The sequence below is a fragment of the Asparagus officinalis genome, chromosome 10 (genome assembly GCF_001876935.1).
Source record: "Asparagus officinalis chromosome 10, Aspof.V1, whole genome shotgun sequence".
Classification (NCBI taxonomy): Eukaryota; Viridiplantae; Streptophyta; class Magnoliopsida; order Asparagales; family Asparagaceae; genus Asparagus; species Asparagus officinalis.
The window spans coordinates 33,034,737-33,096,425 of record NC_033803.1 but is presented as its reverse complement, the minus strand read 5'-3'; the positions used below and the strand labels follow the sequence as shown (position 1 = coordinate 33,096,425).

The window sequence follows — 61,689 nt, the reverse complement described above, 5'->3', positions numbered from 1 at the left end:
TAAAATTCTTCTTCTTCATTGTCGGGAGATAGAATATAAAATTCTTCCTCTCCCATTTCGGGTTCATCTCTGCCCCAAGAGAAGACACCACCTTTTTCAAATCCCAAAATCTGTGCCTCACGGGTACAGGGAATGTTATCCCGAATCCTAAGTAGGGATAAGTCAACGCCTAACATGCGTTGCCGGTTTAGTCTTTCACCGATTGAAGAAGACAATAGAATTCCAGTTTAGGAAGTTTATCCCGAATCCTAAGCAGGGATAAGTCTGCGCCTAACACGCGCTGCCGGTTTAGTCTTTTTCCGTACAAAAAGACACCAGGGTTCGATTCTGGGGTATTCAATCCTGAAACCTAAGCAAAGATAAGTCTGCGCCTAACCCGCGCTGCCGGTTAGTTCTTAACCGTTAAAAAGAACACCCGCTCACATATTCAACATTGTGGCAGGTTGTTATTAATAACACCAAAATCCATGCCTTACACGCATGGGGAATTTCATCCTGAATCCTAAGAAAGGATATGCCGACACCTAACACGCGTCGCTGAATCCTAAGAAAGGATATGTCGACACCTAACACGTGTCGCCGGTTTAGTCTTTTACCGATTGAAAAAGACACCAGAATACCAGTCTGGGGTATTTTTATCCCGAAGCCTAAGTAGGGATAAGTCAACGTCTAATACACGTTGCCGGGTAGCCTATTCCCGTAACAATGGCGAAGCCTATGTATTCAACATCATAGCACAAAGTCTAATAGAATTCACTCTCTTAGCACAACGTTACATGCGGAACGGATTTCGTCAATCCGCATGCTAGCCCGACTCAAACGGTAGTCGGTAAAGGCTAATCAAATCCGTTGAAGGCTAGGGATTAGCCAAAAATCCTAAAGTCGACGCCTAACACGCGTTGCCGGGTAGTCTATTCCCGTGAGAAAGACGAAGTCTACGTATTTAATATCGTAGCACTAAAAGGGTTAACTCTTTTAGCTTGAACGTCACATAGGAGCGGACTTAAACAATCCGCATGCTAGCCCGACTCAAACGGTAGTCGGTAAAGGCTAATCAAATCCGTTAAAGGCTGGGGGTTAGCCAAAAATCCTAAAGTCAACGCCTAACACGCGTCGCCGGGTAGTCTATTCCCGTGAAAAAGACGAAGTCTACGTATTCAAAGTCGCAGCATCAAGTCTAAGGGAGTTCATTCCTTTAGCACAACGTCACATGCGGAACGGACTTAAAACAATCCGCATGCTAGCCCGACTCAAACGGTAGTCGGTAAAGGCTCATCAAACCCGTTGATGGCTGAGAATTTGCCAAAAATTCTATAAATGCGAGGGTCACTGACGCATCATTGAGGGCTGAGGATTTGCCAAAAAATCTAAGTCAACGTCTGATACACGTTGCTGTTTAGTCTTTTCACAGGAGAAAGACGAAGTCTACGTATTCAATACCGTAGCACTAAAAGGGTTAACTCTTTTAGCATAACGTCACATGCGGAACGGGCTTAAATAATCCGCATGCTAACCCGACTCAAACGGTAGTCGGTAAAGGCTTATCAAACCCGTTGATGGCTGAGGGTTTGCCAAAAATCCTATAAATACGAGAGTCACTGGTGCATCAGCTTCATTAGTTGGTCTCGTGACTTGAGCATCCAACAACGTTCGAAACCCTAAGGTCAACGCCGGACAACGCGTAACCCTAGGTCAACGCCATTCAACGCGTTGCGATCAAAAAGTCAACGTACGACGTTCAAAACCCTAAGGTCAACGCCGGACAACGCGTAACCCTAGGTTAACGCCATTCAATGCGTTGCAATCAAAAAGTCAACGTACGACGTTCAAAACCCTAAGGTCAACGCCGGACAACGCGTAACCCTAGGTCAACGCCATTCAACGCGTCGTAATCAAAAAGTCAACGTACGACGTTCAAAACCCTAAGGTCAACGCCGGACAATGCGTAACCCTAGGTTAACGCCGGTCAATGCGTTGCAACGAAAGAATCACTACTCCGAAAAGTATACGAGTATAAACTGCTTCTTAAATACTCCAATAAGGTATATGAGTATAAACTATTCCCTAATTTTTGAGAAGTTCCTGGAGAATGTTTTCTATAAATATTCTTAAGGATAACTCAAACAATACGACGCCGGACAACGCGTTGCAGATAAGGACTCGACGCCAACAATCGATGGTCAGCTAAATCAGGAACCGACTTCAAAGTTCAAAATTCCGACAACGGTCAGACAATAAATGCAGCACCGAAACTCTTTCAGACATTCGACAAAGCACCGAATAGCCTGGAGAATTGAAGGAATCAAGAACGGAAGTCATTCCAAGGTCCCATTACACCGACTGAAGGTTGGGACAAGCATATCCAAAGTATTCCAGACTCTTCTATAAAAGAACGAGACTGAAATACTTTGGAGGGGGTATCTGTAGGCATATAAAATTGCTTATAGGTCCCTTAGCTCAGCTCGGCACAAACCGACAAACCAACGAGGCAACGAGATTGACTAATCGCACGCAAGCAACGGAATACGTCCATTCGCGTGCGGGATCAAGCCAAGTGTTCGAAGAGTCAACGAGTCATCCAACCAAGGGCATACTCGGACGAATCACGATCGAATCAAGATCGGTTTCGGACTCGAACTCAGAAGTGGATTTACTGCCAAATCAGGAATCCGACTTACTGCCAAATCGAGGTGGCCGACCTCTGACACGTGTGCACGGACACAGGTTCGAGTGCCTATAAATAGGCTAGACATTGTTCATTTTCAAGGGTTGGAAATTTTGGAGGCGAAGCTCTGTCGGATTCAAGACTCGAAACTTAGAAAAGATTGGAGCTTTGGGACTTCGGGGACTCACTCTTCCAGATCTGGTGCTCAGCGATCGTCAACGCCAAAAAAGGCAGGTGTTCGAGAGGACCGGATCTCAGATCTACGCAGACGTACTCCGGATCTAAGCTTGGTCTTAGATCCCGAGATTTGGACGATTGTTTCCTTGGTGAATCAATCCTCCCCGGCTATTATTTCCTTTGTGGAATAATACCCATCGTACTGCTTAGATCTGATCGGATCTAGATCTCGCGGTGGTCCACGGATAAACCCCGGCGCAGGCAAAGAACCCACACAAGCGAGTGACCGCAAAACAGGAGCTTGTGATTTGTTCGACAAACAAGGATAAAAAGTTGTAATCTTTCTTTTATTTTCTTTGATTTTCATTGTAACCGGATCTTATAAAAAGACCGGATCTTTGTAACACAAAAAGTTGTTATTTAAGAGTGCAATAGAATCAATAACAATGAAAGCTACAATTTTTCCCGCGAACAAGTATGCCAAAGATTCTCGTGCTGTTCTTGAAGATGAACTAGCAAACACCGAGAACTTCCGAAGATAGGCACTTGAGAAGCTGGAGCCCGCATAGAAGAACTTGGCCAGGTTAAGAAGCGAAGCTATGAGGATATTAGGCACTTCTGAAGATTCCATTCGAGCTGATCTACAAGCTAAGCTTGAGCAGACTTATGCAGATAAGCTCTCTAGGTTGGAAATTTAGATTCTCAGTCATAGATTGCATTCAGATTTATAGCCTTCACTCTTGTATCTTTATTTTGATTGGACTTTATTAATGAAAACAAAGTCTTTTACTTAGCGCCTTTCTCTTTTTATTATGATTTTCCTTCCATCTGGGACAAATAATTACAATACTTGTAGGATTTTTAGCAAATCCTCAGCCATCAACAGATTTGGTGTGCTTTTACCAATTATCGTTTGAATCGGGCTAGCATGTGAATTGTTAAAATCCATTTCACATGTAACGTTATGCTAAAAGAATGAATTCTTTAGACTTAGTGCTATGATTTTGAATACATAGACTTAATCATCCCTTGCGGGGTGTTCAGAGGTTTTTTGGCAAACTCTCAGCCCTCAACGGATTTGGCGGGCCTTTATTGATTACCGTTTGAATTAGGCTAGCATGTGAATTGTTAAAACCCGTTTCACATGTAACGTTGTGCTAAGAGAATAAACTCTCTTAGATTGGGTGATATGATTTTGAATACATAAACTTTGTCGTTTTCACGGGAATGGACCACCTGACAACGCGTGTTAGGCGTAGACTTATCTCTGATTAGGGATCGAGATAATGTCCCCTAGATATGGATTTTGGTATCTTTTTTATGGCAAAAGACTAACCGACAATGCGTGCTAGGTGCAAACTTATCTATATTTAGGGATTGAGATAAAATCCCTCATGCATGAAAGGCATGAATTTTGGTGCTATGACATTGAATACGTAGACTTGGTCATTTTCGTGGGAACGAACCACCCGACAGCATGTGTTAGATGTAGGCTTATATCTGTTCAGGGGTCGAGATAAATTCCCCTAGGCATGAATTCTGGTGTCTTTTCACGGCGAAAGATTAACCGACAATACGTATTAGGCGTAGCCTTATCTCTATTTAGGCTTCGATATAAAGTCCCTCATGCATGGAAGACATGGACTTTAGTGGAAATATGTGTCTTTTCTTGGGGCAAAGACGAACCCCACGCTAGAGAGGAAGAGTTTTATATTTTATCTCCTGCAAAAGAAACTTAGAGTGGAATTTTCGCTCTAAGAATTGAAATGATTTGGATAACCCTAACTTTTATAAGATTGGTTACTCGATCTGAAGAAAGATTTCTTGTTTATCGAGGTGATGTTGGAGAGGAAGAATTTTATATTCTATCTTCTGCGAAAGAAACTCAAAGTGGGATCTCCACTTTGAGACTCTTGAATGGTGAAACTAAGAGTGAGATCTCCACTCTGAGAATAAAAAAGATCTGGATAACCCTAACTTTTATAGGATTGGTTACCCGATCGGAAGATAAATTTCTTGTTTATCGAGATAGAATTCCAACTTTGATCGAAACCGTGGGAAGGTCTGACCAAGTTGAGGATTGAGATAACCCTAACTTTTATAGGTTTGATCATTCAAAATGAGCGGAGGTCTTTCATTTATCGAAAGGGAAATCCACCTTTGAAAGTAGGCCTCTCGTTCAATGAAAGAATTGAGAGGGGATTTTGGCTCTTGTCCTAACTATAGGAATGTTTGACCAAGAAAAAGTGGGAGTGAAGATACAAATAATACTGGTAATGTTGACATGTACAGATCACTCAATGGGGGTTTCGGTGTCAAGTGACAAGAACTTGACACGAAGGGGGTTCTATGATCACCATAGATCATCAGATTGATATTTTAAGTGTTGTGACAGGACTTCAACAGTGGGAGTGTTAAGTACATAGACACGATGGGAATTTGGATGGAGTCAGCAAAAAGAATTTGGTGGACCTACTGTCAACTGATTTGATCAGTGAGGGATTTTGTGGTGGAAGACCGTGAATCATTAAGCACTCCACAATTGTACTATGAGAGTTTCGCGAGGAAAGATTGACCGAATGAAGTCATCGAATCTCATCTCAAGCAAGAAAGCTCCAAAACATAATGGAAGTGGGTGGAATTAATCTTAGCGATTGAAATCAACCAAAGATTATGGATGAAGGAAAGAATATTTTTGTTATCTTTCAATTTGCGAAAGAGTCCTAGTTATCCGGAAGATGCCGATAACCGAAAAGGGTTTTGGTAAAAGTATCACACCTCATTTCCTAAAATACCAAGGAATCGGAATGTGAACAAGCCCGCGACGTATTAGACTGAGGAAAAATAAGTATTAGACCTTCTACTCGATCTAATACGCTAAGTGTCAAACAATATAAAATAAAGGCACAGGTCCCCGATCATAGTAGAAAGAATATAATAAACAACTCAGAACAAAATAATACATATCACAACTAAAAAATCATCCCAGATATAATATTTGGGTTAACATGCTATAATAATCATGAACTTTTGATACTAGTTAAAATAATTTTTTAGTATTTTAAAATATTCAATTATTATTTTTAAAAGAGTATATGTATTTTTCTCGATTTTTAGAATTTTCTACGATTTAAAAATTCAATTTTTATATTTATTTAAATGATTTTGATATTTATAAATTAACTTAGTGCAGTAAGAATTTTTGGAATTAATCTGTTGTGTTGTCGATACTATTACATATCATTTTGAATAATACGTTGTATTATTTTTACTATTACATAATATTTTGTATAAAACGTTGTATTATTAATTTCGTATTATTTGTATAATTTGTTGTATTATTTTAACTATTGTGTATTATCTGTTGTATTAGTACAACTGGTACGTTTTATTATGTAGATAATTATCTAATAATTATTTGATTTTAAATATAAGTAATTATATTTTTTATTAATTATTCTCATTTAATTGTATAATTTGTTGTATTATTTCTTCTGTTGCGTAATAGCTATTGTATTAATATAATTGATACATTTTAATTTGTAGATATTTATCCCGTAATTATTTGATTTTTAAATATAAGTAATTATTTATTTTAATTAATTTAAGTTAAAACTCTAACCCTAACCCTATTAATATATATATATATATTTATTTTCATTGTTTTCTCCCTCTCCTGTTCATGTGAACCCCGCAACCTTTCTTCTCTTTCTTCTCTCTTTTCTCTCCTCTCTCTCTATTACGCACCGTGACCAACCTCACCGGCTATTCCGCCGAACCATAGCCTGCACCACCACCGCGACTTAACCCCCACACCGCCATGCACCTCCATGCTGCCTCGAGCCACACGAGTCAGCCAGCACGCTCAGACCACTGAAATGAACCCAGATCGAAGCCACAGCAGTCCACGCCCCGTATTCGACCAACGCGAGCCGCCACCGGGCCCTGAGTCCCACCATCTCAGGCACCACCAACGCCTAACGTCTCCAACCAGCTCGCTGCCTAAACCGCAAGCCAGCCTACAGCCCACATCGCCGACCTCCCTCTCCCTCGTAGCCCCCTGCCTAACCGCGGCGCTCACCCAGCCAAGAGTTGCCCTTAGCCTACGTCGCCCCTCCACGCTGAGTTGGCCCAAACTCCACACGCAGCCCAAGCTTCCATCGCCACCCAGATGCCCCGCTAGCTCTCTCTGCACGCGCTGCCCCATTCGCTGGTCGACGTCGCGCTTCACGCGTCCGCTCTACCCGTGCTCAGATCAGATCCACGCAGACCCGGACGATAGCTACCAACGAGACTCCACCATCACCGTTGTTCCCCCGCTGCTCCGCCCACGAACCCCGAGGCAAGATCCCTTTCTCTTTAACTAGTCATTTCAATTTTTAGACCTATTATAAATTAATCATATGCTTGGTCTAGATTGTGATTTAATTATGTTGTAGTATGAATATTGTGATATTATGCATGGATTTGTTATTGAATGGTATCAAAGAATTTATTTAAAGGAATTTATTTTGTAAAAAGGGTTGGTTTTATAATAAATATGATAAGTAGTATTTTTAGATTAATTATAATATTTAAAAAAATTATTTATGGCAACGAAATCATTTTAGGAAAATTATGATAAATTATAAGAAGTTATTTTGGAAAAAGAATAATTTTTATTATAAAAATAAATATTTAAAAGAATTTATTTTGCAAAAGAATTAATTATTTTGAATTAATTTAGTTTATGATCGTGTGATTGATGGTTGTTGACCGCAACATTTTATGTGCAATTCATTTGCTGATTTCATGTTTCTTATTTCAGTTATGTGATATACTACGTTCTAATTGCATAGAATTAACTGCATTCATTATTCCATCTTGTGATTGAGAACCGTTAGTAGTTCATGACTTAGGGGCCTCGTGTGTCATGGACAGACCTAGTGACATGTGTTGGTGTGTTGACTGAATTTAGGTGGTGAGCCAGAGATATTGTGGACTTTGATTATTGACTTAGAAAAACGAGAAGAGTTAGGATGGGAAAGTCTTTGTTCATGTGATCAAATGTGGATGTTGATGTATCTTCCAGGCTCACACCAGTGAATTCGTGTAGTCACTGGGGTTGGTTAGTTGGGCTAAAGTGAATTCGTGTAGTCACCTTAGTCCGTGACCTGTTTCGTCACCTGAGCTTTGCCTGAGTTCGGACCAGGCTGAGATCGGATTGCTTGTAGTACTCTGACCGACTCGTGTAGTGGTATTGGATGCGCGTAGAGGATTTGTGAACAGTCAGTTATCTGGTGATATGAATGTTGACTTTATTTGAGATGTGGACCAGTGAGTTTTAGGATGGCTAGTGCTCGACCCGGTTACAGTGTGCAGTTAGCCTTATGATTATCATGTTTTAGTAGTGTTTTTACATGTTAATTTTATTGGATTTCTAGTTACACGTCCTTTTGTCATTTCTGTTATCGTATCGTTTTCCGCTTGGGTCTTTGTTCGCTCTATTTGTTTTGTGGGATCTTGCCGTGTGCCATCCACGCTGACGTACACATGTTTTCTCTTGTGTACGTCAGACTTAGAGGAAGGACAGGTCTATCTTGGAGATGTGCCAGAGCCAGGATATCCTCAGCAGGAGTTCCTTACAGATAGAGTGAAGAATAGACCGAAGCTCAGTTATTTTTTTCTTAGTTGATGGTCCTAGTTGCTTTTGGTAGTACTTTTCTTTCTGCTGGAGGATGTATTTTCTATATCTATCTAGTTTCAGTTGTATATTTTGTATCAGAACATGTTGACTCGTATATAATGTCTTGGATGATATTTCCCTTGTGATATGTATCATGTTGTTTTAGGTTGTTTATTATATTCTCTCTATTGTGATCGGGGACTTGTGACTTCATATTTTTATTTATTGACGCTTAGCGTATTAGATTGAGTAGAAAGGGTTTAGTACTTATTTCCCCTCAGTCTAATACGTCGCGGGCTTGCTAGCGTCCTGATTCCCTCATATTTCGAGAAGCGGGGCATGACACATGCCCTTATATAAACTATCCAACTGATGCTGAAGAGATATAGAAATACATCGATCAAATAGAAATAGAAAGTGTTACAAAAGTAATCTAGTGTCCAGCAACAACTACAAAAGAGAAAATGACTAAGCTCCAGTTTGTTCTTCTGTTCCATCTAAAAGACACTCCAGCTGAGAATACTCCGGCTCCAATACATCATCATACTGGACCTGTCCGTCCTCTAAATCTCACATATACCTGAGAGAAATAGGAGTACGTCAGCGTGCATGGCAAGATCCCACGAGGTTGAAGAGAAACGGTTGAATGACCAATACAATGACAGTAATAATAAAAATAGAAGTATGCAACTGTAATTCTAACCACTAGATGCAAATCACCACTAGATTATAATAATCAATCAAATCATCCAGGAATGGGGTCATGCTACTAGCCATCCTATAATAGCTCACTGGTCCACATCTCAAATAGGTCAAAGTTTGCATTACCGGAAAACTGACTGTTCACAATCCCCTACGTGCATCCATTCCCGAGAAACAATTGGTGAGAGGACTACACGCAATCCGATCTCGGCCTGGTCCGAACTCAGGCAAAGCTCAGGTAACAAAACAGGTCATTAACCAAAATGACAAAACAAGCCACTTGGTCCAACAAACCAACCCTAGGACGAAACAGATCACTGGTGCGAGTCTGGAAGATAAATTAACAACTACATCTGATCATACGAACCAAGACTTTCCAATCCTAACATCTCTTGTTTTTCTAAGTCAACAAACAAGACCTATAATAGAGTTCTAGTTCATCTCCTAATTTAGTCAACGCACCCACACATGTCACTAAGTCTTATTCATGATGCGCAAGGCCACTAAGTCATGAGCTACTAATGGTTCTCAATCACAACATGGAAGTAATAAATGCAACTGATCATGTGTAATAATATCATGGCATGTCAAATACCTTAAAATAATAATTATAAAGCATGAACAGTAATTATGAACAGTATGGTGTGTATATACCACAGTAGTGAGCAGATCAAAAATAATTCCATTTTCAAAATAAAATTTCTTTAAACTTATTTATTATTATAATTATCCAAAACTAACCTCCTTTTTACAAAATAATTTCTTTTAAAATAGTTATTATCATAATAATACAAAACTAAATCTTTTTACAAAATAAATTCCTTTAAAATTCTTTAATACTATTCAACAACAAATCCACACATAATATCACAATATTCATACTACAACATAATTAAATCACAGTCTAATCTATTCATATAACTCATAACAGATCTAAATATTGAAATGATGAGTCAATGAGCAAGATGGATCTTGCCTCAGGGTTACGCCGAACGAGTCGACTGCGGGTGATACAACGATTTGAGGTTGACGGCGTCGCCACGGGGCTGCTACGGTGGCTGTCTAACAGCGACACAGATCTGATAGTATCGGATCTGGGGTAGTGGGTCTGGACAGCGAGCAGGGAGGGAAGGTGAAAAGCGGAGCTATGCGGAGGTTGATGGCGGTATAGGGGGAGGCTTGGACTGTGACAGCGACGGTGGTGAGCTGAGGCACGACGAGCTTGGTTGTAAGGGAGGAGGCGTTGTCGACGGCGACACGACGGGCTGAAGGGAGTTCGGCGGAGGAGATCAGAGTAGTGGGGAGATGAAGTTCGACGGTGGATCTCAAGGGCTGTTTGGGTGGTCGCGGGTGTAGGAGCGTTGCTGGTTGAGGCTGGGCAGTGGCATCGTCTGCGCTGAGCTTGAGAGGAGAACAGAGAACGTTAGGCTGGGGTGGCACTAAGGGACGACGGTGAGAGGTAGAGTAGCGGCGGCTGGGGTCTATGGCATCGGAGTTGGGTGAGCTCAGAGGAGGGGTGACGGGGTTCAGGGGTAGGAACGGGAGAGCGAGAGAGAGAGACGAGTTGGAGAGAGAGGTGGCGGCTGTGAGATGAAAACGAGAGAGAGATAGAGGAAGAGAGAGAGAGAGAGAGAAGATTATATATAAATAGGATTAGGGAATAATTAGAGAATAATTAGGGAATAATTAATATAATTAATAACAATACTTATAATAACAATAACAATAATAAAACCAATTTTAATTTAAAAGTTTTCACCACAACAATTTAATTTATAATTATCAAAATCATTAAATAAATATAGAATTAGATTTTTAAATCATAGAAAATTCTAAAAAATCAAGAAAATATAAATTATCTTTTTAAAATAATAATTTAATATTTTAAAATACTAAAAAATTATTTAAACTAGTATCAAAAATTCATGATCATTACATTCTACCCCCTTAAAACAAATTCTATCCTCAGAATTAAAATAAGAACCCAAGGACAGATATGGAATGATATCCATAAGCAGAGGAGAATGTAAAACAATAACGACACAAAATAAAAGATGTAACAGCTGAGATTTAGCATACATATAGCAGACCATAATAATAATAACATAACACGATATCTAGACACAGACAAAAATATAAATATCAGTCAAACATAGCATGATAGCAAGGAAGTCAAACAACAAATATACAATTATTCATACGTATCATAAGATAACACATCACAATAGCAAAAATATAACAATTATATAACAGACAAAAATATAATATGAAATATAAATACGTAATTCAACAATTGTCAATCACTAGAACATATGATAAAGTATATCAACTCAACAATATAAATAATTAAAAGAAGAACATAAAGAAGATAAAAAAAGATCTTAACAAAATATAAATTATTCATACGTAAGTAGATGATAAACATGATAAACTCAAAAATAAAAATATAATACAAATAACAAATGAGTCATATACAAGCAAAAGCAAAAGAAATATTTGAAGAGTACGTAAGCAAAATAAAATAGCAAAGAATCAAACATACATATAGTTTAGACAACATCATAGACAACATAAAAGACATAAAAATAATAAAAAAATCAAATCACAATAGAAATATCATATAATCAGTAAGTAGAATAGATATTCAAGATATACAAAAAACAATAGAAATATCATATAATCAGTAAGTAGAATAGATATTCAAGATATACAAAAAGTATAATTACAAACAAAACACATGAATGAGTAAGTAGAATAGATATTCAAGATATACAAAAAGTATAATTACAAACAAAACACATGAATGCAATCAGTAAATCACATTCAACCAAATAAGACATATAAGGCATAAATTTCGAAAATAAAAATTTACAACTATGTTAAAAGATTTAAAGATAGTATTATAGTAACATATGTTTAAAGCAGTTAAAACATAAACACACGTAAGAAAACATAGATATAATAATAAAAAATAGCAAACAATAAAGATAGAACATGATGATAAATTCAATAAAAATAGTTATAGTTATAATCAATAATTTTTGAGAGCATATGTCAGTAAATAATTATCATACAAGGCACAATACTAAGTCAAATATTAAACATGTTTATATAATATAGCAAATAAAATTATCATATATAATAGCCATTAAAATGAAAACACATACATAATAATAAGCATATAAAAGTCTGAATACTCATAGTACTAATTCATGCTAACAAGATAAATTATGAAAAAAAATCACAAAAAATCACATGATAAAACAGACATATTGAAAATAATGAATAGAGAATGAACAAGAACAATGACACAATAAGAGGATGTAAAAATCTAAAAACACCATAAAATAAATACTAAAAAATAACATGCGTATGCAATAAATATTACCGCAATAACAAAATAATACATATCAAAAACAAAGCAACAAACAGCAAATATGCAAATGCACTATTAACAACCCTCGAGTGAATACCATGAATACCCACAACGTTATTTAGAATTATCTCTTATATTAGTTAAAAAGAATAATAACTAATGTAACAAAATAACTATATAATTAGTAACTTAACTCTAAACCTAACAATATGAATAAATGTCTGGATATCAAAATAGAAATACATTATGATTAGAAATAACGAAACCAATGTGAACATACTAAAACAACCTAAACAAGACAAAATTGACTTATAAGAAAACTATGTACTGAAAATATTGTGGGTTGAATAAATAAAGAGTAAGAATGTAATGCATATGTAGAATATTAAGATCATAATCTTATTAATGTATATCACTAAAAATACGAACAATATATAATAATCTAAACATAAGTAAATAATAGATGGTATGACAGAAAAAAGCACACACACACAATATAGATATGCAAAAGTATATTTAAACACAAGAAAATAATCCGAATATCAGATGTGCTATGTGATGTATATATGAAGTCTAGAGCAATGCGAAACACTTAATGACATGATTTGAACAATTAAAAATATATAAGTAATGATTTTCCTTAGATTATATTACTTATATATTTTTAATGAAAACATACAATATAACACTGTGTAATACATAAAATAATACAATCAAACGATATATAACTCAAATCAAAGAAAACATAGTTGTAAAAATAATAACACATAAAATGATGATCGGTACGAAGAAAGAGAAGTTATAGGAAAAGGGTGTAGTGGCGAAGTGACGAGACAAGAAACAATGGAAGCTCCAGAGTCAAAAAGTGATAAGGTAGGGATTAAGACATAATTTATCAAGATGATAGGATAAGGTCTAACTATAGTCTTACAGATGAAATATAATATGTGTCTAAATTGTCCATTATATTCTCACTGGTAGAAACTCAGGACCGTGACCTGCATGGGCCACCAAAAAAATCTGCCATGCCCCGCTTCCCAAAATACAGGGGAATCAGAATGTGAACAAGTCCATGACGTATTAGATCGAGGAGAAATAAGTACTAAACCTTCTACTCGATCAAATATGCTAAGCATCAAACAATATAAAACAAAAGCACAGGTCCCCGATCATAGTAGCGAGAATATAATAAATAACTCAGAACAAAATAATACATATTACAACTGAAATATCAAACATATTTTTTCTCAACAATATTTAGGATGTCAAGATCAATGCATCTCAAATAAATGCACAACCTAATATGAAAAATTATTGCTGGTAAACAAAAGAGGTCTAGAAGTTGATTGACCTTCAAGAATATCCACATTCATGTTTGATTCCATTTTGTATCTTTACTCTAAGGGGATTAAACCTAAGCAAATATAGAGACCTCGCTCTGATACCAAATGAAATTACCTTAGAGGGGGGGGGTAAATAGAGTAATCAAACAATAATATGCAATTAATGAAATTCAATGCAATTAAAGACACAATATAGTAATATGGCAATAATTAAGAGAGAGAGAGAGAGAGAGAGAGAGAGAGAGAGAGAGAGAGAGAGAGAGAGAGAGAGAGAGAGAGAGAGAGAGAGAGAGAAATAGCTAGCCAATTTGCACGCCAATGTGTTCATGAGGTTTGGTCCTCTCGACCTACGTCCCCGCCCACCTCTCCCGATGGTAATACACTAACACAACCCGGTTTGAAGTTGGAACTTTTTCACAATGATCTCCCCTAGATCTAACTCTTTATACAATGATCTCCTCAAGATCAAGTTCTCCACACAATACAAGATGATGAAATGATCTCTCTTACAACAATCCTATAGCAAGGATTAAGAGATAAACAATTTGAAGCTCAGGTATTGTGGAATATAAACGTAAAAAGCCAAAATTGAGAACTTGAGAATAAGATGAAAGTTCAAGCTTAGGAGTCTCAAAAACAAAACACAAGTGTTTCTCTTGATTTTCTTAGTTTGATTGGTTAAATAATAAATGAGGACTGAATGGTATATATAGACACTTAAAACAATAGCCCAAATCCAAAGGAAATCATAAAATTCAACAAAATCCATAAAATCCCGAAGTTTGGAAAACTAGACGTTATAGTATCATCGATCGACTGGTTGACAAGTATTGGTCAACTGGTGAGATAACGTTGGGTGAAGCTGAAGGTAGAGACTCTGTCGGTCGATTGATGTAGTCGTATCGGTCGACTGGTTTTGCGCCATCAGTCGACCGATTGATATGTATCAGTCGACTGATGAACGACTGACTATAGGCTTTGAAAATGCGCTTCTGATCGTTCGACTGGTAGGGAAGAACCAGTCGACTAAAAAGCTGATACTTCCAGATTTATGATATTTTTTGAGCTGTTGGTTTTCTAAAATATATTTAAAATATTAAATTATCTCCAAAAATATTAAAACTTGGGAAAATGATTTTATGTATGAAAATGAATACGTTAGAAGAGAAATTTTCAAAATATCATTTACTATTTGTGAAAACTTACTGTTTTGAAAAAACGATTGAAAATGCAATATTTAAAATGTGTGTGTGTGTGATCCCCAAATGCTTCAAAAATAACCTACTTTATTTCTTGCCTACATTATGATCTAGAGAGAAAATAAAAATTGTAATTATCATTTATAATAGTGTACAACATTTAAGTGTCGATATTTTCTCAATTTTATTGATGAAACTCTTCTTGAATATACGCTGAACGCTCTTCTTTATTTGATATTCACTTAAAACAATCTTTGAGCATTTTAGAGCTTCTTCATTAACTAGACTCCACCTCCATGGATATCATTGTTATGGTACAAATCCATCCATCCTCTAGTACATGGCATTATATTGCTTGATAAAATATATATTGCGTAACATCACTTGACAGGCAATTAGAACCAATAATGGTGTTTGTAATCATTATCAAAACACAAGACCTAACATTAATTTTAGCCGTTTGTTAATATTTTTTATCTCCTATTTGGGCTCTGATTAGAGTATCTCTTTTATATGCTATTGTGACGCCCCTGTTTTCACTCATGGCTACAGTCCAAGGTGAACCCAGAGATGTCAAACCTACCATGCACCTACACTGTGCAACAACAAGTTTTACCAATCACAGTAATATCCTCTAGTGGGGTCAAATAAAAGCGTAGGTACAAAATAGGCAAAGAAGTAGAACGACAATAATAGACATGATAAAGAGGATGATATCTCATAAATAAGGTCATGTCTGTAGAACGACAATAATAGACATGATAAAGAGGATGATATCTCATAAATAAGGTCATGTCTCAACTGAAAGTAAACTGAAATACATTTGGAGTCTGCAATAACATACTATGTCTCAACATGAATCAAAATGAAAAGTCGAACTAAGGCTCATTGCCTTTACAAAATGGAAATAAACTCTGAATAAAATTTAAAACTACAGTGGAGCCTCTAATAAATCTCTCGGGACAATGACTATGCAAGAACTCCATCATCCTGCGGCTCTCCGGAACTCCGAGCTACTTGAAAGGGTATTTTTAAAAGAAAAAGAAACAACAACAACAGCGTCAGAGTACTACAACAAGATTACCCCCATCCACCCCCAGGGGAAGGGCTGCTAGGATAGAGTGGAGGCTCTATCTATTAAGCATAGTCTACCTATATTATTTTTCCCGTATCTAGCGGAATTAATATTCAGACACCTACAAAACGAGACGTAGTACGTCGAGTAAAATAATCCAAACAAGGAAACTCTCATGTATATACCATATGTCCTGAATCGTAAACATCTAAACATTAATACCGAAATAAGAATAAACAATCTAATAAAACCAATAATTAAAAATCCATAACACGAGACTGATACGTCAAGCGAAATAATACAAACAAGGAAACCCTCATGTATATACCATAAGTATCAAATTGTGAATCTCTAATCATTGATCCCAACTAAGAAAAAAAAAGACAGAAAAAGAAACAAGATATCAACACATCGTATTTATAATATCTTCCACAATCACTTGAGAGATAGAATAAAATTATTTATAATATCTTCCACAATCACTTGAGAGATAGAATAAAATACCAACACATAATTTTGTATACTTTCAGAAGTAACGTATCTCAGTTATATAGTTTGTATACTTTCAGAAGTAACGTATCTCAGTTATATAGTTCACTGATAGGTCGTATTTATAATCAGCATCTGTCATACTTAGGCTATCAAGTAATTATCTCAGTGTGACGGACTACCCTATAGGTATCCTGAACTGTGTACACGGCTCATTAGTCTCATCGTGATCTCAGTGCATAACATGAGTGTGGGACGGACTACCTAGTAGGCATCCTAGAAATACGGCTCACGAGCTTCATCGCACCCTAGTGCGGGACGGACGGCTAGATCAAGTCTCCTAAAATCCGACTCAATAGCTTGTACATATGGAATATCGACGCACTACCTCATGTAGTACTGAACTGAGCTCATCAACGATATCCACCTCATATAAATCTTTGTACCTCTGGCATATCGATGCACTATCCCATATAATACCGATCTATGCTCATCAATGATAGTTACCTCATGTATAAACCGTGCATATCTGGTGTGTCGACGCACTATCCCATATTGTACTAAGCTGTGCTCATCAACGACATCCAACATGTATATGAACTATATCTAATTCAAATATGATCAAATCAAAATTCATCATAATCCCCTTGGGATTCTTAAATATATAACATAACATATTCATGACTATACGTATAACATCAAGCGGCTCAAAACTCCGCGAACGCACCTCAAAACGGCGCAACACAGCTCCACAAAACGAGCAGGAAAAACAGACATGACATCTGTTAGTAAAACAAGCATATCTTTCTCTAGGAAAACTATTTTTATAAATGGTTTTCTGTTTTGAAAACTAGATTCATACATCTTTCAGATGACATAAGTTTGGTTCAGTTTGGAGTTCATTTGTTATCCCAAATATTTAGTTAAACATTATATATGTGCAGCCATTTTTTTATAGGATATGTTGTTAGTAAAAAGATCATATCTTTCTCTATACAAATGATTTTTAAGATTTTTCTTCTGTCTTAGAAACTAGATATATACATATTTCATTTGGAATTAGTTTGGTTAAATTTAGAGTTTATTTTCTATTTCGAAATCTCTGTTAAATATGATATAATTGCTACAGTTTTCTGCAGAAAATATTTATTTAGTACATATCTTAAATTTCTCATATATAAATAAAATTATGAAAAATCCTAATAATCATGATCATGATACTATCATAAACAGTAAGAAAAAAATTACTAATCTAGTATTGGTTTATGTTTTAACATCAAAAATTTAACTTTTATCACATCATGTTAAGATTCAAGCATGAAAACACATATTCAACATCATATTAAACATCTAACTAGTTATTTAACTATGGGGAAGAGTTTGGATGAAGATAATCTTGCCTTAGACATTATTCTAAGCCTCTAAAATAACCAGTAACCAAAAAGAAGTGCATCCAAGCCGTTTTCCCCTTTCTACATGTTGATGATCTCGCCCTCGTGTCGATATTTGCTTCACAAAGCTCTCAAAATTCTCAACTTTAGAGCTAGGGATTCAGAGAGAGGAAGAGGGGCTGCTAGGGTTTGAAACTCTGATGTAAGAATATTAATTTTCGTAAAAACACATGTTTATATATATGCAAACCCGAAATAAATCCGTTTGACCCGAACCAGGAATCCTAATCTGACTAGGAAAATGACCTTTGGTATTTTGGCCATAACTTTCTCGTCCGACCTGAGAATAAGGTGATCTAAGACTTGTTGGAAAGATCTTGAAGATACCTACAACTTTTGTCTTTTAAGTTTTTCCAAATTATAACTACATCTGTAAGAAAAATACAAAATATCTCTACTAGTTATAAATTTCTAGATTTATACATCGAGCATGAATTGTGAATTTGCTCTTACATATATACATATATACATTGAATTGATCTCAAACCAATTCCTAGCATACGCAAATATCATAATATGTTATTTATAAATATATAACATATTTATTATTATTTATCATAAAATATTCAAATTTTTAGGGTTTTACATTCTTCCCCCCTTAAAAGAATTTCGTCCTTGAAATTCAGAAAACAGGGGCATCACAGCTATCAACGTCTATTTAAAGGGGAATTGAGGGAGAGAAAAAAAGACAACAAGAAGAGAGAGGGGCAATTGCATAAAAAGAGAGATCTTATTCTAAGGTTCGTGAGAGAGTTTGATTTGGGAATTCAACCCCGGAGCCTTGTTTAACTTTTTCTCATCGCACTCATCATCGAAGAATTATTTCAGTGAGGAGAGGTGCCCTTTGCATTTGACTTTAACATCGCTTCTTCATAGATCTTCATCATCATCAGTTTGAACGGTGGTTTTGTTAAAAGGGTTGTAAGATTTTTTTTTTCTAGTTGTGCTTTTGAGTTATTTTTGTGTTACTTTTGCATTTCAAGCTTGTAAATTTGATGGCGTATTCAAGTTGGAGTAACTAAAGGTTGGTATACTCAAGTCAGGTCAATTGAGGGTGTGGCTAGTTAGGGCTTAGTTTCTTCTAATCATTATGAAGAGTTTGGTTAGATGACTAGTTTTGAGTAGATTTTAGTGTATGGTCTTTGAAGCCTACCAAAGCGGGTTGTGATTTAGATAAACTCTGGTCATAGTGAGGAAGGCCCTTCGCAAGAAGGAAGAGTAGACGTATGATTTTGATTCAAACACTATAAAAATCTCGTGTGTTCCTGTGTTAGTTTGATTTTAATTTTTCACTTAATATATTGCCACTGCTTATTCTAAGTTAGTCGAAAAGTATAGTAATCTTATTCACCAACCCTCCCCCATCCCACCCACCCCACCACTAGGCTTGCATCCCAGTTCCTACAGACATAAACGTCATACATGGCTGTTCATAAAAAAACAAATTATGTACAATTAAAAAAACGTGGAGCCTTCATCGCTCGTGACAATTGTATGGAATATAAGAATTTTTAGGAGTTTTTTTCATATTGATGCATCTCGAAGATTAATGCCTAAAATTTTCAACATGATAAATGTTCCAATAGGAAGCGACCTAAACAATGATATCTGGTTTAACAAAAGACTGTTATATTTGTAGAAACGGCAAAAATGGCAATGAAGAACAGGAAAAATGAAGCATGCAGAATTTTGGATGTAGTCCGGTCGACCGCAGGCTTAGGCCAATCAACCGTAAATGTGCAAACTACAGGGTGTTCGTTTGGCTTTCTGTTCAGTCGACCGCGATGCTAGGTCAGTCGATCGCGAACCCTATCTGGTCGACCTCTAGGCTAAGTCCGGTCGACCGAAACCCTATAATTGTTAAGTTGAGTTTTTCAGCCTTTTGGTCGGTCGACTGGACTACATGAACGGTCGACCGGATCACGGTTTTTGGGCCTGTTTTAGTTTCCTGATTGGTTTAGGTTTCTGTTTTGATATAAATAGGAACATGATTTTTAGGGTTTCTTAAAAGGAAAATTAGAGAGACTTTTGAGCTAGGTGATTGGGAGATTTGGTGAGAGATGTGAGAGCTTTATTTGAGAGATTAATTTGTGAGTTTTGAGTGAATTTGTAATCTTTATTTTTACTCTCTCTCTCTCTCTCTCTCTAATAGTAAAACTCATCCCCTTCTTACCCCGTGGACGTAGGCAACTTGTCTAACCAAGTAAAATTCGTTGTTTGTGTTCGAGCTGTTAATTTTGTGTTTGTGTGATCTTCTCTCTCGGTGACTTTGTGTTTCCTCAGACGCTAAAAGGAGACTTCAGATCCCAACAAGTGGTATAAGAGCACCAGGCTACGCTTGGGTTAGGTGGATGAGTAGATCATTTTAAAAGCTCGTCTAGGGTTTTAATTGGAGACAAAGGTAGGATTTTTACTATCGTGGATCTTTTCTTCCATCGTGTGAGGGTGAAATCTTTTAAGGGCTCTTGTTAGGGTTTCAATTGGAGGTAAAAATCTATCCTTCTCACAGTTTGGACTATTTTCCAGTTTGTTCTGCATTGATTTGTTGGTGTTTTGAGGAAGATGACTAAGAAAGAAGGTGTTGAGAGTGGTACTTCTGGCGTGAAGACTGTTCAAAGTTTGAATATCCACTCTATAAAGATAGATGTGGAGAAGTTTAATGGCACGAACAACTTTGGTTTATGGAGATGTCAAGTTTTGGATGCGCTGAACACGCAAAATTTGGAAGACACTTTGGAGTTGGACGGAAAGCCGAACGACATTGAATAAAATATTTGGAAGAAGATGAATCGGACGACGCGTGACGTGATTAGGTCTTGTTTAACATAGGATGTAAAATATGATATGATCAATGAGTCTTCTGTAAAGAAGATTTGGAAGATTCTTGAAGATGAGTATTTGACAAAGAGTGTTGAGAACCGCTTGCATTTGAAGATGAGACTTAACTGTCTCCAGTTAAAGAAGAAAATCTTAATTAGTGATCACATGAACAACTACACGAAGTTTCTTATGGATTTGATGAATGTGGATGTCATGATCGAGGATGAGGACAAGGCATTATTGTTGTTGAGTTCCTTACCTGATGAGGAATATGATACCTTCATACTTACCCTAATTAATTGAAATGTATCTCTTTTGTACAGTGAGGTTATCATTGCTCTTGTGAATTATCAGTTAAGGAAGAAGGACAAGGAGTTTTTAAATGATACAATAGTAGAGGCATTGACCGCAAGGGGGAAAAGTTTAAAACAAAATAAGAGCTCGCAGTCTAGAGGAGCACATCCTTCAGTTAGTAGAAATCAATGTGCTTTTTGCAAAGAAGATGTACATTAGAAGTTTGAATGCTAAAGTTGAAGGATAGAGCCGGGAAGAATAAGGGAAAAGCCGTACAAGCTTCAGAGGTGAATGTTGTCGAAGCTAGTGGCGAAAATTCAGATTCGGATTCTTCAGGTTACTCATGCTCAACACTATCGTTAGCTTGTTATGTCGACTCTACGGAGTGGATGTTGGATTCGGGTGCTACATAACACATTTGCCCTAAGAGAGATTGGTTCTCCAGCTTTGAGGAGTTGGAAAGAGGGGATGTCGTGCTCATGGGTAATGATTAGGTATGTCCTATTGGTGGTATTGGAACAATTCAGATCAGGATGTGTGACGGGATGATTAGGGAGCTGAAGGAAGTAAGATTTATTCCACAGTTGATGAAGAATATCATTTCACTTAGAACTTTGGAGGCAACAGGCTATAGGATAATCTTAGAGAATGCAATTCTGAAGGTCACAAAGGGGTCCATGATTGTGATGAAGGGTGTCAGGAAGAATAACTTGTACTATTTGACTGGAAGTACGGTGACAGTTAGAGCGCTGACGACTTCTATTGATTTGGCTAGACTATGGCGTTTGAGGCTAGGACATTCTAATGTTGGTTCATTGAAAGCTTCGGATTTGCAAGGATTGGTGAGAAGTGCTTTGAACTACAATTTAAAGTCTTGTGAGCATAGTGATGTGAGCAAGAAGACCAAGGTGAAGTTTGGCATCTTTATTCATCGAGCTAAGGGTCTTCTAGATGATGTTCACGTGGGCTTTTGGGGGCCTTCCAAGGAGGCATCATTGGGAGGTAATACATATTTGGTTTTCTTTGTTGATGACTGTTCTAAGTATGTTTGGGTTGCAACCAAGTCCCGTTTGAGTGAAGTCCTAGTAGTCAACAACTGGTGAAAGAAGTGTATAGAGACCAAAAACAAACAGAAAGGACAGAGTACTCCATTTTGATTTTGGTGGGAAGTACAATAGGGATCCATTTCTGCATTTGTGTCTATCTAAAGGTAGTTTGAGACACTTCATTGGAAAGGAAACATTAGGGCAACGAGATGAGGTGACAAATTTGATGAGCTGTTCATTGCTAGAGAAGGATTAGTGTTTGGTGTTAAGCAGTAGTTTGAAGAAGAGTTTTGGTACTGAGGCTTTGACATATTCGAGCCATCTTAATTATAAGTTGCAGTCTGCTACGATTGGAGTATTTGGATTTGTTGGAGCTACTTTAGATTTTGGTTTGCTTCGGATATTTAGGTTCCTAGCATATTTTCACATCGAGGATGTGAAAATTGATCCGAGTGCATATTTGGAATTCAGAGGCGTGTTTGGATACATGTTATGGGACTCTGTTTTCAAGAAGATTGTTCTGAGCAGTAATGTAACGTTTGACTCTCAGCGGTGGAGAGTATTGGTCAGATCAGAGATATATCGCAGCAGGTGGAGTGTGATGTTACTTCACGTTGGGTGGAGATTACTCTATGTTCTCCAGATAATTTTGTATTGTTTGGAATTCCAGCTGAGGTGATACATATTAGAGATGATACGGGTGTATCTTCTCTTCAAAACTTAGCGATCCTCATGGGAGCTTAAGGATAGATGATTCTCATGATCGCATAAGAATAGAGGTGTCAAATAGTAGAAGGGAACACAGGAGAAAGCGTGGGACAAGACGACGAGCAGAAGAATCGAAGTACCCAGTTTTCAGCCTGTGAGTCGACTCATTACAGTCATGAGTCGACTCAACAGGTTGAGTTGACTCATGACTGTCATGAGTCGACTCATCGCTGGTTGTTAAGATTTGTTCAGTTTCTGTCGAGTCGACTCATCACAGTCATGAGTCGACTCATCGATGGTTTCCTGGTTCGTTTGGGATTCTGTTCACGCGTTTTCCTATTAGTTTTGGGTCTGGTTATTTACCAAACTGCCATCTACGTTTGTACACCTATATAAGGGATTGTTTTAGGGTTTCTAAACATCTTGGAGATCAGAGAGTTTAATCAAGAGAGATTAGATTCTAGATTAAGATTTGGAGAGCTTGTTCTTCAATTCTAGAGTGAGATTGTGAGGGAGAGATTATAATCTTTTGTTCTTCATAATCTAGAGAAGGTATTTTTCTTCGCCAAACTGAATTGTTCTTGTGCTTTGGTCGTCCTTTTCTCAACCCACCTTTTGGTAATTCCGCGACCAAAGGGTGCTCGCACGGCAACTCGTATCAAGTTGGTATCAGAGCATCAGATCCAGTGAAGGGGCATCCTGTGTATAGTCCTTACTCGATCCCAATACAAGGAGCTTGGTGAGATCCTTATTTCATTGGAAGGAGTCCGAGTTTTAAGGAAGAAGAAGATGGCTGAAGGAGACAATTCAACGAGGATTGATGCATTGGAGAAGCAGATCGAGACGATAGGTTCGACTCTCACACAACTCGTCAGTCTTATCCATGGAGGTGGCAAGCAAGGTGAATCTTCTTCGAAGAAAATTGTTGAGTCCGATGTGGAGAGAGTAGATTCAGATTCCGATGAGGAGGAGGAGACCGTTAAGACTGCATTGCATCAAGGTGATAAGAATTCTTATCAGAACCTGAAGATTGACTTAAAGGTGGAGATTCCTGTTTATGATGGGAGTGTTGACGTCGAGAGGCTTGATGACTGGATCGAGCGGATGGAGACGTATTTTACTCTTTATGGCTATTCGTCGAAAGTGAAGATTGTGTTCATGACTTTGAAGCTTTCAGGGCACGCGTTGACGTGGTGGAAATCCTACTGCAAGCAGGAGAAGAAGGCGATGTCGTGGAACAAGTTTAAGGAGCTACTTAGGAAGCAGTTCTATCTGGTGGAATTCTTTGAAGAACGTTGGTACAAGTGGTACGGCTTGCGCAAAAGGGTCAATCAAACCGTTCAAGAATACACTACAGAGTTCCAACAGTAGGCGATGGTCCTCAACATTGCGACAGAGGAATATTCCGTGTTTATGAAGTATATGGCAGGATTGAGCGATCATATCCGAAAGGAGATGAAATTATTCACGGTCGGGACTATTACAGAGGCGAGCGTGAAGGCCATTGCCATTGAGGGTAGGCAAAAGAAGGGCAACGAGGCTAAGGGAGACTCTAAACAGACAGGAGGCGAGTCTAGTAGTTCTCAATCTAAGGAGGAGAAGAAAAAGGGTGATCCAGGGAAAGCAGGGCTGATTTGTAATCACTGCGAGAAGACAGGGCACGAAGCTGATCGGTGCTGGGAGAAGTATCCTTATCTGAAGCCAAGAGGGTTGAAGAGGAAGGAGGAGAAAAAGGCATACATGATAGCTCAAGGTCCGAAGGAAATCCCGGGGATGACAGAGCCCAACAATAGTCTCAACCTTATGGCGGGAAGACAGGCCACGAAAGAGGATAACGACCCGAGAGAGCAACTCTTTGTTCTTAGGTTGCAAGTGAATACCAGTTTGGTTGATGCCATTGTTGATTCGGGCAGCAAGAAAAATTTGATATCCGAGGCATTGGTGCAGAAGCTAGGTCTGAAGACGGTCAAGCATCCGAAGCCCTATCTATTGGGGTGGATTCAGAAGGAGGAGAAACTGAGTGTAGTTGATCAATGCACTGTCAGATTTGTGCTCCACGAGTCGTATATTGACGAGGTCACATGCGATATCGTTCTATTGGATGTTTGTCAGATTATACTGGGTAATCCGTACTTATGGGATAGATATGCGATCTACGAGAGGCGGGCTCAGAAGTACACCTTCACTAAGGATGGTGAAAAGTTCATATTTCGTTCGGCATCTCTTCTGAGGGAGACAAGCTTGGGGACGGTGATGCGAGTGAAGAGACTAGTGAATGCAAGCAAGAAGTTTGTCTCACTGTGCATTAGACTTCCAGAAAAGCCATCGACAAAGGATTGCAACTTAGAGCGAACGGTGACTATGACGAGACGCGGGACGTATGAGTTGTTTCCGATCGGACGTCGAGACCGGATTCCTAGCAAGTCCAGGTGGTGCAGAAAAGATGGAGGAGCTCGAGAGTTTCCTCAGCAAAAGTTCTAACTTGAACGGGACTTCAAGTTCTTAAAGAGGGGACACATGATACGGGTGTATCTTCTCTTCGGAACTTAGCGATCCTCATGGGAGCTTGAGGATAGATGATTCTCATGATCGCATGAGAATAGAGGTGTCAAACAGTAGAAGGGAACACAGGAGAAAGCGTGGGACGAGACGACGAGCAAAAGAATCGAAGTACCCAGTTTTTAGCCTGTGAGTCGACTCATTACAGTCATGAGTCGACTCATCAGGTTGAGTCGACTCATGACTGTCATGAGTCGACTCATCGCTGGTTGTTAAGATTTGTTCAGTTTCTATCGAGTCGACTCATCACAGTCATGAGTTGACTCATCGATGGTTTCCTGGTTCGTTTGGGATTCTGTTCACGCGTTTTCCTGTTGGTTTTGGGTCTGGTTATTTACCAAACTACCATCCACGTTTGTACACCTATATAAGGGATTGTTTTAGGGTTTCTAAACATCTTGGAGATCAGAGAGTTTGATCAAGAGAGATTAGATTCTGGATTGAGATTTAGAGAGCTTGTTCTTCAATTCTAGAGTGAGATTGTGAGGGAGAGATTGTAATCTTTTGTTCTTCATAATCTAGAGAAGGTATTTTCCTTCGCCAAACTGAATTGTTCTTGTGTTTTGGTCGTCCTCTTCTCAACCCACCTTTTGGTAATTCCGTGACCAAAGGGTGCTCGCACGGCAACGCGTATCAAGAGATCATATTGATGTGGATACAGATGATGAGTTTGAAGATCAGGATTCGAGTATAGCAGGTGGACACAGTTCAGATTTGGCTATGGTCGTTAGCTCACCTCAGGTGGAGGTGTTTGGTAATTGTGTTTCTTCTACATATAGGGTTGAAGGGTTAAGCTCCAAGACAGATTTAGTGTGGAGAGATACAAGTTTGGAAGAGAGTTTATCTTTTCACTTTGAGGCTATTAGGTTGATGAAGAATATCATTTCACTTGGAACTTTGGAGGCAGCAGGCTATAGGATAATCTTAGAGAATGCAATTCTGAAGGTCACAAAGGGGTCCATGATTGTGATGAAGGGTGTCAGGAAGAATAACTTGTACTATTTGACTGGAAGTACGGTGACAGTTAGAGCACTGACGACTTCTATTGATTTGGCTAGACTGTGGCGTTTGAGGCTGGGACATTCTAATGTTGGTTCCTTGAAAGCTTCGGATATGCAAGGATTGGTGAGAGGTGCTTTGACCTACAATTTAAAGTCTTGTGAGCATAGTGATGTGAGCAAGAAGACCAAGGTGAAGTTTGGCATCTTTATTCATCGAGCTAAGGGTCTTCTAGATGATGTTCACATGGGCTTTTGGGGGCCTTCCAAGGAAGCATCATTGGGAGGTAATACATATTTGGTTTTCTTTGTTGATGACTGTTCTAAGTATGTTTGGGTTGCAACCAAGTCCCGTTTGAGTGAAGTCCTAGTAGTCAACAACTGGTGAAAGAAGTGTATAGAGACCAAAAACAAACAGAAAGGACAGAGTACTCCATTTTGATTTTGGTGGGAAGTACAATAGGGATCCATTTCTGCATTTGTGTCGATCTAAAGGTAGTTTGAGACACTTCATTGGAAAGGAAACATTAGGGCAACGAGATGAGGTGACAAATTTGATGAGCTGTTCATTGCTAGAGAAGGATTAGTGTTTGGTGTCAAGCAGTAGTTTGAAGAAGAGTTTTGGTACTGAGGCTTTGACATATTCGAGCCATCTTAATTATAAGTTGCAGTCTGCTACGATTGGAGTATTTGGATCTGTTGGAGCTACTTTAGATTTTGGTTTGCTTCGGATATTTAGGTTCCCAACATATTGTCACATCGAGGATGTGAAAATTGATCCGAGTGCATATTTGGAATTCAGAGGCGTGTTTGGCTACATGTTATGGGACTCTGTTTTCAAGAAGATTGTTTTCAGCAGTAATGTAACGTTTGACTCTCAGCGGTGGAGAGTATTGGTCAGATCAGAGATATATCGTAGCAGGTGGAGTGTGATGTTACTTCACGATGGGTGGAGATTACTCTATGTTCTCCAGATCATTTTGTATTGTTTGGAATTCCAGCTGAGGTGATACAGATTAGAGATCATATTGATGTGGATACAGATGATGAGTTTGAAGATTAAGATTCGAGTATAGCAGGTGGACACAGTTCAGATTTGGCTATGGTCGTTAGCTCACCTCAGGTGGAGGTGTTTGGTAATTGTGTTTCTTCTACATATAGGGTTGAAGGGTTAAGCTCCAAGACAGATTTGGTGTGGAGAGATACAAGTTTGGAAGAGAGTTTATCTTTTCACTTTGAGGCTATTAGGAGTATTATCAGCTGCAGATTTGTTGGTGATGATCGTGAAGTTGGTGAAGGGCTAAAAATCCTTCTAGTTGATTGAGGGCATTTGGAGGCCATTTGGGTGAACTACGTGAGGCTTGATTCTTTGAGCAAGAGAATACGAAGGTAGTTATTCTGATGTAGCCACTTTGATGAGTTGATACCGGCATGGTGGAGATTATTCGCATTCTTATTTGGTTCCTAACTTGTTGTGGATTGAGTCCGTTGTCGCGGATTGATTCCACTTCGTAATGGACGCAACAATCGGGATGTTTGATTAGTATCGGGGTCGACTCGGTTTTGGAAAAATTTTGCCAATATGGAGAATTGTAGAAACGGGAAAAACGGCGACGAAGAATGGGAACAATGAAGCATGCAGAATTTTGGATGCAGTCCAGTCGACCACGGGCTTAGGCCGGTCAACCGATAACGTGCACACTACAGGGTGTTCGTTTGTCTTTCTGTTCGGTCGACCGCGATGCTAGGTCGGTCAACCACGAACCTTGTCCGGTCGACTGCTAGGCTAAGTCCAGTCGACCGAAACCCTATAATCGTTAAGCTGAGTTTTTCTGCCTTCTGGTCAGTTGACCAGACTACATAAGCGGTCGACCAGATAGTGGTTTTTGGGCCTGTTTCAGTTTCCTGATTGGTTTGGGTTTCTATTTGATATAAATAGGAACACGATTTTTAGGGTTTCTTAAAAGGCAAATTAGAGAGACTTTTGAGTTGGGTGATTGGGAGATTTGGTGAGAGATTTGAGAGCTTTGTTTGAGAGATTAATTTATAAGTTTTGAGTAAATTTGTAATCTCTATTTGTACTCTCTCTCTCTAATAGTAAAACACATCCCCTTCTTGCCCCGTGGACGTAGACAACTTGCCGAACCACGTAAAATTCATTGTTTGTGTTCGTGCTGTTAATTTTGTGTTTGTGTGATCTTCTCTCTCGGCGACTTCGTGTTTCCTAGGACTCCAAAAGGAGGCTTCAGATCCTAATAATATAATAATAGTGGAGTCTTTGTCATCGATGGCAATAATACTAGATGACAAATTTTATGAGTTTTTGTCATGTTGGTGCATCTAATTAATTAGCAACTAAAATGTTCAACATGATAACAACCAAACAAATTAAGCACGCCAAACAGGACATCACTTAAAATTGACGGATTTAGATCTTCAATAGGTACTGCTTTGGTGCTAATTAGTTAGGACCGAATTCAGGTGCTATCGACCAAAAGATGCAGATCGCAATATATGGCAATGAAACAGTAGGGATCAACTGAAAAGAAAACAAGAAATCAAACCAGACGCAGGAGATGTGGGTTTGGATAGCTTTTTTTTAAGAGGGGAGGGGAGGAGTTGAGGAGGTGATAATATTAATCATTCTAAAGTTGTATTTGTTTATATTTTTTTATTGAGTGAGGGGAATGATTAGGAGAGTTAAAAAGAAGTAATTTTTCTCGCTTTGTTAACCCTCCTAAAGTGGATGGAGAAGGAAGAGGCTAAATTTTAAGTAGAATTGCTCTTTTCTCTTCCTATTTTATATTCTAAATAAACACAAATTAGTTTCATCGCTCTCCTTGCCTCTCTATTTTCTAGTTGTCTATCCAAACACAATTAGTTGCATCACACTGCTTTTCTTTTCTTTCCCTTCCTTCGAGTTTAATTCAATCATCCCTTCCTCTACCCTATTCTCTATCCGAACTAGCCTACGTCTGTGTTGTCATCAGAGCGGAATCTGTGAATTCCAATTGTCACCTTGTCAAATAATTACGGTGTTGATCCCTTCCGCAGTATCTTATCTCCCTCACGAGAAGAGGTCTGTTTCAAATCTCTCTGACAAAAACAAAAATATATCTATTTTTTTCTTTTGTTTATTCCTTCTTTTGCCCTCTCTTTCTCTTTGCTATAGGTCTAAAAAATAATATTCCAAACATACCTATATAAAAAAGGATAATTCCTACACATAATAGGATTCAAAAACTTAGAAAATCCGTCGATTTGGTACCTTGGGCAGTCCGACCACTCACACTCTCTGGCGGTGCACTAGGCGAGCCAACCTCCCGGACTACACCTGGACCTCGTTTCTTCGGTTGCCAATGCTGAAAAACAAGTTCTTCCAAAGGATCTAGATTTACAAACAACATGCTTAACTTTGGATTGGATAAAGCGCTAAGAACAATTATCTTTGGTTTTCATACGCTTAGGGGGTGTTTGGCGATTTGAAAGTGAATTTAAAATATGTAACTTTTTTGCAAATGATTTTTACATCCATGTTAAAAAGTGAAATATAGTGTTTGTTTAAAAAAATTTAAATTATTGTTGAAAGTGTAATGTGAATATGACGTGGCAAAATAAGATAAATTAGAAAATATATTAAGATCATTTAATTAAAATTAGTTACCGTTTTATCACTTTCATGTAACTTAACCATTTTTTAGGGGAAGTCAGAGTTGTATTAAATCTTATGTGACAACTTTCTTGTATCTCACTTTCATAACCACCTACATGTAAACAAGCACCTAAGTTGTTAAATAAAAGTAACTTTCTCACTTTCATCTTTCACTTGCATGCAAACAAACACGCTCTTACTCAACCAAGTGCCTTATTGTCCGGTTAGTCAGTCTCTAATGCTTCCAACTTCACAATCGCAAATGTCAATCTTAACTTATATATGAGAAGAGGATTGTTTGTGCTTAAAGTCAGATGACAGTAATAGAGAACAATAAAATAATTGATAACAATAGAGAACAAATTATGTACTTGGGGCCAATTATTTCAGGTCACCCTTGTGAGTATATTCTAATTTCAAGATGAAAGAAAAAAGAAGATAGAACTTCAAGATAAATATCTATCATATGTCGCGCGCCTATGCGGAAGCGTGCACGCGCACACACAATGAGTCTGCGATCACGGAGAAGAAGATGAACCACACACAAGCACAATCCAATCCAAATACAACAAATCCAACCAAACACAGAGATATACGTGGTTCGAAAATTTTCCTACGTCCACAGGAAGAGGATGGGGAGATTCCACTAAATCAAGGAGAGTCTAAAAGGGTAACAATCATACAAAATCACTCAAACTAACCCTCAACCAAAACTCTCAACTTGCTCACAATATCTCTCTCTCACAATGCTCAATAGCCTCTCTGAATCTCTCAAATCTCTGTTTGTTTTACCCTAGAAAATCGTGTCCTTATTTATATACAAACAGAAACCCAAACAGAATCTAAACAGGAAACCAAACTGTGCAAAAACCCGTCATAAGTCGACTTAACAGGTGCCATAAGTCGACTTGGCAGAGAGAAAAACAGTAACTGGAGAACAGTTCGTAAGTCGACTTAACAGGCATCACAAGTCAACTTGACAGAGCGAAAAATCACAACTCCAGAGCAGAACGTAAGTCGACTCGCACACAAACACAAGTCGACTTACCATAAGTCGACATATGCCTGTGCATGAGTCGACTTATGACAGAAAAACTGATTTTTTTGTTTTCTTCACAATTCTCCACCTCGGCGAAATTTGCCAAAACTGAGCTGACACCAAATAAAGAGCACCAATGCGTCATCTCTCCAAACACGGCTGCACCAACATGGTTGCCTACGTACCCCCTCTCCCAAGGGATCAAGCCGCCCGTAGTTCATCCAAATGGCCACCTACGGCCTCAACAATTACGAATATGCAAAAGTTTCTGTAATGAACAAACTTGTTGCTCGGAACCACCTTAGTGAGCATATCTGCCAGATTATCCTTTGTGTGGACTTTCACAATTTTCACATCGCCATCTTGAAGAACATCCCGAATGAAGTGATAACAAACGTCAATGTGCTTCGTCCTCGTATGAAAAACCTGATTCTTCGCCAAATAGATAGCACTCATGCTATCACAATGAATGGTGATGGACCGCTGTGATGTACCAAGTTCCTCCAAAAATCCTTGAAGCCAAATAGCCTCCTTCACAGCCTCTGTAATCGCCATATACTCTGCCTCCATCGTAGATAAAGCCACCATCGACTGTAAGGTGCATCTCTAACACACCGACGCACGGGTCAAAGTAAACACATACCCTATCATAGACCGACGCTTATCCAAATCCCCGGCATAATCCGAATCAACATAACCAATGCATAACTGCCCACCTGTAGTGTCCCGCTCATAAACTAAACCAACATTGAGTGTACCTCTAATGTACCTCAAAATCCATCTCACGGCGTCCCAACGACCCACTCCTAGATCGTGCATGTATCTCAAAACCATGATCACCGCCTGTGACAAATACGGCCTCGTACATACCATCGCGTACATCAAGCTTCCAACCGTGATCGCATATGGAGTTGTTCACTCAAATCCGCAAGTGCACGGATATTGTTGTAGCGATGCAAGGTCGTATCCTCAGGGACTTCGTTGTTAATTACTGATTTTCACTGTTTTATGACTATCTAAACCAATTGTGTTAAAAAGTATGATTTTTGATTATCAATATCAAACACGCTAGCTAGTATCAACGACGAATTCACTCAATTAAAAGGATCTAGGATTGAACTTCGGTTTCAACTCGGGTTTGAATCAACAAATTAATCAATTGTTATCGAATCTCTCAATGCATTAAGAACGACTAACCTATGATAACTATTAGTCTCTTTTGACGACTAAAAGTCGCGCCTAATTTAGCCTAACAACCTATTTTCATGGTGTTAAACCAAATTAGGCGTTAATCTAACCTTTCAGTTCAAATCAACATCCTAAAAGAATTAAATCAGTGGCCAATTGAATTAACCCTAGGCAATTAGATACTAGTAACTGAATAATGCAAATCGAACAATCAATAACAACAACAATCAGTTCATTAATTCATAACCACAGCCGAACCTTGTTCAATCCCAGATAAGACAATTACTCACACATAATTGAAATAGAAAACATGATAACAATATATAAGATCATAATCATAAACTAAAAATTGAGATAGATCAGAAAGATAAACCGTAGTGTTGAAGTTGCACACAATTCTCCACAAACAGCAGGTTCCAAATCAAAAGAAAACTAATCTAAGAGTTTTTAGAGAGAAGAAGAGAAGAAGAAGAAAGAAAAATCAAGATCTCCAGCCTCTGGTCTCCCCTCAGAATATATAAATAGAGCAGTAAACAAGAACTAGGGAGCTTAACATGGCCAAAATGCAAGGAAATACATCAAATAACAATGAATCCGTAGGTGAAACATAGTCAAAATATAGATAATATTCATGTTTATCAACTCCCCCATGCTTGAACTATTGCTTGTCCTCAAGCAAAACAGATGGAAACACACACATGAGTGGGTACAGATTAAAAGAAAATAAAAATTAAGCACAAAGGTATCCACTATTCTCAAGTCCACATGCAACATTATTCCACACAACCCAATGTCAAAACAGAAATCTTGTTTCAAGTTCAAAGTTGAAGAAAATGTATCTGTAATCGTTCACGTACATCAGTGCAAGTGACTCAACTCATAAACATTGGAAAAAGAAATGGCATGACAAAGTTAATTTTTTTTTTTGATTACCCAAAACTCCCCGTGACAGACACATATCTCATCACAATTGGTCATACTCTTCCTACTTAAGGTCTCAAAGGAGCACTCGGTTTCCTTGCATTTTATTCAATTTTTTTTCATTTTTTTTTGAAAATCCCGTCATAATTAACACCTACTGACGTGACAGCCATACTTCTGAGGGTGCGGTGCCAGGTACTCGGTGCAACAGACTTTAGGACTTTTTTTTACAAGGCCGAGTGTTTCTCCAGTAACCAAAAAGTATTCCAAGTCACCAAAGAAGCTTAGGTTTTAATTAGATGGGTTGAGCCAAAATCCATTCCTATCTCTCCAATGTTTAGAGTTAAGTATCGACAAAGCGGAACTCAAACAGATAACATCCTAACCAACTGAACATGAAACAAAGATTTTTTTTTAGCAATGGGGCATGTGAAATAAATGATGCACGTGTTAGAAGAGTTTTCAAACAGTGGTACTCTTTTTTTTTAATAACTAAATGAAATATCCCAATCACAGAAAACAAGCACACAAAAACACAGTGAAAAACACACCAAAACATACATAAAAGACATGAAATACCAACGCACTCCCCCATGCTTGAATTGCACATTGTCCTCAATGTGTTTGAGTAATTGAAAGGGGGATAAGAGGGACTCACCGCTCATTGAGGTGGCGGTGGAGGTGCATAATCATGAGGTAGAGAAAAGTGGTGCAAATCTTGTATCAACTGGTTCATCGTCCCTAGTGTAGTGCCAAAACCATCCAGACGCGCGTTAATGGCATGGAATTCTGTGCCCATATCTTGTTGTAATGAGTGGATGGAGTCTTTCAAGTGTTGCTGCCCCCTCTCCAACATGTTGAACCTGTTGGTCCAATTGAGGGACGCACTAGACGTGGATGCATCGTGGGGCGAAATGTATGGAGCCGGTTGTTGTAGGGGTACCTGAGGAGGTGGTTCGTAAGGCAAGTCACCTTCAGGTGGCTGCCAATTTTCCTGGCTTTTAGTGTTAGTAAGATCATGATTAGGGAGTGGGAAAATAGGGCCTTAAAAGAAAGTTAACCAATATTCGTCTTCAACTTTAGTTATAAGACCAAAAGCTGTGCAATATGGTAGATCCAATCGGGATATTGGCTTCTCAATTGGTAGGTGAGTGAATGATAATTTCATACGTTCTGCGAGGATTGTGATCAATCCTCCAACAACAATGTCACCTACACTAGATTTCCCGATTTTTTCTAATTGTTTGGCTAAAAAGTATCCCACATCAACCACCATCCTATTGACAAGACAGTATAACAAGAAGACTTCAGTATCCCTAAAAACACTGACGCTCTCTCCCCTACCAAAGATGGTGTTTGCCATGAGCCGCTGTAGATAACGGAAAACAGGGTTATAAATTTGGGAAGCCTTATTTTTAGAAGGTTCATAAGGTCGAACATTTGCTCTACCCTCTCTCTCACAGGTTATTGCTCTCCAAAAGATGGCTGGATCTCATTCTCTCGAGGGTTTTCTAAGTCCCTGTTCAGGTAGGCTAAGAAGTCGGTTAAATTTAGCCATACTGATCACATAGCATTTGTTAAAGAATCGAAATATCAGACGACCACCTGCGACGCTATCATTAGCATCAACAACTAAAGAACTTAAGAACTCAAGGGTAAGTCTCCTGTATGTAGGCCGATGCAAAGTCACAAATTCTCCCCAACCAATGCCATTGAACAAGTTATAGATGTTGTCTTTCAGTCCTAATTGTAGCAATGCATCATTATCAATAAATTTTGTCGATGTCATGCGCCTAGAGACCAAATTATTAAACCGTACCTCTTGATTAAGATCAGGGTCAAAATTTTGTCGATGTCATGCGCCTAGAGACCAAATTATTAAACCGTACCTCTTGATTAAGATCAGGGTCAAAGATAATACCATCAGGGTTATTGGAAGGCAGGGTCAAAGATAATACCATCAGGGTTATTGGAAGGAGGCGAAGGGTTACCCCTTGTAGACCGGTGTTTCAAAGCTGTCGGTGAGTTGGAGGTTGTTGCGTCATTGCTTTTTCTGCGTTTTGGAGCCATGGGGCTGAATGGGAGATCGTTGGAGTTGCGGGACGGCCTTCTCTCGTCGGAACTTCAGACGTGTAAGCTTTGTGTTGGAAACATTTCTGGCCTTGGGTTAGAGGTGGGAAGGATGACTATAATGGTGAAAATCAAAGGGAGGATGAGTGGGAGAAGTATGGGAAATCAATGGGGAAGTCTGTGAATTAGGTTGTGGGAAAGGTAATGGGTTTTTTTTTGGGGGGGAGGTGGGGAAGTGAGTGGGGTTGTCAGGAGAAGTTAATGGCTTTTTGGGGAGGTTGGGATTGATAGGTGGTTTGAGAGGTGGGGAATTTAATTGGGATGTCAGGTGTTTGTTCGGTTAGATTAGATGGGTTTGGGAGATGGGGTCAAAGAACGAAAAGAAAAAAAAAGGGTGGGTCAAAGAAGATGGAAGGGGGGTGGGGTCAAAGAAGTCTGGAGTTTTTTTTTCTTTGGCCACGGGTGTGGTGGATGCCTTCCCAGGGTGTGGTAGACTCTGGAAATGAGATGAAGACTGTCTCGACTGCTACACGGCTGTGTTGGTGGACACGGCCTAGCCGTGTAAACTGTGTATTCAATTTTTTTTTTCTTCTGCCTCTTTAGCCTTGAACTCTCTATTACCTATTTTCCCTTTGTCATTCACCTACACACCAGTTCACGGCAACCTGATTACATGTCATAAAAACTAATAATTAAAACACTAAAAAGAAAAAGAAAATGAAAGAAAAACTTGGGTTGCCTCCCAAGAAGCGCTTGTTTATGGTCATGAGCTCGACCCCTTCAATGCTCACAATGATGATGAATCGGGAAGGGTAAAAGTATCCAACTTCTCGATCAGAGTTCCTGTGAAATAATGCTTTAATCGCTGTCCATTGACCTTGAAAGATCCCGTGGCTTCACTCCATACTTCGACAGCCCCAAATGGGTATATCTTGCACACTTGGAATGGTCCAAAATGGGTATATATTGCACACTTGGAATGGTCCAGACCACCTCGAACAAAGTTTGCCCGGAAAAAGCTTGAGTCGGGAATTAAGTAGAAGTATCAAGTCTCCTTCTGTAAACTCTTTACGGAGGATATGTTGATCATGCCACTTCATTGTTCTTTCTTTGTAAATCTTGGCATTCTCATACGCATCCAATCTCAATTCATCAAGTTCATCTGGTTGAAGCTTTCTCTGTTCCCCTGATTCTTTCAAATCTAAATGAATGCTCTTGATAGCCCAATGTGCCTTATGTTCCACTTCAACTGGTGGAGATGGACTGGTTCTAGACTTCTTCTGCTGCTTTTTGACACGACTGTGTCTACGGACACACCATGGCCGTGTGGAATCATTATTCAGCATCTTCCCAGGTGCAGTTTTCTCTTCACAAACCTGTTCTGGGCTGTTTCTGCTGCTTTTTGACACAGCTGTGTTTACAGACACAACCTGGTCATTCAGCCCCCTTGCAATTTCGACCACTATATCAGGTTCTTTGATGTAGGTGGTTTTGGTGTAGGTTGGCTTTTCATCAAGCATTGTAACATAGGAAGTTATTTCCTGATCATCATCATCTGGTACCCCATTCTTTACTAAACATTTCTCAAGTGGATCACTTGAGATATCTCTGGTAAAATCTTCTCTAACCACCATGTCAATCGTGTCAATCCTGCAACAAGTATCATCAATTAGTGGAAACTTCATAGCAGAAAACAAATCAAAATTCACCTTTTCATCCCCTATATTGAGAGAGAGCTTTCCATTCTTCACATCAATTATCGCTCCAGCGGTAGCAAGGAAAGGTCTTCCCAATATAATGGGGATTTGAGAATCCTCCTCCATTTCAAGAATAACAAAATCAACTGGAATAAAGAATTTACCAACCTGGATGGGTACATCCTCTAATATACCTACCGGACGTTTAACCGATCGATCCGCCAATTGGAGGGAGATAGTAGTAGGCTTCAAGTCTCCCATCTGTAACTTGTTACATATAGACAATGGCATAAGACTGACACTAGCACCGAGATCACATAGAGCACGATTAATTGACATATCACCAATTGTGCAAGGGATTGAAAATGAGCCAGGATCTTTAAGCTTAGGTGGTAGCTTATTTTGTATGATGTCACTACACTCTTGGGTCAAGGCTACAGTCTCATATTCCTCTAATCGCCTCTTATTTGATAGAATCTCCTTTAAGAATTTGGCATAGGATGGCATTTGGGAAATGGCTTCAACAAATGGGATGTTAATATGCAATTTTTTAAGGATTTCTATGAATTTCCCAAACTGTTTTTCCAACTTAGCTTTAACTTGCCTTTGAGGGAAGGGTAGTGGAGGCTTATAAGGTGCAGGTGCTACATATCTCTCAACATTCTCCCCTTTCTCACCAATATGCTCTTTCTCACTTGTCACCAACTTCTCACTCTCATTACCCACATCCCTATGGTCATTCCTCATCATTGGTCCTTCTAACTCTTTTCCACTCCTAAGTGTGATGGCATTGATAGATCCCTTTGGGTTAGTTTCAGGTTGCCCAGGAAACATCCCAGAAGGTCTGGAAGAAGAGTTAAATTGCTGGGCTAGTTGAGTGACCTGATTCTCTAGCATTTTGTTGTGGGTGGCTAAGGATTCAACTTTAGAGGCTAGGTTCCTAATAGCATCATTCATGATCCTATTCTGATTTCTAAATTCTTCATTCTGTTTATTCTGGGATGTCACAAAATTTTCCATCAAGCTCTCTAAGTTGGACTTTTGGGGACTAGGGTAAGGGAGTCTAGGGGTTTGAAAACCTGGAGGACGAAAATTTGAGTGAGGAATAGGGTTCAGGGGTGGATTTTTATAGGATAAATTAGGATGATTTCTCCACCCCGGGTTGTATGTATTAGAAAAGGGTCCCCTTTCTGATTAAAATTATTCATATAATTAACATGTTCAGATAATGGTGCATCAGGGGAAGGGGAGTTTCCAATCTGACATTCCACAGCAGAATGTCCAATGATACCACATATTTCACAGTTAGTAGAGTTAGATGCTACTGAATTCATGCTCATCTTGTCAAATTTTTGAAATAAAGCATCTACTCTAGAAGCAATGTGGTCTAATGCATCTACATCATACCTCCCGCTCTTTTTGGGTAAAGAGCGCTCACCTGACCACTAGAAATGATTCTGTGCCATATCCTCTATGAGTTGTTTTGCATCTCGTACACTTTTGTTCATCAATGCACCACCCGCTGCAGCATCCACGGTCATCCTTGTGTTGTAGAGAAGACCATTGTAGAAAGTGTGAATTATGAGCCAATCCTCTAACCCGTGATGTTGACACATCCTTAGAAGATCCTTGTACCTCTCCCATGCATCATACAATGACTCCCCTTCTTTTTGAGTGAAGGTTGTTATCTGATTTCTCAATTGGGCTGTTTTGCTCGGAGGGAAGTACTTAGCAAGGAACGCTTCTAAGAGTTGGTCCCATGTAGTGATGGAGCCCGGTGGAAGTGATTGCAGCCAAGCCCTTGCCTTGTCTCTTAGTGAGAAGGGAAACAACCTTAGCTTGATTGCATCATCCGATACTCCATTCATCTTCAAGGTGTCACAATACTCCAGAAAGATTGAGATGTGGAGGTTTGGGTCTTCGGTTGGAGTGCCTCCAAATTGGTTTTGCTGAACCATGGAGAGGAGTGAAGGCTTGAGTTCAAAATTGTTGGCAGCAACATTAGGCTTCAAGATGCTAGATTGGGAGCTATGGGTGGTTGGTGATGCAAACTCCTTCAAGGATCGGTCTTGATTGCATTGGTTTTCTTGGTCTCCCATGGTGTTTTTACTTTTCAAATTGACCTTTGTTTCTCGTGCCTTCTTCCTAATATGACGCAAGGTCCTTTCAATCTCTGGATCACACTCGATTGGTTCTCCAAGTCGTAAGGATCTGGGCATACAAGGGTGCTTGCACTAAAAAAAAACAAGTCAAACAAAAAAAAATAAAAATAAAATAAATGAAAGAAAATGTCTAGTCTAGTCAAACAATGAAAAAGTCAATATTAACAATGCCGAAGTCCCCGGCAACGGCGCCAAAAACTTGTTCACTCAAATCCGCAAGTGCACGGATATCATTGTAGCGATGCAAGGTCGTATCCTCAGGGACTTCGTTGTTAATTACTGATTTTCACTGTTTTGTGACTATCTAAACCAATTGTGTTAAAAAGTATGATTTTTGATTATCAATATCAAACACGCTAGCTAGTATCAACGACAAATTCACTCAATTAAAAGGATCTAGGATTAAACTTCGGTTTCAACTCGGGTTTGAATCAACAAATTAATCAATTGTTATCGAATCTCTCAATGCATTAAGAACGACTAACCTATGATAACTATTAGTCTCTGAATCTCTCAATGCATTAAGAACGACTAACCTATGATAACTATTAGTCTCTTTCGACGACTAAAAGTCGCGCCTAATTTAGCCTAACAACCTATTTTCATGGTGTTAAACCAAATTAAACACATTAAGTTCTTGTTAATCCCTCATGTTCTCAAGAATATTAACCTACTTTCGTGATCAATTAATTCTTGTTCAATTACTATTTTCCGGTGTTAATCTAACCTTTCAGTTCAAATCAACATCCTAAAAGAATTAAATCAGTGGCCAATTGAATTAACCCTAGGCAATTAGATACTAGTAACTGAATAATGCAAATCGAACAATCAATAACAACAACAATCAGTTCATTAATTCATAACCACAGCCGAACCTTGTTCAATCCCAGATAAGACAATTACTCACACATAATTGAAATAGAAAACATGATAACAATATATAAGATCATAATCATAAACTAAAAATTAAGATAGATCAGAAAGATAAACCGTAGTGTTGAAGTTGCACACAATTCTCCACAAACAGCAGGTTCCAAATCAAAAGAAAACTAATCTAAGAGTTTTTAGAGAGAAGAAGAGAAGAAGAAGAAAGAAAAATCAAGATCTCCAGCCTCTGGTCTCCCCTCAGGTGCTTCAGGGCGTCTCCTTTTAATTCTTTTACAAAAACGTGTTGAAAGATAACTTCAAATAATGCTCCAGATCGCATGATAACTGACTGCTGTCATCCAACACGGCTGTGCAGATCGACATGACCAGGCCGTGTTTAATTCTGTTTCGCTCTGCTTTCTGGGCTTATCTTCTGTAATCAACACGCCTGTGTTGTTGAACACTGGGTGACCGTGTAGCCACTTTTCATGCATTCCTTGACTCCTTCTTGACTCCGAATCCACGCAAAACTCCAGTAATTGCTACACAATATATAAATAGAGCAGTAAACAAGAACTAGGGAGCTTAACATGGCTAAAATGCAAGGAAATACATCAAATAACAATGAATCCGTATGTGAAACATAGTCAAAATATAGATAATATTCATGTTTATCAGGAGTCTTCGACATCAACTCTCGATCTTCAACTGACTTTCAGTAAAAGACCAGCTGAAAGCTTCAAATGGGCTCCCAAAGGTACACCAACTGGCTTCGTCTCGCCTCGCCCTACAATTCTACCCTTCTTCTTGTCCTTCTTCTTGTCTCTACCAAAGGTACACCACCAGTTGAAAGCTTCAAATAAGCCACCCGTGTCAAACAAATTTTGCCCTTCTTCTTGTCTCTACCAATCTCCATTCCTAAAATACGCTTCGCCTCGCCCAAGTCCTTCATCTCAAACTCATTTGAAAGCTGAACTTTCAACTAATCTATAGCTGACCTGGAAATAGAGGCAACCAACATGTCATCGACATAAAACAACAAATAAATGTACGTACCTCCTCTCAACATGTGAAAATACACGCAAGAACAAACTGGATCCGAGTGTACGAATGACCAAGCATAAAACCATCAAATCGCCTATACCACTGTCGATGAGACTGTATAAAATCGTATAGCGATTTCTTCAATCTGCAAACCAATTTTTCTTTCCATGTAGCTCGGAATCCCAATGGCTGAGTCATATATATTTCTTCATCAAGATCACCATGAAGAAATATCGTCTTCACATCCAACTGATCTAATTATAATCCATATTGTACCACCAAAGCTAGCAAAATCCGAATCGAAGAATGTTTCACCACCGGAGAGAAAACCTTATTATAATCAATACCTTCCTCCTATGCATAGCTCTTCACAACCAACCTAGCCTTCAACCTCACTGGAGTGCATTCAATGCACTCATTCTTCGTGTATACCCACTTGCAACCAATCGCCTTCCGCCCCTTTGGAAGCTCAACAAGCTCTCATGTATCATTCTTATGAAGATGCTCAATCTCCTCTTGCATAGCTACCTGTCATGAATCAGCCTCCGAACTCTGCTCGGCCTCTCTGAAAGTAGTAGGTATCATCTCATTGATAATCTCCACCAGAAGTGCATACACAACTGTGTCGGCATACCGTGCTGGCATCCGTATGTCTCTCCTCCTTTTTCGAACAGCAATAGAATCCTAAACCTAAGTCGTCGGTCCCTGATCCTGCACATCAGTACCTATATCCTCCGTGTCATCGTCGTGCTCGTCTGACGCCACCTCAGTCGGCACTCTAATGGATACTGCACCATCTGGATACTTTTGAGCTGCATCGATCTCCACCACCTGTGATATCTCCTCTGCCGGGTCGTTCTCCACCTAATGAGAGCCGGGAAGCTTCAAGATAGAAATCTCATCGAATGTGATGTCCCTACTCAGTACAATCTTCTTATCAACTAGATCCCAAAGCTTGTATCCCTTGACATCACGCTTAAATCCTATAAATATGGCCTTCCTAGCTCGAGGTTCCAACTTATCAGTTCTAACATGATAATATGCAGGGCAACCAAATACCTTGAGCTGGTCATATCAGTTCTAACATGATAATATGCAGGGCAACCAAATACCTTGAGCTGGTCATAGTCATGTGCTGTCTTTCCCGACCACATCTCCATATGGGTTTTTCCCTCAATCGCAGATGAAAGAAGCCTATTAATGAGGTGGCTCGCATATAAAAATGCCTCAACCCAAAAGAACTTCTCCAAACTACTATGCGCCAATAAGCATCGGACCTTCTCCAGTAAAGACCGATTCAGCCTCTCTGCCATCCTATTCTGATGCGGTGTATGACTAACTGTGAAGTGCTTCTCTATGCCCTCGTCTCGACATAGCTGTTAAAAGGTGTTTGAAGTGTACTCGTCGTCGTTATCAGATCACAACGTCTTGATCTTTCTCCCATTCTGCAGTTCTAATCTCTTCTTCCACTCCATAAACAAATCTAGGACTTCATACTTATGTTTCATGGTGTCTACCCAACAACACCTAGAATAGTCATCAACAAACGTGACGAACTAATGTCGACCACCAAGTGATGCCGTCTTGGTGGGATCCCAAACATCTGTGTGCACGTAGTCCAGGATGCCCCTCGTGCTATGAATAGAAGTCCCGAACTTCACCTTCGTTTTCTTGCCAAGAACACAGTGCTCACAAAAGTCCACGTTTTCACTCTTGGCTCCTTTCAATAGCCCTGCTTACACAAAGCCTGCAGTGACTTCTCTCCTGTGTGTCCTAACCTGTAGTGCCAAAGTCTGCTCATGTCCGCCTCTGAAATAGCTGAAGCAATCTGGCCAACCTCGGTGCTCCCCTTCAGATAATATAAGTTTCGATTGCGGACTACCTTCATCACCACTAAAGATCCCTTAGTAACATTTGCTACAGCGTCCTCAAATGTCACATTGAATCCCTTCGCCTCCAAAGCTCCAACAGAAATAAGATTATTTTTTAGCTGAGGAACGAATCTCACCTCCTTCAATTTTCGGACTACTCCATCATGCATCCAAATCCGCACGGTACCTATCCCACAAATGCCACATGATTGATCATTTCTCATGACAACAACACCCCCATCAAGTCTCTCAAATGATGCAAACCAATCTCGCCTAGGGGTCACATGATAAGTAACGCCAGAATCAAGCATCCAATCCGATACATCCAAATAGTTCACCTCCGGAGTAATCAAAAGAGAAAAGTTCGAATCATCGGAATCATCGCCTTTCGCAACATTCACCTCATTGGCCTTCAGACCTTTTTTCTTGCTATTCTCCTTCTCTTTGACCTTTGGACAATCTCTTTTCCAATGCCCTTGTTCCTTACAGAATGCACATTGGTTCTTTCCTAGCTGGTGGTGACCTCTTGACTTTGACCTCCTTTATTTCCACCTTTTGGATATGGGCTTCTAACTCTCGTCGACAAGACCTTTCCTAAAGTACTAGCGCGGGAAGTCTTCTTAGCCTTCCTCCTCAAATCTTAGTTCATCAATGCGTTAGTCACTTCACTATAAGTGATAGAAGATCTCTCGTTCAATAAAGTAAGCATGAAGGTATCATACTCCTCATCCGGTAAGGAGCCCAAAAGAATAATAACATTGTGCTCATCCATGATCTTCTCATCCACGTTCGCCAAGTCCGATAACAACTTAGTGTAGTTGTTCACATGAGCCGCAAACGAGGTGCCTTTGGACATCTAAAATCTGAATAATCTTCGCAGCAAGTGCAAACGGTTCTCAACACTCTCCGTAAGGTACTTATTGTTGAGAATTTCTCACATCTTCATTGCAGACGTCACCTCAATCACATCATATTTTAGCTCCTGTTCAAAACAAGACCTGATCACCCCACAAGCATTCCTATTCATCTTTTCTCATATCACCTCTTCATATTTAGGTGGCCTCTTATCGATCATAATGGTCTACTCTAAATTTTAAGCATTAAGCGCATCCTGCACGTCGCTCATCCACAAACCAAAATTAATTTTACCGTCATATTTCACCACACTAATCTTAGTGTTCTGAAAACCAACTTGAATTGTACCCGCCATCTTGCTGCTTTCACCAACTTCTTCACCCATAATCACAAACTCCAATTGCAAAGAAATATTCAAACTTTATAGAATTTAGAAGTTACCCAACTGAATCCTAAATTAGATTCCAAATAGAACTCCTAACCGCACGAGGAAAGCGAGTTCTTCAACGGCAACTTCAAACCCTAACTCCACCGAAGCCTAGAACTCCAAGAACCAAGCTTCCAACTGAATCTTCCTCTACCTAATCCAAAACCCTAGATCTAAAATCTGATCTCTGATACCACTTGTCACGCGCCTATGCGGAAGAGTGCACGCACACACAACGAGTCTGTGATCATGGAGAAGAAGAACCACACACAAGCACAATCCAATCCAAATACGAAAAATCCAACCAAACAAAGAGATATACGTGGTTCGGCGATTTGCCTACGTCCACGGGGAGAGGATGGGGAGATTCCACTAAATCAAGGAGAGTACAAAAGGGTTACAATCACATAAAATCACTCAAACTAACCCTCAACCAAAGCTCTCAACTTGCTCACAATATCTCTCTCTCACAATGCTCAATAGCCTCTCTGAATCTCTCAAATCTCTGTTTGTTTTATCCTAAAAAATCGTGTCCCTATTTATATACAAACATAAACCCAAACAGAATCCAAACAGGAAACCGAACTGTGCAAAAAACCCATCATAAGTCGACTTAACAGGTGCCATAAGTCGACTTGCCAGAGAGAAAAACAATAACTGGAGAACAGTTCGTAAGTCGACTTAACAGACTTCACAAGTCGACTTGACAGAGCGAAAAATCACAACTCCAGAGCAGAATGTAAGTCAACTCGTGCACAGACACAAGCGACTTACCATAAGTTGACTTATGCCTGTGCATGATTCGACTTATGACAGAAAAACTGGTTTTTTCTGGTTTTCTTCACATCATAATTCTTTTCATATTAATGAAATTAAAAAAACCGTAATATGAAATAAACAACCATAAAAGTCAGCAACAGCTTTTCCTTTGTTTGGTATAAAGTATCCTTGACAGTAGTAGATATAATTGCTTCAATTTCTATTGTTGGCGCAGCAAGTGGTGTACTTTAGCTTTATTTTCAGGTGCGTCCACAGCTTGAGGCGGTTAAGAATCAGTTGGAGTTTCCTTTGAATGAAGAGTGTTTGATTCTGGAAATAAAATTGGAAATCAATTGCCACATTCATTATTAAAACCAAAATGCTATAGAATTGAAATTAAACACGATGAAATGTGCAAATTTGGCTGGAAAACTGGAGAGGTTTCAGTACCGTTTGACACATCCTTCACTTGTTCAGTTTTACTTTTGACATCAGCAGGAGGAAGTGCTTCAACTTTGGTTGCAGGATCATCTCCCCTTACAGATTTTTCAGGAACAACAGGTGTTTGAAATGAGGTAATTGGAGGTGAAGTTGATGACGCGTGAAATGGAAATGGTGAGCCTGGAGAAAAGGCGTCAGTATTGAATTCACCATTTTGTGATGAATCTGGACCCATGACAGTCTTGAAGGCATGCAGTATTGCCTGCCTCTGAAAACATTAATCACGCTGTAAAATTATAAGCTGCAAATCCCTTGAATATCAGTCTTGGTAGTTATTATACATGCATCTTCTTATATATGCTTCTTCATCTATGTATAGAGGATGAATTTATAGCATGCAAGAAACTATCCTTGAATAAGTGCATTAAATCAATAAAATATGAATTACATCAATAAAATATGAATTAAATCAATAAATTCGTAAGTGGCATTTATCCCCCGAAGTTATTTTTCTCATAACTTCCCCCCAACACTAATTTTTGTCGTAGCAAGACTTAAAATGACAGTGATATATTTTCCACAGTGACAATTTTTTATTGAAGATAAAGAAAGTGTGTAGAATTTTTAAGTGTGTAGAATTTATCTTTGTTTATTCAATAGAGATAATCACAGCAAAAATTTAATACTGGAGTACAACTAAAATTTGAAAAGGCAAGAATTTCATTTTTTTTTTCATGTCAATTTCTGCAAATTTTAGTATATATGGATTGTACCCACAACACAAAATTTTGAAAAGGAGAAAAAATGATAGTTAAAGTGTTTGAAAATTTTCAATTTGAAAATATTAGAAAATAAATAAATTCTAATGAGAGGAAAATAAGAGAAATAAATGAAACAAATCTAGAGGTAATTTCATCCTAGGTAAGTCCTGGCAAAGATAAATGCAACAATTGAAACCTTCTAGGGAAAAGTGAGGAGGAAAAAAAAGTTCAGGCAGGATAAATGCAACTCTTTGAAACATTGGGAGGGAGCGAGGGATAAATGCAATTTACCCAGTTATTTAAATGGGTTAATTAGAGATAGACCCCCCTACCATCATCCAATTGCGGATAAACCCCCCTCCCCCCAACCCCCCTTTTCTCGTGCTCTATTGTCGCAGATAGACATCCTGAGTGAATTTTTTGACTATTTTACCTTCAGGAGGTCTATTTGTCAAAAAAAAAAAAGATTTCTCTTTCTCTACCGGTAAAAGAGTCAAAAAAATCGGTTAGGGTCTATCTACAACAAACAGGTGGTCTATCCAGAAGATCAAGGGAACATGACCTAGAAAGCAAGAAGCAACAGTTTGATAAGAAGTTTGCTGGAATGACAAAGAATAAGTGAGAAAAATGTCAAAAGTGCAGAAAAAATGAAATGACTCCATCTTTGATGGAGATACTTATAGCAGTTAACAGATACTGGCATCATCAGTGTCACCACTGATAAATCGAATTTAATTAAAGGCAATATGATAGGCCAAGGATTTGAAAAGTTTTCTCATTGGCTACTATTCAGATTCACAATAAACCATTGTATGGTCACCGCGAAGTGTAACCTGTTACCTAAGTTTCAACATTTGTGGTGAACTATATAGTTGATGCTCTAACCATGTACCGTCATCATGATCAAACTGCTTCAAATTTGTTTCATGGAGGTAGAGAAAATCATAACAAATATTAGAGCATCACTGAGGTTAGTAGAAAACAAAAGGCCGGGGCAAGGATAGGCTGCTTGGTTATACAATGCTGAGACATACATTTTGTGGGTGCTTCATATTGCTAAAATGTTTATATGACTAGAATTCTCTTTAAAGATGACCTATAAGATTAAGGTCAGGAAGTTGAATTTTTTTAATATTATACTCATATTTGATCAAGTTAATAGACAGATTCCCATACAGGGTATACAAGCCAATGAATTAAGAATTGGATATTAAATGTGAAAGAGTCAAAACTAACATGCTAAAATCACTAAATGGAAAGATAACATTTCCTAGTCAACTCATTCCTGGGAACAGTGAAGAATGTCATGATAAATTTTAGTTATTATTACTTTCATATTATCATATATGAGATGATTAAAATGTATTTTTCAATAGTAAACTATACCTGTTTTCTAAAGAAAGAAGAGAAATTTAGTAGCTGAGCTAATAGTGGGCATACAGGTGTAACTAGATATATATGATTGCATGCTCCTAATAGTGAATTTTTTTGTAAGCACTGTGATATGCACAATGTTGCAATTTATGTTGAAGTTCATATTCAGATGCACGTAGCATTTTCACTCGCAACATTCCAATGGAAGCATATTTTACTGTGCACATAATCTGCACAAGGTAAAATCCACATGGACCAAGCTACATCAACCTGAAATAACTTGCTTTCATTCATGCGGTCCTTGAACAATACACGCAGAAGAATATTTTTGGAGAGAAATTTTACCGGCCGGCTAGTGTAAAAGAGACGCTTATATTCAAGAATCTTTTCAAGCCTTAAACCAGGAAAGATTTTGCAAACTATTTGAATGACTTCCAGTATCATCAATTAAAGTAGTCATGAACATAGCATACCTTGAAAACGGTGATTAGGCAGTATGACTCACCTTTAATTTTGTTGCCACCTATTAAGTCAACAACTTTGTCAGAGACAACATGAAATTAGGCAGCTCACCTTAGGGAACAAGTCTAGATAACCAACAGGCATCTCACCACAGAGAACAATGCCGATAGTCCAACTCCAACTCCGATCCACAGCATAGGAGAGCCTCTGTAACATTTCCAGTAAAATGAACGAAATTATATTATTTTACACGGACAATATAACAAAATTGACAAAAGAAAAAAAAAGACAATTATTATATTAAATTGCAACATGAACGAAAGAGAGAACAAAAATCACTGAAATCAGAATGGGTACGTTTACATGTAGGAAATTGGGTATGAAACATGGCTTGGAGGAGTGGAATTTATTGTGGATGATGAAATGCTTGCAAAGCTCTGCATCTCGAACTTTGCAGGAACTGCATATAAAAGAAGGTTTTTCTGAAATTAGTTCCTTAAATTGTAATATTTTAAAACTAATGGTCTGAATGAAATTGCAATTCGGTTCGCTAATTCTTACAAATTGCTCCAAATTAATCTCTCCGATCAAGAGTAGCAATAGCAAGTTATAAGAATTGGGGACCTAATAGATATTTCAATGATTGGAGGGACTAATTACAAAATATTAAAGATTTTGAGGTACTACTACCGAAAACCCCAAAAAACAAATAGAGACAATGTATACAGCCCATAAATCCCCGCAACTTTAAGCAATCTAAGAATTAAATCATACAGGTGGTTTTCACCTTTCTACACTATAGTGTGCAAACTCAGTTTTGGACACAAAATTTGTTGTCTAAAAAACACTGTATACTACTTTAACTGTCTTTTTTCATCTCCTTCATAGGAAGGACAATAAACTTCGAGCCCATCTATTTTTTGGTTGTTTCAGATGCAACCATCAAAATCTTGCTTATCTTTTGGTATCCATGAGAACATGTCATTATAAATAGGTAGAAATTGAATTGATATTTTTATATCAAAGTCGAATGTGTTTTTCTTATTGATAAGCTTCAACAAGAATTCCATAGAACAAGTAAAGGTTAATTTCAAAACCCCCAAGTAAGGAGGGTTTTTCACCTAACCTCTTGAAATTTTTTTACATCACATAAGGCCCCCTGACCCTTGGCATATCCCGCAAATCCCCCTTGAACTTTGAACTTTTCACTGTACCCGCTTACGGAATGGCGGATCCCAAAAAGCTTTCTAAGAGGATGGACAATAAGTATCTATTTATCAAAAAATTAAAATATAATTTTATAAAATTACATTCTTGACAAATGGATTGAATTGACAATTTTTTGTGCGCTAAAACTCAAATGGGATTCTAATATCTTAAAATTATTAGGGGCAAACTGTAAATGTAGAAGGCTTATAATGTAATTTTTCATAATCTTAAGGGTACAATTCGCTCCCCCCACCCAAAAAAAAAATTAAATAAATAAATAAATAAAACACACTCACACACAAATTGAATAATAAGGATTACGTGTGCATCCGCCCCTGCCCTTGCAAGCAATTTGCAAATAAATAAAATTTTCTTAAGAGAAAAAAACCCAAATATAAGGGGAGGATTTTGTAGCTTGTAAATACATACGACAAAATTTGGAACTTTCTCGCAAGAACATTTTAGCTATTTGCAAATTACAGGTAGGGGTCCGGTGAAAAAAAGCTCAAAGTTCCAGGGGCTTTGTGAGACCGCCCCAAGTTTAGAGGGTTATGTGAGATAAACAAAGTTCAAGGGGATTATGTGAACCCAAAGTTATGTGGGTTATCTGAACCTCCAAAAGTTCTGGAGTTGTTATGTTAAATTAACCAACAACTGACTTTCATCAGAATGAATTTTATTGTACGGGGTTTGCTATGTAATTTGCAACTTGTAAAGGACTAATACGCATTAAGTAATGTTATACTTAGCTTACTTAAAAATAAATTTATCTAAAAACTTAAAGCTACTTCATGACGAGCAATCCACTCAACGTCATCATGAATCGAATAAAAATATAGGTTAGAAATATGGAAATTGAAATTGTCGAAAATTTAACAGAAGCATGCAAGCAAGGATACCAGCTGATTTAAGCAAATCCCCACCGCTACCTCCGAGTTCAGAAGAAACAGCCCTGCGTTGGCTCAGCCGTCGTTGGTTTAAAGATCCGATTGCAATTGGAAACTTTGGGGAGATTAGAGCAAGATTCTCCATCAGCGATGATGAAGGATCTCTTTCTAAAAGCGAGAGACGTTTTGATTGAAACGAAGAGCGGAGGGAGGGAATAAAAATGGGATGGGGGGAGAAGTTGTTATTACTGAAATACCCTCATCACCGCGTTTTATTTTTCTCATGTATTTTTCTCGTGAAAACGTACTACGTTCGGGTATTTTTTGTGCATTGCAGTATTTTAGTTTTGGAGTCATTTTGTTACCAGTGCAGCCAAGCTCAAGCACTCCTTACAAATCAAGACAAGGACATTAACAAGGGTTAGTTGCTCATGATTCCCTCATATCCTACGGGATTTATATTTGATCCCTTAATGATCAAAATATCTCTCGGTTTATATCTTACCTTAAAATTCATCTTGTTCAGGAAAATATTGATCGAGAGATATTTTGTTCATTATTTTGTTCATTGAGGGATCAAATTCAAAGGCACTTGGGATCGACATGGCCTTCTCAGTTTTGGTCTTGAAACATAATGACTTGGATAGGTTTAGCTTTGAAAATAATGATTTTGATAAAATTAACAAACTAAGGAGCTTTACTTAAGCAAACAAATCGACCGGGAAACATAATGATTTGGATATCATAGTGTTTCCCTTATTGTGTTTTTGTTAGAAAACACTATGGGGTTGTGTTTTTCCGTTAAAAGTGTTTTCAAAACACTATGTTGAGTGATTTTGTTCAACACAAGTTTGACCCATTACAACATTAGTATTAAACATATTATTAATATATTATATATTAATTATAATAAAATATATTATAAATAAAACATTATAATATTTAGCTTATATTATTATAGTATTGTAAGTATTAAATATAATACCATATAATATTGTATAATGTATTATAATATTATATTATACTTTAATCAGCTTATATTATATTATACATTATTATATATATTATATTATTACATATATATTTTCAAATAATTATATATTTAATTATTTTGGTATAGTTAATTATTATTGTTTTTAAAATACACATCTATTTTATTCATAATATAATATTTTATACTAGTATTAATATAATACTAACATTATCCAATAATATTCAATATTAATGTTGTTACTGTCTATTGTTAATAAAATTAAATATATTCATCCAAATATTTTATATTACTTAGAATAATTATTAGTTCTAATATGTTAAGACTTTATTAATAATACTATAATAATTATCTTAATAAATTATGATATAAAATAAATATTATTAATATATATGAATATAGTTGTACCTTAATATTTGTTATCAATAAATTATTTAGTATTAAAAATTATTTTAATTATACTATATTATATTATTTATTACAGAATATATTAATATTTTATATATTATATTACATTTACTATAAAATATATTATTATAATCTTATTATTATATTATTATATAAGATATTTTAATTATTATATATTTATATTATTTAATAAATATTAGTAGTATATTAGATTAACTGTTATATAGTATAGTATTATATAATATAATAAGTATATTGATATAACTATATATTTATTACATTTAATATATTATGTTAGATATTATATTAACATCTTCTCAAACTCAAAATCATAACACTAAGCTTAAAATAACTAAAAGGTGTTTTAAAATAAGTATTGTGTTTTTTGTTTGATGATGATTTAGCTCAGAAAACATAATGATTTCCAAACACACGGTGTCTAGTTTTTGGCAAAAACACCATGGAAACAAGTAAAACACCGTAGTATCCAAATGGAGCCAGAGCTACACGATTTCGCAACTCGAGGTGTGCAAATTGGAAAGTAGAATATTAGGGACCTCGAGGAGTTATAAATTTATACTAAAAAATAACTAATGAAAACCATAATTTCTATGTGCCATTGTTAGGACATTCTTTTGATTTCTACATTTATTGTATATTATTTAAAGTTTCATCATCGTTCAAATCTTCTTGGGTTATACTCTTAAGTTCTATCTTTGTCTATCCTCTAAATTTTTTGATTAGTTTATAAAGTTTTTTCCATTTAATAATTCTATAATTGACATTTGATTATTTGTTTTTTTATTTCAGATAATAGAGAATCACCAAGAACTTAGGAAATCTATTTAATCTTTCTTCAATAAAAGAGATAACAATCATTTAGCGCAGACATTTTCATTTTTCAATTCTTGTAAGATATTCTCTCAAACATTAGAGGACCAACACGGTGAAAAAATAATACAACATGTATGTATCTCGTCCTCTAAGATTAAATTTCTGGCTTCGCAACTACATGAAGGCTTGGGCCCCACTTTAATCCCTCCAAGGTCTTGAGTAAAGTAGACGGGATTTCAACAATAGATTTAATAATAGATGTAAACTAAGCATGCATACATACAAATACATAATTCTCTTGTTTAAATTTTAAACTAAGCATGCATACATACAAATACATAATTCTCTTGTTTAAATTTTACCTTTCCAATATCTTTTGAAAGGATCCCCGCGCATCTAACCTTGATCTTCAGACAATGGCCGGAGGGTGACCACACTGATATATAGCGAGAAGCTCCCGCATATCACCCTGCAACTAACGCATAAATTACAGAACTGATGAAGAGGAAGAAGATGACATAAGTATATTTTTCTTTTTCTTTAATCTCTACATAAGTGCATATGTATAGAGCAGAGGATAAAACTTTAACTCCTCAGGATTAGGAATCAGCTCACTAAAGAACTGGTTTCAACCCACTTAGGATCCACCCCCTCAATTAGGCGAACACCACTAATTGCTAACATACTCTCACTCGCACAAATGCGTGGGTGTCGTCTATCGCTCCCTGAGACGTTGACCCCCGAAGTCAAAATCTGACTGAGATTCTCCTTCCTTAACAATAATATGTATGTACAACGTTAGTGTGGCATGGATCATTGAGAACCTGCAAGCAGGTAGCCTTGTAGCTAGATTTGTTAGGACCAACATAAGGATCTCCTAAAAGAAATTAAAATACGCAAACATAAGTGTAAGGATACTATAGCTTGTGCACAAGATCTGATCAACCATGTCTACTCAAGTACCTTCAATCCCTCAAAGAAGTGTGCATGAACACCTGGGTCTGCCCTCGATTCATCGCGCCCTTAAACCTTGAAACCAGCTTGAATAAGAGTTGTGCTTGCGATGCAATCAGGAGACATGTCAATTGATCTTCCTCTGACCCTAAATAGTTGAGTGTGTTAATCACTTTCTTACATGTCACTACCCCATATGTGCGGTATTATCTCATCATAACACGAAACTCTAGCCAAAGTAGCAGATGCTCATAACAGCCTTCCTAGACAGCCCAGTGTCTATAAGGGTACAGTGACTATCCTCTATCACTGGTGGTCATCTATAAAGGCTCACACAATGAGAGAGCAGGAATTTATTCCTTGACCTCCTTATTCGGCCCAACCGCACGTCGTAGGGCAACATGGTACGATATTACTTCTCTCTTCCTGAGATCATACATCATTAAATGAATAACATACATACCCAAGTTCCATTACCTTGTAATGAACTTATCCGACCATACTACCCCTTCATTTGTCTGATATCTCTTGATAAGCCCGCATCTCGTGCACCAAGTCAGACCTCTAGTCTGGCTGTTAGAAAATAGGTAAAATGGACATGGAGTTTCCATTTTGATCGCAGTGGACATGGGGTTTCCATTTTGTTCGCTTCAACATATACATATACAACAACCTCATCTTGACCCAGTTAGGGTGATCAATAGAGTGCTCCTACATCGCCTTACCCAGTAACACGATATGTAGTCATTGCTCCAAATTAAATTATATCTGACACTCAGTCTCAGCTTTGACAATTGCCACAGCTTCGAAGGAGTTCTCTTGTGTGATAAGAGCTCCCACTTGCTTATATAAGTTTAAAATAGTGCACCCAGTGCCCTTTGTATACCATGTACATATCATATACTCATATACTCTATACTGCGATAATCAAGTGATAATAAGACATAAGTCATCCTAGATATGCATACATATGAGAAAAAGAAAATCAAATCAAATTTAATCTTATAATGACATCCTTCGTAATAACCTAAGTGTTTAAGGTCTCAAGTAAAAAAATTATCATTAAAGACGTAGCCCATAAGACTCAAATGTGCTGTAACAGCCGTTCCTCAGTTATTCCCTTTATCAATAGATCCTCAATCAACTGACTAATAGGGATGCACTTAGCATAATCTCGTTTCCTTCGTTCTCAGTGAAATAGTACATGATCTAAATATTTTTTGATTTCGCAAAACTAATTTGGGCCTATTGTATAACATAAACATGCTATCATGATAGAGGATCACATCATTATCTACGTGTCACACTACAGTAAAATTCGCTAAGAATCTGAATAACTCGACTACATCCAATACTATTATGTATATCGCCACATATTCGCTAGAAGAGGAAAAATGGCTATATGCTATTGCTTCTTACTACTCTAAGAAATGGCCCTAACATTTAGTAAAAGAGCATAACCAGACATTAATGCTTGCCTATCTAGGTTGTCGGTGAAATCAATATCTAAATATCTCTATAGGTGAGAGTCAGTGTTGTCATAGCATAATACATAAAGTGTGGTCAGAATCAAATGTCTGAGAATCCTCTTGACTCATCCCAGATAGTCATCTCATATGTCCTACTGCAAATGATATATCGATTATTGTACGCATACAAGACAATCGACTACTCTCCTTATAAGGATGCTTAGAATTAGCTTCTTCTTTGCTTTGAAGTTGGGACAATGCTCTATACTTAGGGTATGGCTCTTAGCAATTAGAGTCTCACTGGTCTTTATGCTGTACCCAATCAACAATTTGTCATCGACATATGACGATATGATTTCAAACTTCAATCAACTTAGTAGGTGGACCTAATCGACCTGATTGATCATGTGGAAACCATGATCCAACATGGTCCACTAGGATAAAAAGCATTACATACTGGAAAATTATTTTAAGCCATAGGTAGGATCCTTTTACCTGCACATCTTGTGCTCAAGTTCATTGGCTATGAAACATATAGGTTGATCCACATGGATCACTTTTTTCAATTCTTTATACATAAAAGATATCTCAATGTCTATCTAGACTAGTTCATGATCCATTTACGCTATAAGAATCAATTTCATGTGAATATAGTTAATTCTCACTAATGGAGAAAATGTCTCTTCTATTAGTCCACCCTACTATTTAGGTGTATTCTTTCACCATCAAGCGTGTCTTACATCACTTATATGTCTCATCCTGCTTGACCTTAAAAACCTAGTTGTTTTTAGCGGTCTTGCATTCAATTGGAAAATTCACCAAGTCCTAGACTTGATTCTTACTCAAGCTTCCCGTCCATTATTGTGTTTCACTCTTTCGTTGCAGACCTAGAAATAGTGTCCTAACATAACTTGGGCTACGCAACAACATAGGTGCAATCACAAACATTTCCCTATAGATCTTAGATATTATTTGGGTGCTAGTCCATAGAACAATCTCCAAGCCACTTGAGATTCCATAGATGGATCCAAGTCATCTAAAAAAGATCTCGCTTCCACTATCCCCAACTAGTAGAGGAACCAATTCCTCCTCCATTACTGGATCCATGACATTCTCCTCGATCTTAACCAAAATCTTGTTTTATTTCTTCTTTGTGCATGAAATCCTCTCCGAGGAACTCAATATACAATAATTCTTTCAGTTACAATCTCATCATATTGCTTACTTATAAACACAATCCACTGAGTGTCTAAAATAGTGTATGGAAATACACTTCAACATTCTAGGATTCAAACATCTTATCCAATGAAAAATAGTATATGAAAGCAACACTTCTACATGGATGTAATGATCCAACACTAGCCCTCAGCCATTCATGACTCATAGGGTATCAATTGTACCCATCTCGAATGTACATGATTCAAAATATGTCACTATCAATAACACATCTCCCCAATACCTAATAGGTAACTATTCTAAATTATACTTACCAGAGTTATATTCCTCATATCTATGGCAGTACTTTGTAGCAAAATTTAAGATATCATCAATTGTATAACTTTCCTTTCTCTTTATATAGTTCCCTAACAAATTCAAGCACTCAACTAGATGCAAAATTAGATATACATGATCATAAATAGAGTAATAGCCTATAAATATGAGGAATTAACACGCTCCACTTTGTATCTTCATAAATATCAATCTGCATATACTAGAGTAAATGAATTGCAATTGAGGCGCTCATAGCCTTGCCAAATGACTTCTTAGCGATTTTAGCCAAGAGACCATAGTCGTAGAAGGAAAAATACATTAGTATGTATACTAAGGAGGCCTCCTCTGGCGAGCCTTCATGTGCCCTCTAATATGACTAAGTCTACTATACTATAAACCATATATAATCTTAATTCACTGTACAATATAAAGTAGAAGATATCACGATTACCTAGTAATGAGCCACATTCTAAAATCAACTAAATGATTAGCTTGGCTTATATAAGCATAAAAGAACTTGAAGGAAACCTAAGTAAGTTACTCACAAAGGAGAAACTAGCTACAATCTCACAAGCGTAACTATCAAGAGATGATTCCTTACTCTTAGTGAGAGTATATACAATATTCAGATCTATTTGTTGCCTGAACTTAGAGGAGACTTTTATGCATCAGCATCTATCACCCCTACATAATCCCTAGCTAGATCTTTCTGCTCCCATTTGGGACTCAATACTGCCTCTGTCCTATAGATACAGTCTGTAGATCCCGAATTTTCTCGATTGTGAGCCCTTATGTGTGAAATGATCAGCTTATTTACAATCAAATCAATTCATTTTTCTCTTATTAGTTAGACTTTTTACCTTTTAATTAGCTTCTTTTATTTTAGAGCCTATTTCAAAAAATCTCTATGTGTACCCATTACAACTAGGCTCTCAGCCTTGTGCCTCAGGTACTCAATATTCCAAGCCAAAGTGGACATTTTAGCCTTATACTCATCCTAGTGTTTAGAATCTAACTTCACTTTTATTTGCACATCCTCTGATATTGTTGCATCTGTGATCTGTAATAAAATAAATAAATGTCTTTCCTAGAGTTATGTAAAGTCCCAATAACCGCTCGGATTTACTGCTCCTAGCTCGGTACAGCTCCAGATATCTCATGATCCCTGATCATTAAGGTCATCATACAAGGCGAATTTGATGCTTTGCTCAATAGTTATCTCATTTGAATCTAACTTAATAATAATAACTCAGATGCTCATTGAAGAGACTTATTCGAATCTCGCATTAAGAGCATCTTGAAAGCTCTTTGCGTTAAGATTATCCTCATACTTCTCATAAGATCACTCCTCTTTGCAGTCTACCTAGTGAACCATATCGAACAATCTTGTCACTTTCAGATCCTATATTGATTGGCTCCAAATCTCTATGTTCGTATTGAACCCTATTTTGACTTGAATATTATTGCCTCAATACTCACTAAAATCTCCTGCTTTCAAGAGAAAATGAATCTTCTGACAAAAGTATCTCAAACTACCTAGTCCCAGACTGATATTAGAATAACTATTTTGGTATCTTAAGAGGATAATTAATACACTCTAATTACGAATATGTTAAGATTATTAGAATTTACGTGGAGTATTGTTCTTCCTCGAAGAACATTCTAATCTCATTAAGCATTTTATACCGATAATAAAGTTGTATCCCAAACAAAGAGAAGAAGGCCCAAGGTACCAACCATAGTGTTCAAAAATATAATTTTTAAAATTATTCTAAAATTTTTAAAATTATTCTAAAATTTTAAAAAATTGAATAGTAGACTGTGACGCCCCTATTTTCATACATGGCTGTAGTCTAAGATGAATGCAGAGATGTCAAATCTGCTATGCACCCACAGCATACAATAACAAGTTTTACCAATCGCAGCAATATCCTCTAGTGGAAACAAAAATAAAATGTAGGTACAAACAGGCAATAGAAGAAAATAGTTGTAACTCAAGTCTAGGATACATCTGACATTTTGAAATATATAAATGTATCACGACATAATCAACTAAAAATGTACCAAGGCTCACAGCCTTTACAAAGTGAGAAATGAAGAAAAACTCTAATAATTGAATATAAAGTCAGCCTATTGTGGAGTCTCATCTACTAGCTCATATGACGACGACTATGCATGAAATCCATTATTATGCGACTCTCTAATGCTATGAATCGCCTGAAATGGAAATAAATATAAAAAGAGAAACAACAAAAGCGTCAGAGCGCTAAAGTAAGATCACCTCCATCAGCCCCTAGGGAAAGGGCTAGTACATGTAGTGGAGGCTCTAACTATTAAGCATAGTCTACCTAGAATTCCTTTTTCCCTACAAATGAATAAAAACTCAATAATGACTAAAGTAGAAACATGTAGGTATAGCATCATACTCAACCTCAGAGTAATAGATGTGTCTCGTATACTAACAAGGTGAGTCTCTCAGATGTAAAGCTATTCAAGCATGAGTTATATCACATTTAGTGTCCACCAAACACATAGGGCTATCAAGTCATATAGGTTATCTTTTCTAATTCTTCTCATCTAATAGAATCCTCGTGCATGACAACTATTAAAAATTTCAACCTCTGTGCATAACTATGCAGAAACGAAGATATAGTTTCTTTTGCCTCTGCGCACACTCGTGCGGATACAATGACATAGGTCCCTCGATCTCTGCACACTCTAGTGTGGATATGATAATATAGGTTCACCAACATCAGCGCACTCTTATGTGGATACTATATTATAGGTTCACTAACCTCAGCGCACCCTAGTGTGGATACAATAGCATAGGTTCACAAACCTCAGCGCACTCTAGTGCGGATACAATATCATAGGTTCACAAACCTTAGCGCACTCTAGTGCGGATACAATAACATAGGTTCACAAACCTCCACACACTCTAGTGCGGATACAATAACATATGTTCACAAACCTTAGCGCACACTCGTGCGGATAAAATATCAAGGGAAAAGTCTACTCGAAACAATACTTAGCAAAATCCCCCTTCTAGGGTACTAACACATGTAGCACAACACAATTCATATATAATTATGACCACATAAGTACTATCATGCAACTCGAACCTCGATCTCGTATTTCAAATCAAAATAATACAACATCAGGAAAATTAACCTTAGTAGTCGACTACTAAGCTTAGTAGTCGACTACACTGAGTCTACTCGGACTCTGTAAAAATATAATTTAGTTTTAGTAGTCAACTACTCTATAATTAAACAGTCTTTGTAGAACAAACTGGACATTAGTAGTTGACTACTTCTTTTAGTAGTCGACTATTTAGCAGAAATATGTACACATCCGTGTACATATAACACTTAGCAATCGTCACGTGTTTATCATGCTTTAATACTGTACAAAGCAAGTAATAATAAAATAAAAGAATCATCTACATGATTATTTAAACCTTTAATTTAACTAATTAGGTTTAATCTTCTCATTAGTCAAGAAATTGACATAAACCCTAGTTATCGATTGAATTAACATGAACAAGCTTGCATAATAAGCTTGAAACTTATATAATTTCATTTATTCACATCTACAGAACCAAAATACCCCAAACATAGGGTTTAATCAGACTTAATTAACCTGTAAGCTCTTTACATTACAAAGTTAGGGTTTTAAACATGATTAACACATAGAAAACAAGATACAAACGAAGATCTACACACCTTTAATGATCATAATTACGTTTCTATTATAAACAACAAGCGGACGAAGATCTACACACCTTTAATGATCATAATCACGTTTCTATTATAAACAACAAGCGAAACATGTAGATCTAACATCAGGTTAAGGTTTTATATCAAAAATCATCTTTTAATCATGTTAAACAGTTAGATCTAAGCATCAAAATATCCATATTACTTAATAAACCCATGATCTACACTATAGGTAAGGTTTGAATACAGGAGATCTTGCCTCAATCACTGTGTTGATCTCCTGAACGTGTGTGCAAACTCTTTTCCTCCACTACAGCTCTTGATCTCTTCCTCTACTCGATGTCACGTCTCAAAATACCTCGAGGAACTCAAATATCGGCTCTAGGGTTTAGTGGGAAGGAGGTGGCTGTAGGCTCTGGTGAATTCTCCCAGTAATTAGGGTTTTTACGTGTTTAAAAACTAAATATATCAATTAGGTTCGAAAACAACACGTATCCGATCCGAAAACTAAAACCTGGCACATCCAAGAATTCCCAATAGTTGACTACTCTTGCTTAATAGTCGACTACACTGCCATATTTAAGATTCTTCCAATTAACTATATGGGCTATTAGTAGTCGACTACACTGTACATTAGTTGACTACCAAGGGTCTGTGCAAGCTGATTCATTCTCATATTCAGGAATTTATAGCAAAATTCATCTCAAATCAATTCCTAATGTACTCGAACATCAAAATATGTTATTTATCATAGTATAACATATTAAATATCATTTATCACATAATATTTAAATTTTTAGGGTTTTACATAGACTTCTTAGAGATAGACTAGATTTGGTAGTTAAATTATACTACCATCTCTACCTGAAATCTCCCACTTAAAATTATATACAGTATGATAAACATAAACAAACAATTTTACATGTTTTGTTAAACTATCCTATTTTATCTTGTTAATTTTATTAGGATTTTTTGTTTATCCAGAAATTGATATGCACCCCAAGCGCTTCTACTAGAATAGCTACTCATCAAAATCTCCAATATTTTATTAGAATTTTTAGAATGAAACTTTTTGGTGTATAAACAGAACTTTCCTAAACTTCCAAAGATCAAAAGATAATTTTCTTAATCAAAAAAGAATTCTGTTATGACATATGGTGGGCTGCATATCACAAATAGCCAAATTTTCTAAAGAAAAATAATAAAAATAATTTTTTAAATTTCCCCAAAATGTTTTAGATATTTTAATTATTTTAAATTATTTTTTTGATTAAAAGAACCATTTTCTATAACTTTTAGAATATTAATCAAACCAAAAAATATAAAAACCTTATTTATAGTTTTTCCCCTATGGTTTCAGAAACCCTAGGGGTCTATTTAGGGTGGGTGGCAACATCACTGCCCACTAGTGCCAACCTCGACCTCAGTTTGGGGTTTGACCAGGGTCCCACCCGATTTGTTGCCGACTACAGCAACCTAGCACTGTTGTTGCTCCTGAGACAGCCCCTTCAAAAAAATTTTGAAACAAAACTGCTAAAGTCGATGCTTAGCACCAACGGTTGCAGGGTGG

The 61,689-nt window shown here is 37.5% G+C and overlaps 2 protein-coding genes across 3 annotated transcripts; both read right to left on the bottom strand.

Moving 5' to 3' along the window:
- LOC109825253 lies at positions 33,597-37,947 on the bottom strand. The gene is made up of 3 exons (XM_020392066.1): positions 36,412-37,947; positions 35,326-36,377; positions 33,597-34,310 (listed from the first exon to the last, which is right to left on the bottom strand). The coding sequence occupies exons 1-2, from the start codon at positions 37,882-37,884 to the stop codon at positions 36,225-36,227; spliced, it is 1,626 nt and encodes a 541-aa protein (XP_020247655.1). The 5' UTR covers positions 37,885-37,947; the 3' UTR covers positions 33,597-34,310; positions 35,326-36,224.
- Positions 44,848-50,426, bottom strand: LOC109826300 (protein TIC 40, chloroplastic-like). Of its 2 annotated transcripts, none has more exons than XM_020393319.1 (6): positions 50,296-50,426; positions 48,521-48,617; positions 48,307-48,364; positions 48,201-48,218; positions 45,570-45,828; positions 44,848-45,449 (listed from the first exon to the last, which is right to left on the bottom strand). In XM_020393319.1, exons 1-6 carry the CDS (start codon positions 50,396-50,398, stop codon positions 45,406-45,408), a joined length of 579 nt encoding a protein of 192 aa, XP_020248908.1. In that variant the 5' UTR covers positions 50,399-50,426; the 3' UTR covers positions 44,848-45,405. The 2 variants fall into 2 exon arrangements, with proteins under 2 accessions (XP_020248908.1, XP_020248907.1); XM_020393318.1 differs by having other exon boundaries at positions 44,851-45,449; positions 50,266-50,426.

What these genes read in the sequence shown, in the direction of transcription:
- LOC109826300 (XM_020393318.1), bottom strand. Translation starts at nt 50,398, where the DNA reads ATGGAGAATCTTGCTCTAATCTCCCCAAAGTTTCCAATTGCAATCGGA. An exon ending in GGATTTGCTTAAATCAGCTG is followed by an intron (nt 48,618 to 50,265) that starts GTATCCTTGCTT and finishes TTTTATATGCAG; the next exon opens with TTCCTGCAAAGTTCGAGATG. An exon ending in TCATACCCAATTTCCTACAT is followed by an intron (nt 48,365 to 48,520) that starts GTAAACGTACCC and finishes GAAATGTTACAG; the next exon opens with AGGCTCTCCTATGCTGTGGA.
- LOC109825253 (XM_020392066.1), bottom strand. Translation starts at nt 37,884, where the DNA reads ATGATGAGGAATGACCATAGGGATGTGGGTAATGAGAGTGAGAAGTTG. An exon ending in GGTGGTCTGGACCATTCCAA is followed by an intron (nt 36,378 to 36,411) that starts GTGTGCAATATA and finishes GGACCATTCCAA; the next exon opens with GTGTGCAAGATATACCCATT.